This window comes from Lycium ferocissimum, chromosome 6, assembly GCF_029784015.1.
Source record: "Lycium ferocissimum isolate CSIRO_LF1 chromosome 6, AGI_CSIRO_Lferr_CH_V1, whole genome shotgun sequence".
Lineage (NCBI taxonomy): Eukaryota > Viridiplantae > Streptophyta > Magnoliopsida > Solanales > Solanaceae > Lycium > Lycium ferocissimum.
In genome coordinates this window covers 7,452,798-7,524,886 of record NC_081347.1, presented here as the reverse complement: position 1 = coordinate 7,524,886, position 72,089 = coordinate 7,452,798, and the positions used below count along the sequence as shown (strand labels likewise).

General features: G+C 35.4%; 4 protein-coding genes and 1 pseudogene across 7 annotated transcripts; 3 read left to right on the top strand and 2 right to left on the bottom strand.

Moving 5' to 3' along the window:
• The first annotated feature begins 13,415 nt into the window (after window positions 1–13,415).
• LOC132059142 (phosphatidylinositol-3-phosphatase myotubularin-1-like) lies at window positions 13,416–34,196 on the top strand. Of its 4 annotated transcripts, none has more exons than XM_059451658.1 (20): window positions 13,612–13,682; window positions 14,621–14,689; window positions 16,317–16,454; window positions 17,605–17,679; window positions 24,151–24,222; window positions 24,527–24,596; window positions 24,691–24,740; window positions 27,037–27,326; window positions 27,420–27,493; window positions 27,571–27,634; window positions 27,785–27,844; window positions 28,135–28,234; window positions 28,569–28,682; window positions 29,475–29,644; window positions 30,602–30,686; window positions 30,973–31,194; window positions 31,405–31,464; window positions 31,593–31,657; window positions 32,581–32,860; window positions 33,255–34,196. In XM_059451658.1, the coding sequence occupies exons 5-20, from the start codon at window positions 24,178–24,180 to the stop codon at window positions 33,768–33,770; spliced, it is 2,265 nt and encodes a 754-aa protein (XP_059307641.1). In that variant the 5' UTR covers window positions 13,612–13,682; window positions 14,621–14,689; window positions 16,317–16,454; window positions 17,605–17,679; window positions 24,151–24,177; the 3' UTR covers window positions 33,771–34,196. The 4 variants fall into 4 exon arrangements, with proteins under 4 accessions (XP_059307643.1, XP_059307639.1, XP_059307641.1 ...); XM_059451659.1 differs by having other exon boundaries at window positions 24,151–24,226; XM_059451656.1 differs by lacking the exon at window positions 16,317–16,454 and having other exon boundaries at window positions 13,420–13,682.
• Window positions 34,197–35,096: 900 nt separating this feature from the next.
• LOC132059143 (uncharacterized) lies at window positions 35,097–37,785 on the bottom strand. Its single transcript, XM_059451661.1, has 2 exons — window positions 37,488–37,785; window positions 35,097–35,426 (listed from the first exon to the last, which is right to left on the bottom strand). The coding sequence occupies exons 1-2, from the start codon at window positions 37,764–37,766 to the stop codon at window positions 35,316–35,318; spliced, it is 390 nt and encodes a 129-aa protein (XP_059307644.1). The 5' UTR covers window positions 37,767–37,785; the 3' UTR covers window positions 35,097–35,315.
• A 6,982-nt stretch (window positions 37,786–44,767) lies between these two features.
• LOC132061058 (uncharacterized) lies at window positions 44,768–45,292 on the top strand. The gene has a single exon (XM_059453935.1). The coding sequence runs from the start codon at window positions 44,768–44,770 to the stop codon at window positions 45,290–45,292; it is 525 nt and encodes a 174-aa protein (XP_059309918.1).
• Window positions 45,293–47,930: 2,638 nt separating this feature from the next.
• On the top strand, window positions 47,931–59,013 carry LOC132059141 (pyruvate kinase 1, cytosolic-like; annotated as a pseudogene).
• Window positions 59,014–59,126: 113 nt separating this feature from the next.
• On the bottom strand, window positions 59,127–61,418 carry LOC132059140 (uncharacterized). Its single transcript, XM_059451655.1, has one exon. The coding sequence runs from the start codon at window positions 61,317–61,319 to the stop codon at window positions 59,511–59,513; it is 1,809 nt and encodes a 602-aa protein (XP_059307638.1). The 5' UTR covers window positions 61,320–61,418; the 3' UTR covers window positions 59,127–59,510.
• Between the last annotated feature and the right edge of the window lie 10,671 nt (window positions 61,419–72,089).

Sequence of the window (72,089 nt, the reverse complement as noted above, 5' to 3'; positions counted from 1 at the left end):
TTATATATAGTTATACGATACATCTACGTGTCTAAATAAACTGTGTGTCTGATAGTGGGTAGATTAATTAGCTAAGATGGGTGAACGTCATATATGGATTATTTCCCCATAATGTAACTCAAGCCCAATTAGCTGATACGGAGACAAAAGCCCAATGTGCACTTAGGCCCCATTTTCAATCTGAGGCCCAATATAATTAAATTCATATTCTTTCTCGGAATTGACGTTTGCCTACAAGTACTACATAATATTGACATATTTTTAACCAAAAAAATGTTAGCATACTTTAGGCCAAAAAAGTTGGCACCACATAGCCAATTAAGTAAAGAGGAGGCTTAATAATAGGGATGGCAATGCAATTATAGGTTCAGCAATAGGGTTATAATTATTTTTTTCCTTATTCACGTTATATTGTATCCTAAAATAGGGGAAGAAATATCTTCTTCCTTAATATCATGCTATACTGTATTAATTAGGTTAGTACCCAATTATTGTATACTTAAAAAGTTGAGAGTTTGATATTAAGGGGTATTCAAATAAATAATTTGAAAACATTAATTTACATAGTATTCTTCTTCCACATTGAATTTCGGAAGGTATACTTGAAGGTTATAGTTCTGCGTGTTTAATGCATAGTTTGATATTTTTACCCTTTTTATACATAATAAATATATACATTGTTTAATAGTATAATAATTATTATGTATACGTGGTTGTACACATTATATATCATAATGTACATGGTACTTTACAATATATATATATATATATATATATATATATATATATATATATATATATATATATATATATACTTCATGATATATAACATAATGTTATGGGTAGTGCTTACATAAAAATATATCGGAATGTATACGTTGTGCTTTACGATATATATCGTAATCGAGAATGTATACATGGTACTCTTTTCCCTATCGAATTTCCAGAATGTATACATGGTAATTCACAATATATATCATAATGTATACATGGTACTCTTCTTCTCTATCGAATTCTCAGAATGTATACATGATACTTCACAATATATCATGGTAGATTTTCGATTTTGATGGGAGAGAGAGATTTGAAAGATGTAAAGAGAGTGAAAAAGTGGAGGAGAGATTGGAAGAAATAAGAGATAGAAGGAAATTGTGGGAGAGCAAATAGGAAACAAACCTATGTGAGGCTGTTTTATGCCAACTTATTAAAGTTGGCTAATTTATGTCTATTGTTCAAAGAGTTAGCACTCCATGTCAAATTTCCTTCTTTCTCAATCTCATTGTATTCTCTCTTTCGACTGGAAATCAGATCCATTTCTTTGATTGATCTCTTCTTATATTTTTAGGTTAATATGGTATCAGAGTAAGATTCATCTTCGTATTTCAAATATCCAATATGATGCTCTTATATGACATTGTTAGGCATCAAATGTCCAATATCCTGAGCGTAGGATGGTATTAAGTAGTGTTCCATAGTTAATTAAAAAATAAATTATTGTCATTTTACATGGTCTTAAATAATTATCTCTTCATTAGGTAACTTTCGAAAACGTCTGATTGTGAAAACTCATGTACCCTCTCTCGTGGTTCTAGTGGATAAAAAACATCTCTCGTGAAAACATATGTACTGTCTCTTAATGTGCTAGCGCGCAATGAGAATATCTGCTGTGATAACTTGTGTCATTACTAAAAATAGAGTTTTTTTCTACCAATATTCAATGAGAAATTTGTCTTTATAAATATGATTTTAACGCCGTTCTCACCGAATCGGCTCGATGAGAAAACGCGTGGTGGGAAACGAGGTTTCCAAATGTTGGGAAACTTCTATTTTTCCGTGTGAAAATCTCTTTATTTAGATTTTTTATAGTCGTAATTTCGATGGGAATAACCATTGAACATTTTCCATTTGGAAAAATAGTATTTTTTTTTTAATAGTGTGCAATGTCTCCTTGTGCTTGGGGGTTACGTGTCTTCTAGGTAAGTAAGTACAATATATTGAGTCTGGAACTTAAATGATCCAAAAAAAAAAAAAAAAAAGAAAGAAAGGAACCAAAATACCCAACAAAAAAATTACACAAATACCTTAACGCAACAAATTTGTTGCCTTTGGAAGGAACGTTCTCGTTTTCCACAGCCCAGTCTTTTTCAAAGAAGAGAAGTTACTTCTTTTTTAATCTTTTATTTTTAAAAATTAGCGTATGCTTGAGCTGGGAACGTCCTATTTTATATAAAGACACGATATTTTGTCAAATATCTTCAATATGCTTCTCAATACATCTGATGATACTGAAAGTTCGGGTCGTCGTTTCAGGGGTTGTAAAGTGTCCGAAGTAAGTTTTGTTTGGAAACTTGTTATCATTAGGTTTTAAGTGTTTTATTTTTTAGGGTTTCGATTTAAGCGCGTTAGTTTTTAATTAAGGTTTCGATTAAAAACTTATAATTAATTTTTTAGGGTTTCGATTTAAACTTATAATTAATTTAGGACACACGAGTTAGTAATAAACGATAATAAAGACTGAAATAATATTTATCATTAAGAAAACGCAAAAAATATAGTATTTATCTATACAACTTAATTACATATATACAATCGTCAATGGGTCCCACATGTATAGACTTTAGAATAACCTGAGGCCTAAGGCTCATACGATCCCCAACACCTCGTCATCGTCCCCGTCCCCCCTTGCCCGCTTAATAATTGTAATGACGCTTTCGCCGTGATCATCGAAGTCACTTTTCGCACCTTACTTATTCGGATCAGGAACCATAACGTGCTTGTGGCCGTCTCTAAATGGTATGATTGGAGCCAATCTGTAAGGATTAGTATGGTCTAAGTCGTCAACATCATCGGCCTCATCTAGAGACGGGACCGCAGGCGTCGAAGGATGAACCTGAAAAAATATATAAAAATTAATACTCCCTCCGTCCTAACTTATGTGATATAGTTTGACTACTCACGGAGTTTAAGAAAGAAAGGAACACTTTTGAAACTTTTGGTCTAAAACAAGTCATAGATATGTGTTCATTAAGGGTAAAAAGGGAAGTTTCAAGTTAAATTATTTCTGAGAAAGTATTATACTTTTAGGGACATACTAAAAAGGAAAGTGTATCATATAAATTGGTACAGAGGTAGTACTAATTTTAATTTATATTGAATACATTAACTTTTGTTAAAAATCAAACATGTGTGTCTACGGGCTCCTGAGCAGGCTCGTGAGAGGGATGCGCGTAGGATCAGAAGTAGTCTCATGGACTGGATCCTGAATGGTTGGAGCTAGAGCGGTATCCTGTCCGAGATCCAAATAAATGTTAAAAAAAAAAAAAATTAAAGTAATATTCAACTTATGTTGAAGAAAATTAATTTTACTAAAAATCTAACTTGTGGCTAGGCAGGCTCATGCGTGGGTAAAGATAGAATAGTTAGTTCATGCTCTGTGTTGTTGTAGGGTGGGTCTTTATTTAATCCTGTTTTAGTTTAATTCAGTAGCTTATTACTTTTTGTAGAACAGGTCATGTGCTTTACATTGTTTTGTTTAGGTAGTTACTCTCTATTTTTGAGTTAGTTAACTGATCATAGTCTAGGTGTGGTTATGTGACCTATTCAATTGCTAATCATGTTTGTTTTAGTTATTAGTCTAGGTTGTGTAGTTTATTTAATCCATGTCTATATGCTCAACCTAGATTAGGCATCTATAGCTTTTCTCTGATTTTGTTGATGTGTTCTAAATAGGGTTTAAAACATGTGACCTCTGTTAAATATGGTTATAGTGTTCATTTGTCCAGAGCTTAGTTGATTCCGTTTGCTTAATCCTGTCTAAACACTTGCTTGCTTGAATTTAACTATTAAATCATGCCTGAGTTGCTTATTTGCCTATTCATAACTAGCTAGTGTGCAACTTGTTAATTATAGTGTGTTCCCCTGTGCTTTAAGGTCTGTTGGTTTGTTACTATTGATTGTGTCAAAAATTATTGAAGTTATTTGATTTAGGATTTGTGTTCACTATGCTTAATTACTCAGTTGACTATCTAGGATTTTTGGGCCTATACTTACCTCATATTAACTTGTTAAACCCTTACCTCATATTAACTTGTTAAACCCTAATTAGTAGTTGACTAAGTGTAAAAATATACTACTGCTTGAGTCTGCCACTTTGCTTTTAAGGGATGTTTTGCATTTTCATTTTTAGCTTAAACTTGCAACTCATTAACTATGCTTTTTATGTGCCATGTCTTCCACTTGGATATCAGTAGACTTTTGATTACATAGTATATTATTTTCCCTTAAAATTGACCTGCCCAAGAGTAGAAGTTTTGATATCCTGTTGCTGTTTGGAGTGTTGCTGCTCTCATGTGTTAGTTTGAGTCTATTTTCCCTCTTACTGAAGTAAATTTTATTGGAAATTTGTTGTGATTAACACACTCAGTTCATATCACAAAGAATCCAGAAGCCTGTTGGAATTTAAAATAAAATGCTGGGTAGGATTAGGCAATCATTGATAAGGGGGATTAATACACTTAGACCATTCAAAATTTGTAGAAGCATATTTTAAAAAAAAAAAAAAAAAATCTTAATGTTTTTACTTCAAGAGTGCAGAAATCTGTGTTCATGAACTGTGTGGTTGAAATGTGTTTAGTGTTTTACCTAACTGAGTTGATTTTCATGAAAGCCCTGTACTTTTCCCTTTATATGTTGTTAACATTTGTGTTGTATATTTGGTATATACAAAGTATACATGACTTGTATACGCTATATTTTGTATACCCCTGGACAAGTCTAAGACCTGCTTTATAAATGTTAAGTGTTGTTCCCATCTCTACCTTTTAAGTGTTGCCGTATGGGCCTGTGTATTAGCTTACTTGGTAGTTTAATTGATATTGGACTTGATCACATTTGCCTATACATTGGGCTTTCTTTAAGTGTTGGGTCTGTTTGTTGGGATATCTGGGCCGTACATGTATTCATATTTGTCTTAAGGTTTTTTTCACTTAGTCTTTTAATTTCAATATTAAGTCTCACAAGATAATTAGATGATCTCTAATCCTTAATTTTCTTTTCCTCTTTGTGTGTGTTCGCATGTGAAACCTCGTGGCCATTTGGGTCCCTGACTCTGCATTTTTTTAAACCTATTTTCCTGGAGGCAACCATACATCCTTGATCGAGTCCGACGGAAATAAGGGAAGCTATTATTTGCGGAAAGTACAGTATGGTGAAAAAATAGGTTAAAACCAAATAGTTAACTGGTAGGCTTAGGTAGGCCCACCAGCCTAACTCTCTCTTTATATATTTCATGTATTTGTTTGTAATATAATTGTATATGTAAACAACACTTGTAAATATTGAAACCCTTTACATGCTTAGAACTTAGGAAATATGGTGGTATTATTAGGAAAGTCGCCCAAACAATTTTCAAACTTGACTATTTCCCAACATATGCACGAAACCAGTCTAATATTTTTCTAAGTTGCTTTAAGTTTGAAAATTTGGTTTGGATTTGGTCAAGTTGAAACAAATTACGAAAAAATGGCAATCTGATTACATTTTTTAGGGTCTTACGCCCGCCGAAGAAATACGAAAAAAAAAAAAAATAACAAGTTCGTTTTTGGGCCACAGGCCCAGTCTAAGCTTTTGGACTAATTTTTTATGGCAAACTTACGGGGAATAGCTAAATAAAGTTGGATGTAACCAAATATGGCTACCGTTCAAATATTACGACTCGTAGCTAATATTATGGCAAAAACGTATTAATTTTGGTGTATTTGGAAGTCTTCAAATACACGGATATATGGCATGTAACGTGTATGCCTAAAAACAAATCCCACTGGATATTAGAAAGCGCCTAGTACATCGTTTAATATGGAAAGGTGAAATTAAATATTTTACAATCTCTTTCGACGAATTAGGAATCCCGTTAATCACCCGTTCTCCTTTACTCTCTCTCTTTATTCTTCTTAGTAACGTAAAATCAATCTTCAAACATTCAAAAACACGGGAACTTAAAAAACGGTTTTGATAACAAAAAGCAATTTTGGAGAAATCTTATGCAAATCAAACTACATTTGTCCTGAAACGATTTAATCTATAGCTTTTGGTGAGTTATGGTTTTGTGGTATTTGATTTTAGTTTTTATTATCTCCATTGTTATGTTTTTATATTTTAGGCGGTGATTTTGTTCATCTGTGTATGTATGTAGTCGGTTCTACTGAATGTGATTAAAAAAAAAAATACATATACGGTGACTTCGTGTATGTTTTTGCATGAATCGGGAGATGATCCGCATATTGTTTGAATGTTTTATTCTGACTTTTTTTGAATGTTTTGTGAGCTTGTATTTGAACAAATGAAAGTGATTATCATTACTGTGTATTTGAACAAATGAATAAGTGATTATCATTAATGTGTGTTGAATAAATGATTTTGAATACTTTTTGGTGTGTGCTCTTTACGCCCTAGGTGTGTATTTGAACAAAGGAAGAGCGATTTTGATGTATACGAACAACTGGTTTTGTATGTTTTGTTACACTAACTATGTATTTGAACAAATGAAAAAGCGATTTTCATGAATTTGAACACTTTTGGGTATGTCTTTGTGCACGCAGGTGTGTATTTGAACAAAGGAAGAAGCTGATTTTCATGTATTTGAACAACTTTTTTGGGTATGTCTTCATTACACACAGGTGTGTATTTGAAAAAAAAGGAAGCTGATTTTTGATGTATCTGAACAGGTTTTGTATGTTTTTACAACTATTGTGTATTTTGAACAAATGATAAATGAATTTCCATATGTCGAACAACGATTTTATATGTTTTTTGTTACACCTATACGTGTATTTGAACAAATAAAAAGCGATTTTCATGTATGTGAACACTTTTTTTGCATGTTTTGTTATAACTAGCTGTGTATTTGAACAAATGATTTGTTACACGCTTTTGGTATGTTTTTTTGTATGTTTTGTTACACCTAACTTGTATTTAAATATGACGCATATTAAATCTTTGTGTCATAATTTGTACATACATGAGTTATATGTTTATCCAATATTGTATATGTATTCTCAAATACATTTTAGTAATGTTGTTGTTTTTTTCCTATATTACATTTTGATTCTCATTTTTATCTATATATGACTTTCTTTGGAGGACCCTTGGGAATTCCTTGTTAAATTTCCTCCGACTTTCATTTCAAAATCGATATGCTTTTTCATGAACCACAATATATGGACTTGGAGGACAAACTTACATAAAGGAACACTATTTCTAAAACTATATTTGGAAAATACTTGCGAGGGTCAACATTGTGAAAAGTCACAGGGCGATATTCCGGTGTTTAATGGTGGATTTGAAGAAAAGCACACACGATGCTTTTGTTATTGACATTAATGGGACTTAATTGACATTTTCTCTATTAGAATTTGCATTAATGTCGGGTTAAAGTGTTATGGTCCAAGAAAAATTGTTTTTAACTTGGGTAAATGGGCTGACGGAAAAATACTTTGGTGGTTCCAAAAAAGCGTTAAAAGATGGAGCTAAATGAGTGCTTTGATGTTTGAAAATTGGGGTGTAGATGATGATGCGAAGACGCTTTAAAGATTGCTACACACCCGTATTTCATTCATAACTACATACTTTCGGGTGATCCAAGAGGAACGTCGTAATTCCAAGACTTCATTTGACACAGTAGACGATTATCGGTACAAAGACTACACATGGGGCAAGGAAGCATTTGTTGATTATTAAAAGCTTCACATTGATAAGATGGAATACCAAAGTATTTCCATCGTCTTCGGGGCTTTCCATGTATTTGCTATTCAAGCATGGGTATACGAACTTTGTTCCAATGTGGACAATTTGCGTAAGAAATGGAGGCAATCCCAGGATCTTAAATTGGAAGGCAAGTGAATGACACCATCATTTAACCACACGATCACATAACGGATGTTCAATTCCATGACGTACCACGAGATAGTCTCTATCCTAACAAAAGTGATTTTATACATTAGCAAACATTTTTTTTGAACTGTATTATCATAGATGCTCTTTTTTATCACAAATACACATATTTGAACCATGTATTATCATGTATTTGTATATATATATTTTAAATATACTTTTACATATGTATGAATTTGTGCATGTTATAGATTTGAACCAATAAATTTACTTGATTATCATGCTACATATAATAATATTGTGTATTTGACACAATAAATTTACTTGATTAGAATGTATTTGAACATATGAATCATATGTATTCACACTTGTATGTTTATATAACACCTAAAATCGTGTATTTTAACAAATGAAGAACTCATTATCATGTATTTGAACATATGAGTTATAAGTATTTTTATGTTCAAATACATGCAAATACATGATAATCAGTTCTTCATTTGTTCAAAATACACGGTTAGTTGTAACAAAACATACAAAAACGAGTGTTCAAATACATGAAAATCGATTCTTCATTTGTTCAAATACACGATTAGTTGTAACATACAAAAAAGTGTTCAAATACATGAAAATCGGTTCTTTATTTGTTCAAATACACATTAGGTGTAACAAAACATACAAAAAAAGTGTTCAAATACATGAAAATCGATTCTTCATTTGTTCAAATACACGGTTAGGTGTAACAAAACATACAAAAAAGTGTTCAAATACATGAAAATCAGTTCTTCATTTGTTCAAATACACAGTTATGATAATCAGTTCTTCATTTGTTCAAATACACGCTCACAAAACATTCAAACAAATATGTAACAAAACATTCAAACAAATATGTAGATCATCTCTGATTCACAAAAAACATACACGAAGTCGTCTGTCTGTGTATTTTTAATCACATTGATGAACTGACGGCACTACACATACATATGAACAAATCACTGCCTAAAATATAAAAATACAACAATGGAGATAATAAAACATAAAAGCGAAAATCAAATACCACAAAACCATCACTCACCAAGATGCAAATTTACGACGCAACAAATGGAATGCACTCACAAAAGCGGTACTTCATTTGTTTATGCGGTGAATTTGATTTGTAAAAGATTTTCTTAATTCTTTTGTGTGATCAAACCTCACATTTTTTATGATCCTCTGTTTTGAATGTTTTCGAAGATTGATTTTACGTTACTAAGAAGAATAAGGAGAGAGAGAGAAAAAAAGTGTGATTAATGGGAATCTAATTTCTTTGGAAGAGATTGTAAAATATTTAATTTCACCTTCCATATTAAACGCATGATTAATGCCTAATATCGAGTTTGTTTTTTATCATACACGTTACATGCCACGTATTAGTGTATTTGAAGACTTCAAATACACCAAAATTAATACGTATTTTGCCATAATATTAGCTACGAGCTGTAATATTGGAATGGTAGCTATGGTTGGTTACATCCAATCTTAAGGTAGTTATTCCTGTAAGTTTGCCATAATCAAAGTACTAAGGCCCACTTTTTGATTTACTTAGCGGTTACTTAATGATAAATGTAAAATTGAAAAAAAAAAATTTAATTCTCTTTTGATTTGAGAAAATGGACAAGAAACTTTTTGAAAAAAAATTCTAATATATTGAACAAGTAAAAACGAAACGCAAAAACTTGTCTCAAACTATTTTCTTGATATCTTGACGAACCAAAGACTTGACATAATAGTTGTAAAAATGATATTTCAATTCCCCTATTATATTCTGGCACTCTCACTAAAATTGTGGACCAAAATTTTGGATCGAATCATCAAATCAATGTCCACAAGACCACAACCGTCCAAAAATATAAAAACAAAAAGGACAAATAGAAAAAGTCAAGATTGAAACAAAGGTTTTGTTAGCATGATAGCGACACTGAAACAGTCCATTAGAAGATTATTTATTTCCACAGGAGAATTTCTTCCATTGATGTGCGGAACCCATAAAAAAAGATATGGTCAATAACTATAGTTCAGATCGAACAAGTGCAGCTAATTTTAATTCTAACATTGATAATTATGTAGACATCATATGCAATGATCACCATCAAGGTTTGTCCATTTACTCATCTGTTTTAGGTATTTTAAAACTTTTATAACGTAATATAGCCATAAAAAAGACAGTAACGGGTTCATCACAACCTTTTACGATTTAATTAATCCTGCAAAATATTTGTGCTTTATTTTAAATCTCTTATATGTAAAAACAAAAAAATTCTGAGAAAATTGATATGAATTATAAAATAATTTATAATAGACCACAAATTTAATTGACCCGTCTTTCTTTAATCACATTCAAAGGCAAGTTGCACGTCTCCCTCTTCTATCTTTATTTATTCATTTTGTTAAATTTTATTTTGATCCGTTCGAAGTCTAGTCCTCCACTAATAATTGACTGGGGGAAATTAGTTCGATGATTCAAGTCAACTTCTAAAGAACAGAAAAACAGATAGGAAGTAATCAATCAACTATAATAATTAGTTCTGTGATTAGTTATTAAATAATCTATTCATGCGTGAATACCAACCGATATCATTGCGTGGTATTACTTTTAGTTTTTTTGTAACCTTCTTTTCCGTTTTCGGTTTTTGCTTTGTAGTGGTCAATTTAATGGTACGTGACCATATTAATAACTGAAATGAAATAGAAGCTAGTATAAGGATATTTTTAATAATGTGAGCCTGGTAAGAAAACCAAACAAATTTAATCAAAAGCAATCAATATCACACTGTGTTATTAAGAGCATCTTTGGACTGTTTTAACTCAATAATTATTGGAATTGAGCCAATGGCGTGATGAGATGAGTATGGAGATTACAGAGTGATGACGTAGGGCCCAACTTAGTGTCTTTATTCGTCGATTGACTGCTTTATTACATTTATTCGTAGCTTCGAAAATCTGTACACACACACACACAAAAAAAAGGCAATGTGCTTTGGTGGCGATTGTGGGGTGTGTAACAATATTTTCGGAGAAAACCATGGGGGCTTAGAGCCTGTTTGGCCAAGCGGTTTTGAGGCCAAAAGTGCCTCTGTTTTTTTTTTTTTTTGAGAAAAAGCACTTTTTTAGGATATTTGAGGTGTTTGGCCAACTACTAAAACTAATTTTAAGTAGAAGCAGAAGCAGTTTTTCTCCGGTTGAGGAGAAGCAGAAAAATTCTGCTTCTTGAAAAAAGCAGAAGTAGAAAATTATTTTTTCAAGACAAAAATATTCCTACCATAAATACATATTACCAAGTATATCCCACATTAATCCATTAATTCCTTAATTTTTAATTAATAATTCTTTTTTGTTTTGTTTTACGTAGTATAAAGTTAGCTTTCACGTATGTAATAGAATTCTATAATTTGTGGAAGGATTTGAATTTTATTTTGTGGTAGATTTTTAGTATAGTTAAATCATCGTGTTGATATTATATCAATATTTAATATTTTTTTATTTATATATGTATTATATTAATTAAAAAATTTAATATGTACTTTTAAATTTTAATTAATTTAAAAAAAATTAATTAAAATGTTTCATAATGAATTTTTAAAATAATTTCTCTCTGTAAAATAATCTTGATAGTAAATGTTCATTGATAATTGTCCTTTTTTGTAATTTGACACTCAAAATTACTTTTTTAAGAAGATTGGCCAAACACAATCTGCTTATTAAAAACAGTCAAAAGCACTTTTCAAATGAATTAACCAAACACAAACTGCTTCTCATCAAAAGTATTTTTTTTAAAAACATTTCTTAAAGTAAGCAATTTTTAGCCGCTAGGCCAAACATGCTCTTAATCTAAAACGGACAATCATATCATTTTAAAAGTATTTTTGAGTTTTTTTAGCCCAACACAATTTATCCACTAATTTGGTAATTACCTATATAATTATTATCAGTATAATCTTTGAGGAAAGAAAATAACAGTAATGCATTTCTTATTGTATGAAGGTACCTAGACAGAAAACTCATAGTAGTATTTTATTTACAACTTAAACTTAAGCATATAAAACTTAAATTATGATGTGATATATATCAAACATGATAGTCTTTGTCGTCAAGTAACGCCAACATGCACCAAGCAATACTATTACTCAATTCAGTGCTTTAATTTGAAGTTTGATATGATGTAAAATTAAGAGAAATTTGTTCAAACCAAAAGAGCTGGTCTATACTCAATGAATTCTTAACAGAAAATTGTCCTCAAGCATAAAGTGAATGTTTGGACAAGCGACTTATTATCTTTTGAGTGAGAAAAAAATTATACTAGGTTTGTTCAATATTACATGATACTTTTTTCTTTAAGTGTTCAATAAAATGACGATTTTCTTAATTTACTGTTAATTTAAATTTAAACTCTTCATTTTAATGCTATCTCATAGGATAATATAGTTTTAAAAAAAATCAAGGATAGTTGTATTGTGCCAAAAATTTCACCGTAAGATGAAATGAAAAGGATAGAAAATAGGTGTAATCCGGAATGAGGCAAATCAATGTGTCATGTTCTCCCAAATAAAGAGTAGAAGATTACTTTCCTTACGAGCTTGGGGTCGCACACATACAAAAATAAGCCAGTTGCTGGTTTCAGCTGCCATAAAAAATATTCAAACGATGTAGATGGCAGAAATTGAATCTCCAAAATTGACTCATGAATTGTAATAATAAACCACATAAAAGTTAGTTCAAGGGGAAGATCCGTTTATCATGATAATGAATATTTGCTAATTTTGAAAAGATATGATTAAGGTTATGAAATTTTGATTTTTTTTTAAATGTAACAAAAATATATACAGTAAGGCTTATGAACGATTCTTAAAGGGCAAAGGGTAAAAAATACGCTTGTGGGAAAAATTTGGTAAAATAAATATATCATAAGATAAATTTATGAATTTGGGTCAAAAATATAAGTGCATCCCAAACTTAAAGTTTATCTGAATTCCTGGGATTATTTTATATCGGAGATGGGATAAATTAATTTAAATCTCTCAAAATAATCTAATTTTAATTTTTAATGTACCAAATGACATTATTTTTGGTAGCCAAAATATCTCGGGATATTTAATCTTTTTTTTAAGCAGAGGGGTATTTTTGACCCTTTACCCTTCTTAAAAATTTAATTTTTTTTCAAGATGGGATAAAATATATACGGATAAGTGTTTGGTAGGAGGATAAGTTATCACTTGTAGATGGGATTAGGTGGGATAAAATAGGATTTGTCTGTATTTACAAAATGAGATATAAAAAGGTTATCCTCTGTAAATAAATATAAATTAATTAGTCTTGGATTAATAATCCAGCCCCTCCTACCAAACGACCCCTAAGTATTATAATAAGCAGAAAACTTAGATCCCACGTCAGATGGAGCCCACAATATCACAGGTGTCTTCTCAAACAATACCACCCAAATATACAAATATATATATATAAAAAAAAAAAAAAAAAACAGAAATTCTCTCATTTCTTTGGTTCACGAGAGATAACATAGCACTGTCTGTTTTTTTTTTTTTTTCTTGTTGGAAATACTCTTTAAAAAAACAAAAAGAACCAGCAAAAGAAGAAAGAAAACTCAAACTCAATCAACCGCCGTAGTCGAGTGGGCACAACGCGCCGCCATGTATCGTAGTAGGTCGGAGCGATCTCCGTCATTCCGTGATCCTCGACTCGCTGATTCAGATAAGATTGAAGGAGCTGGTAGCTTTGTCGCCCTTGAATGGACCAAAATCGATGTAATTTTACTTCTCTACCTAGGGTTCCACAATTCTATTTATATACCTTGCTAGCGTTAATGCGCGTTGATTTTTGGTTAATACTCCTTTCGTTCACTTTTACTTGTCAAGTTTCGCTTCTCGATAGTCAAACTATGTATTTTTTTGCAAGGATTGTAACTTTTAGTATCTTTCTTATAGTTTTTGAACATCTGAATTTTAATTTTTAAAATATTCAATTTCTAGCTTGCTAACGTTAATGTGCGTTGGATTCCTGGTTAAAAGTCCTTCTGTTCACTTTTACTTGTCACGTTTCGCTTCTCAATAGTCAAAGTCTATGTTTTAAGAAGAATTGTGACTTATTGTATCTTTCGTATAGTTTTTGAACGTCTAAATTTTAATTTTAAAATATTAAGTTAATCTATTTCAATTCAATTTATAGCTTGCATTAATGTGCGTTGGTTCCTGGTTAATATAGTCTCTCTGTTCCCCTGTGCTTTTAATATCTTTTACTTGTCATGTTGCGCTTCTCGTTAGTCAAACTACTTGGAGTTTGACCAACATTTAAGATAGTATTTTTCATCATATTAATATGAGAAGATTTGCAACTTAACATCTAAATTTTAATTCTGAAATATTGAATTAATCAAATTCTTTTTAATTCATATCTTAATATGTTCATTTTCTTGTCATGTTTGGCTTCTTGAGAGTCAACTTGACTAATCATTGGAGTTAAATTGAGTTAAGCTAATTCAATATTTTAAAATCAAAATTTAGATGTTCAGAAACTATATGAAAAATATAATCAGTTGCAATTCTTCTCATATTAATCTGATGAAAAAGTGCATCTTAAAATGTTGAGGAATGTCTTGAGCTTGACTGGAGGAAGTACTTATGATTGAATGAGGAATTTAATGTTTTCATGTTTTTCTTCTTTTTTTGGTTATTGATACGTGCAGTCTGTTTCGAGGTCGGTTCCTCTTGGAGTTAAACAGTTCTTGCTGGAAGCCGAGCATGTTGTGGTAGAGGTAATGCTATATATATGTGTGTAGTGCATTTTGAAGAATTGTGTTCCAGTCTCCCAGACAATGAAATTAGGACTCTACTGATTATTGCTGTGTAATTAGAGTAAGGAATACATATGTTTTTTGTAAGATTATCCTCTAATTAATTTCCTGCAGATTTTTTTTTTTTCATTTTCAAAAAAAATCTGCATGAAATTAGATACTCCCTCCATCCCAGTTTAAGTGTCCCCAAAAAGAGTGTCTCTTTCTATATTTATTAATTTGACAATTCAAACATCCTATATGGCAAGTTTATAACCACAACATTGAAAGGAAATTTTAGTACATTATGCACATCTTTAATTTAGGACCACAAGACTAAAAAGTCTCTCATTATTTCTTAAACACCGTGACTAGTCAAATTGAGACACTTAAAATGGGATGGAGGAAGTAATACGTATTAAAGTCAAAGATGATATGGGAATCGCAGTTAGTGGCGAAGGCAGAATTTTGACCAAGAATATCTAAGGGAGTTCAAATTATTATACATGTATAAAAAGTGATGTTTGACCTATATACACATTAGTATACTTTTTCGGCAAAGATTGTTTGACTAACCACCCTTCGGCCCATATAGCTGCGCCCCTGAATGTAGTGTTATAACCATCGCTGCGATGAGAAGCGAGGGGCGCCGTCCGCTTCAAAGAAGTGTGGCTTGAAAGAATGATACCCAAAGTGATCAAAAAAAGAAAATGGGAGGTTCTTTGAATCTCAACTTTGAGGAATTTGATTAATATTTTCAACATTATACATTGGATGCTGAAATTAGTTAGTTTAACTGTAATTTGATTATTAGGTACTAAATTAATTAGGTGGGTCGGGTTAAAAGAGGGGACCAGGTAATTTTGATCGATTTGGGGAATCTGTCCAATTAGGGGCAAATATGTTAAGTTTCATAAGGGCAGGGGTACAAATAGCCCTTTATATAACGGGGGACAAACTTAACTAATAAATGAAAGTAGAGGGGTATTTTTGACCTTTTCCCTTCCAATTTTTCAAATAGGATCTTTGGATCAATCTGAATTTTCCCCTCCTTGGAAACCTGATTCCTGGCGCATGATTAAGAAGCGTGCATTTCACTTTTGCTTGAAGCCCATGGACAACCTTGTCGCTTTTTCACACTTTTCCCTTTTAAAAACACTAGGTAAAGGCTTTCTACATATATTGCGAGCATTTGCTGACTGCAATTTAAATAATTCTGTGATGCTAGAAAAGACGTTTATCTTGGGAGGAGGCGATGCGAGCTAACTTAAAAAATGCTTGTGGGGCAAGCTACTCTTTTTTGCCCCTTGTGGGTGGATATCAGGAAGTGGCCTGAGAAACAACAGTTTTTTAACACACGCTTGCAAAATATGACATACTCTTTTGCCTTAAAGGGTTATAAAATCTGTCTGAACTCTGTTGCATTTAAAGCTTTCTCATTTATTTAATCGCTTGCACAAAATAAAGTATCATATGTAAATGATATGTTGTTTTATTTGGTGTGGGTGGGGGGGGGGGGTGGTTCCATATCCCTCTATGTTAATTTATTGAAAAATAAAATAAAAAATCTGGCCCTTAGCTCCGAACATCGGGATTTTGTCAATCACAGGAAAGGTGCCAGCCTAGACACAACAACAGTATGTTATACAACCAAAGATGGAGCAATTTGGAGATTAACAGAGATGTTTGTATGCTTGGCTAGGTGTATGATCTTGGTTAAAAGTTGACAGTTCACCTAAGTTTTGAGGTACTTAAAGGGGTTTATTACGATTAACCAACCACCTTATGAATTGTTAATGTGCCCCTGCGATATTTTGATAGGATAAAGTAGCGATTAAAAATAATGGCTTAGCTTTAGCTTTTCTGTAGAAGATCGGCATCTCATTCTGAGGGAACTTAATACTTAGGTCAGGGGTTCTGATCTTAGAAGCCTTTATTCCCGTCCCGCATAGGAACTGATCTCCTAGCTTTAACTAAAAAGCTGCCTTTTAACTCTTAGTAGGACCCCAAGGGCCTATTTGGAGTAAGTTAGACTTCTTGTACTAACTGTTTTCCTTACTTTTCCCAATTTAGTTATTGACTTGTAAAGCTTTTGGACAAACATGTGATTGAACTAATCTTTCTTCCTTTTTGTTTTGCTGAAATCTTTGACTATTTTAAGCCTTTTAGATTCTCTTCAGCGTAAGAAATTATTATATGTTAATCGATGTTTTTTTGAGGTACATTTATCCAATTTTCTAAAGAAAATCTACCTTTAGTAAATTATCTTTTAGGTTAAGTACTGAATTGAGAATTATTTCCCCCTTCAAATCCAAGGGACTTACATATAGTGAGACATTGTGAAGAACCATGAAGGAACTCTATAAAGTCCTCAGGTTGTTTCAAACAAGATGCTGACAGCTAATTTTAAAAAAAAAAAAAAAAAGGGAAGAAGAAGAAGATGCTGACAGTTTATTTCTGCATTTTCTATCTTTAGAAGCATTTATTGTCTAATGCATAAGATACAAATATGATTCCCGACACATAAACTGCTGTTTAATATTTCTCCTGATTTATTGGGAAGACATAATGCTGGCTTGTGAGGAGGTTAATTTTTTTTTATATTAATTTATAGGTTGATTATATTTATAAGTGCTGTATATCTTGATTGTTTCTTTCTAATGATTGTTTTCTTATTTATCTCCTCATGAGCTTCTTAATAGGGCTTCATTTAGATCATGAAGATGTACTGTATTGGAACAAAATTCAGTTGGAACAAACTATTAATAAGTGTTTGGTGAAATGCCTCTATACAGAAGCCTCAACTTTATTATGTAGAGGCTTCCAGTAGTTTCTGTTCTCTTCAGTTGCCACAATTTTTAGTCAGCGCAACTCTCAAGGTTAACTGATTTTTCCAGGGTTATGGGGTAGTTCTTGTCAACACTGATGAAGCTGGAACCTTATATGTGACTAATTTTCGCCTCCTTTTCTTGGTAAGTGATGCATGCAGTTTCTTCTTTTATATCTGATGGTGTATATGGCCAAAATCCTATTTTTATGCACTCTGCTTATGGAAGTTCCCTTTTGTAAACCTATGCCAGTGAAATTGTCCTCAAACATTGCAAATTCATATTATATAATATTATAATGATTTATAAGGCACTGATATTGGAAGGTCTAATGTCAATCGTGAGAGCCACACTGATTAGGGATTTTGAGTATTAAATTTTTTAAATGCTAATGTCTTTATCCATCTTTTTGTTCTTTTTCGATGCATTTTGACTTAAAAAGTTGTCTTTATCTTCTTTTTCTCTACAGTGGGATGGCTTAACGCAATTGCAGTAACTAATTTTCCATTTTTGTCTATCTTATCTTTTCTTGTTCAGGATTGCATGTTTGTAGTACTTACATGATTGGTTGTAGATCTTATTTCCAGGAAAAAAAAGGAAATTAAGAAAAGATGTTAAAGAAGTTTCTCGATTTCTGAAGCTTTTCCAGGTCAAGCAGAACTAGCTTTCAGTTTATCTTAAACCTTTACACACAAGGATATGACCTAAGATCTGCATATTATAGTCCCAAATTATCACATATGTCATTATCGGTCAGAATAAAACAATTTTAGCACCTACAAACAAAAAGAAACAAAGATAATAAAGAAGATCCTAGAAAATGAAAAAAAGAAAAAGAAAAAAAAAAGGAGTTTGAGACAGAGAGAGCAGAAGACAAAGAAGAATAGTCGATTCAGAAGCTAACCCAATTGCAGCCACGTGAAGACGATGAAGGCTTGAGAACATACTAACAAAGAAGAGGAAGTACAAAGCAGAAGATGATTAAGAAGCATCCTAGTCATTGTGAAGCATACCTAGTCAGTCAGAAGCATAACTAGTTACAGCTTTTTGTAGACATACCAAAATAGAGGGATAATAAAGAAGAAGAGTTAAATAAAAAGTAATTCTGCCTCGAGGATCATAGCAGCCAGCAGAGATGAAGAGAAATGTGGATTCAATCATGGCTTGTGCTGTGTTTTAGTGTTATAAGGGCATGTGTACAACCAAGAGAACCATAAGAATTCACAGTGCCTAGGCCCTAGGGTCCCCCAGGGCTTAGTTCTAGTGGTTAAGGTTGTAGGACTTGTGACTGAGGTCACAGGTTTGAGCCCTGCCCCATGCAAACAAAGGCTGGTATTTAAGTGGGGAAAGGTAAAGGGGTAGTTCTATCATCCACAATTTTCGAAGGCTGTGGTAGGTGTATTAATAGGTTGGCCTTAGACAGGATTTCTCGGTCATCCAAAAAAGAAAAAAAAAAAAGTTAGTAGTAATTAGGTCCACATCCAATGGTTATAAACACAGTATACAGGAGCAAGCTTTAGGCACGGGCGTACGCAGCTGTGGCAAAGTGAAGCTCTGCGGGCTCACCTCAATTCACCTGGCTCCTTTAAAGAAAGGAGCAAGTTCATGAAAATGGCTTGGATCTCTTGCTAACCTAAGGATAGATAAGCAGTTCCTTAACATTATCTCTAATTTCCATGACTTGGCACAAAAATTCAAATAGCTGAGCCCATAAGATGGCCTGCCCTTTTTTTAGCTTGGCTTGCTTGTTTGTATCAGAAAATATTTGTCTCCATATCTGGACCATATTGTTGGAAAGAAATAGTGCGTGTTTTGAAGGGAAGAAAAGTCACATAGCTGGACCTATCTGAGATAGCAGATCTGAATCCTTTCAATGCTATTGAAAACTGGGAAGTTGAGGAGGCAGAGCCTATACAAATTCAGCAACAGCAAACAATCATGGATAAAGAGCAAGAAGCTTCTATGGGTACAACAAAATATGAGTAAATTCAACAAAATTTTTGGGGTAGATTTCAGGGGCACGAGGAAGAGGCTATGGAACTATTACTACAAATTGACAGCAGTAGACAAGCAAGAAGAATGGTGCAGGATTCTGAATGCAGAAAAACAAGGTTTAAAGGTGCACAAGAGCTGAAAGGTCTTGTTTCTTTTGATGTTAAATACAAGAGCAATGGGAATAGGTACAAGGGAGAAGTATCATCCCTGTTTCTTAATGCAGTTCAAACTAGTCATGGAATGTTAGGGGATTAAACAATAGGGACAAAAGGAGACTGGTGAGCAGTTTAGTTTTTGACTGGAGAGCAGATATCATCTGTTTCCAGGAAACTAAAACTGAGGGTGACATTACAGATCTGGTGAAACAAATCTGGGGGGAAGATGGATTAATTTTGCTTGTTTGGAAGCTAGTGGAACAAGAGGGGGGATTTGTTGATGTGGGATAAAAGAGTATGGAGGGGGATATTCTTGAAATAGGTGCTTACTCTAACCTGCAAGTTTGAAAAATTACAAAACTTGTCATGCCATATCACAGGAGTGTATCCCCAAACTCTTATAAAGAAAGACTGGTATGGGAAGAATTAAGGCTTAATGGAAGGGCCATGGGCTGTTTGTGGAGATTATAATGTCACTAGGTTTATCTCAGAGAAGAAAAACTTTGAACCAGGGGATTGAAGTTTTCTGATTTCATTGAAGACATGAACCTAATTGACCTACAGCTTGAGGATGCTACTTATACTTGGTTCAAAGGTGACAATCTAGAGATAGCAGAATTGACAGGATATTAATCTCAAAAGAGTTTGATGATAGTTTCAACAATTTGAAACAGATTCCTCTCCAAAGACTGGTTTCAGACCATATTCCTGACAAGGTGGTTCATGGAATAGGAGTAAAAAAAAAAGTTATTTTAAATTTGAAAACTGGTGGCTAGGTTCCGAGGGTTTTGTGGATAGAGTTAGGGGTTGGTGGGATTCTTTTAACTTCACAGGGACTACATACTTGCTTGTAAATTAAAAGCTCTAAAGTCTAATCTTAAGACTTGGAGTAGAAGTGAGGATGGAAACTTGGGCTCTAAAAGAAGAAGTTTGCTAGGACAGATGGCTGAAATGGATGTAGTGCTGGAAGAAAGAGCCCTAACAGAAGAGGAATCAATCAAGAAGGCAACTTTGCTTATCAATTCAAGAATGAAGAAATATCTTGGAGACAGAAATCAAGATCAATCTGGTTAAAAGAAGGGGACAAGAACACTAAGTTCTTTCACAAAATGGCAAATGCTCACAGAAGATATAACAATATTGATCAGCTTATGATTCAGGGAGAAACAATTGAGGAGCCAGCTAGACACACACCACACAATGGAGGCCAGCCTGTAACTTTACACACACACACAAGAAAATGAAGTATTGAGATGTCTAAAATTGTGTGCAGTTGACAAAGCCCCAGGCCCTTATGGATTCACTATGGGTTTCTTCATCAAATGTTGGGAAGTAGTGAAGCATGACATAATGAACACTTTTCACAACTTCCATGAGCAAAGAAAAGTTTTAATGCAACTTTCATTACTCTCATTCCTAAGAAGAAAGGTGCTAAGGAACTAAGGGACTTCAGCTATCAGTTTGATAGGTAGTATTTATAAAATCTTTTCCAAAGTGTTGACTGAAAGAATGAAAGGGGTCATTGCAAAACTAGTGGACTCCCAGCAGATGGCCTTCATTAAGGGCAGACAGATTATGGATGCTGTGCTAATAGCTAATGAAGCAGTAGATTCCAGGTTTAAGCAGAAGAAACCTGGAATCCTTTGCAAGTTAGATATTGAAAAAGCATATGATCATGTAAACTGGAGGTACCAGAGATGATGGGTTTTGGATTGGATCCAATGGATCAAATTCTGCATATCAACTGCTAGTTTCTCAGTTCTGATTAATGGTTCCCCAGCAGGTTTTTTTAAAGCACAAAGAGGTCTCAGGCAAGGTGGCCCCTTGTCACCTTTCCTATTTTTGATTGCAATGGAAGGTCTAAACAATATGATCAAGACAGCAAAGGTGAATGGATGGATAAATGGTTTTGAGGTGGCTAGAGCTGGTAATGAAAGTCTGGAGGTGACACACCTCCAATATGCAGATGACACACTGATCTTTTGTGATGCTGAAGAGGAGCAACTAAGGTTTTTAAGGATGATACTAGTCCTATTTGAAGGAATCTCTGGGCTGCACATTAATTGGAGGAAGAGTTTTTGTATCCTATCAATGAAGTCCCAAACATGAACTTGTTGGCTGCAAATCTAGGTGGTGAAGTTGGTACTCTGCCAACTATCTATCTGGGAATGCCTCTGGGAGCCAAATCTAATTCAACAGAGATTTGGAACAATATGATTGAAAAATGTGAGAGGAAACTAGCCAGATGGAAGAGCCAATATTTGTCCTTGGGGGGTAGAGTGACACTCATCAACTCAGTCCTTGATGCCCTACCAACATATATGATGTCTCTGTTCCCAATTCCAGCAGCGATTATCAAGAGGTTGGATAGCATCAGGAGGAAATTCCTGTGGCAAGGAAATAAAGAAAAAAAAGGATTTCACTTGGTGAAGTGGAAAGTAGTGATCACTGGCAAGAAGAGTGGGGGATTGTGAATAAAAGATATGAAAATGCAGAGCAAAGCACTCAGAATGAAATGGCTATGGAAGTATGCCAATGAAAATCAACTTTTATGGAGGAAAGTTATCAATGCAAAATATGAAGAGGAAGATAGCTGGATGACAAAGGAGGTTACCACACCATATGGGGTTAGTCTGTGGAGATCCATAAGAGCCTTATGGAATGAAGTTAAGTGCAACTCCAAGATCAAAGTAGTGAATGGGGTCAAAACCAGATTCTGGAAGGATAATTGGCTTGAGGCTGGTCATCTGGAAACACTATTTCCAGATATATACAACATTGTCTTAGATCATCAAAGGACTGTGGCTGATTTGTGGACACCTCAAGGATGGAATTTCACTTTCAGAAGGCAAATCAATGATTGGGAGATACAAAGAGTGGCTGATTTTCTTAACTCAACAATTTAAGGGACTTCAGGTAGGAGAGGATGTTTTTTGGTGGCTGGGGAATAAAAAGGAGTGTTCAAAGTTAGTTCAGCCTACAGGAGGATGAATCAATCAATTCAACAGATTACCAACTGGCCCTGGAAACACATTTGGAGATCTAAGTCCATGTTAGTTGCTTTGTGTGGCTTTTAGCTAAAGAAGCAGTTCTTACACAGGATAATTTGATGAAAAGGGGGATAATTTTATGCTCTAGATGTTTCCTGTGTGGAGAAACAGCAGAGACAGTTAACATCTGTTTCTACACTGTAAGTTTACACAACAGCTTTGGAGAATATTTTTAAATCTCAAAGGTATTGGACCATGCCTAGCTTTCAGAGGCTCTAAAGAGTTGGGAAGAGGCAGGATTGCAGGCAAAGAACAGAAATAGATGGAGAATTTCATGCCAGCATATGGTGGGCAATATGGAAGGAGAGAAACTCCAGATGTTTTGAGAGTATAGAGAATGGAGTGCAGAAGGTCAAGTTGAATTGTATTTTATTGCTTTGTTTTTGGTGTAATCAGGCTTACTCAGATGATACTATTTCCATTATTGATGTATTAGATTCAATATAGGATTAGAATAGTAGAGTATTGGAGTACTTTTGTAGATATGGTTTCAGTACAACCTTCTTTTTGTTCATGTGGAATACAATATAGTTACCAGTTTCAAAAAAAAGTCACATATCTGGAGTGAAGAACAAATGTTTGCATAATTTATATTTCTGGTGTAATAGTTGCACTATAGAGAATATGGATCAACACTTGGATTTTTTGTATCTACTGGGTGAGAATATGTAGATTTGTCTGGTTGGGGGATGCTTAGTCATGTACTGCTTTGCACCATTTCAGTACTTTATTAATAAAACTTTACCTTATCAAAAAAATAAAATTGTCTCCAATTTTCCTGGTAACAAAGGCAAGGGTAATTTAATTTGTTGGTGATTTCTGAAACATTGTCTTGAGACAAGGCTACAAACAGAGGTTTCGAGATGTTTCTGCCCTCTTGCTAAAGAGACTCTATTCCCATTTGGGGTGTGGGTGGGGTTGGCCTTATGTTGGTTCTGTTAACTGATCAAGTTCTTTATCACTGCATCAATTCTGAAAATTCGTCAGTCAGTGATACAAACCCCCCCCCCCAACCCCCACACACACACACAAAAGGCAGGTTCTTCCAGCTAGCGTCTTGTCAGTTGCATTTTGTTACACACAAATTTAGCGTGTAGTTGGCTGAATGTAGTGCAATGTCTTCATGGTGCTCTGATTGTTGTAAGAAGTTGTGATTTGTTGAATGTTCAGATAGTATTTCGACATTCTGTGGTTTTGGTGGTAGTTTCAGATTTCCTGCTGAGACCACTGAAAGATCTCGGTCTTACTCTTAAAATCTGCTTTCTAAAATGCCTTGGGTACTTTTGGCACGCATCCTTGGTTACATACATGAATTACCTGAGATATCTATGCATTGTCACAATTTTCTTTTCATCTTCTTCTGCTTTCTGCGATTTTGTACTGAACTGAATGTTGTTTGTCTTTGTATTATCTAGAGTGAAGGGTCTAGAGATATCATTGCAATGGGCACGATACCGTTGGCGACCATTGAGAAGTTCCAGAAAATTGTAGGTTTGCTTTTGTTTCTTCTTATGATCTAGATATGCAACAGCTTAATGGTATCTCTCTTTTTTATTTGGGATAAAGATGGTTTCTGCTCAACTATTGCGCATTTCGATTAATCTACCATGTATTGCTTTCACTAAGGTCTAGCTATATGGGGAGAAATCACCTAGCTTTTTTTATTTTTTTATTTTCCTCTACAGAGATTTGAACCTTGGTCTTTCATGCCCCATTCTAGGATCAGTACTGTTTAACCCTTTCCTGTATTGGTCAAGTCTGATTAAAATTCTTTCTTTTCCTGCTAACTAGGCTTTGAAGCTTCCATCAGGTCCACGTCAACCTGAAAAGACTGGATCACAGCGGTTGCTTCAGATCATCGGTATGTCATTAGATGAAAGCATTATCTTCATCCTTGGAGAATTTGTTGTAAGATATTCTGAAAATGGTAATTAACTTCATGTTCTTTTTTTCAGGCAAAGATATGAGAATCATTGTCTTTGGTTTTCGTCCTAAAACCAAGCAGGTCAACTCATGAGAACCCATGTGCTGATTTTATCTCCTTTTTCTTCTGTATATGCTTTAAGCTTCATTAAGATGATCTGCTTTGTTATTTGTGGTGGGGGAAGGGAGTCCATGAAATTCCAGCTGCTTTATGTGGCTTGAACTTGCTGACAGCGCAATGCCTTTCAAGTTTCTCTTGTGGATGACTGAGCTCTTCAATAATAGCATGAGATTTTGTATTTTCTCTTCTTGACTGGTTGGTTTTTGTCCTTTTGAATAAATTTTGTGGACTATTACTGATAAGCGACGTGTGTTTCACCAAGTATAATGCCCTGAGCAACTCAGGTTGGAATAGTGAGTTAGAGATTTTGAAAATATAATGAGTTTGAGATTGCAAGGGCTAGAAATATCTAGATTCGTCGTACATCTCTAGGTTAACTGGTGGTGTGCTGTTAGAACATGTATTGTAATTAGAATGACAATAAATAGAAACTTCACTAATTACCTGTAACTTTTCTCATTTAGGAAAAAGTCTAAACTCCTACACAATAAATCGTCTTTTCTGTTATTTGTAACCAATTCAATTCGAGTTCTTTCATCTACTTTATTGTCTTTTCAACAGTACCTGAGATTTCTAAAATTCAAAAGTACTAATTTAGTGTCCTGTCAGTTACCTAGTTGTGAAATAAATAAATTCTCACCATATTTTGTTGTTCCTTTTTTATGCTTTATCCTTTTACCGTAATTTTTTATGTTGTCACATTTCTTCACTTCTCCTCGATTCTTTCCTCAGTGATTTCCATTCCAGAAAAAATAAAAAACTCAGAGGTCTTATATCTTTGCTGTTCTTCTCTATTCCACCCGATTTTGACATCAGGGATTTTGTGTCAATACACAATGGTAAAACCTTGTAGGAGATCCTCTCCTTATGCGGCTTCAAGTCTTTAGTTCCAGCCGCATGTATGTGTACGTACCGACGTGCCGAGTTTCTATCAGCCGTGTCAGCACATCATCGCTGTCCCCTGTCGTGTCCTTTCTGTTAAAAAACAATACAGTTTCGCTTTGTTACATTAACCATTACATCAACATCCACATCACCTGATATGTCAAGTTAACAATTCATTTTAACTAACTTGTCTTATTAGAAGTCCATGTAAGCTGACCCGACCAATCAAGTCAGCAATATCCAATAATCATTGCCGCGTCATTGGTCTTATGTCAGGTGACTGGTCAAGTGCATCCACATTAGCTGACATGTCAAGTCTATAGTTTACATTAATCTAGCAAGTATTCCATGTTGAGTTAGTCAACTTGTCTGGTTACTAATCCACATTACCAGATCATCTAGTCATTAAGTCCACACTATGTACAAAAATATAGCAATCAAACACCTCAATCCCAAACTAGAATGGATGTGCTTTCCAGGAGTCAAAAGTTATTTTTTAAGTTTGTGATGCTTTCTGTTCCAATTGTGAAGTCTATTTGACAAGTTCTCTCTGAAGTCCAAGAATAAAGTACATGTTTGGTTAGCTTGGAGCGCAGATATATATGCTGTAGCTCGAGGGTGTTTATCAGAGTTGTATACGATGCTCTAGGTTAATTGTATGGCATATTCCTAATGGTTGCATTGTAATTAGAATTCTGGCTTTATAAGAAAAGAATTAGAATTTTGATAATTATTGAACTATTTTATATAGGGAACTTTCCCAGTAATTTTCATGTTTCGTGTAGTCTAAACTCCTATATATAGAATCCTATTGTATGTCCATAACCAAGATTCATCAAGAGTAATATTTTACAGCATTTACTTGTTGCTGCTGTATATCGGTGATTGCTTTTACCAATAAAAAATACATTCATTAAGGGTTTTTTTCTTTTCTGTTGTTTCGCATGTTCCATAAAAATTGTTCTTGTTTCACATGTTCCATAGAAATTGTGAGTTACTTTGTTAACTTCTTCGATGATAGCTGCACATAGATCTGCTTCAAAATGATTATCAAAAAATAGATCTGCTTCAAATGGTGAAATTTATACAGGATGAAGGGGGTATTTGTGGAGGACCACATCTCATTTGTCTTGGCTTTAGTAGGTGTTAACACCGCTATATATGCGATTTCAATGCTTTTTGATGCATCCTAAGACTATTATGGTAGTTGAAACTGGACAGTAATCTGAATACTTCTATGTTTAGCATAGATCTGCAATAGCTTGTATTCATTAACAAAGTCCTGCAGACTCTTTACTACACAAGTTTTTCCTAACTTCTGCCAAAACAACTGCGCACATTTTGCTTACAAGTTCTTCTTGTGGTTTCCCAGAGGCGTGCTGTCTATGATGCATTATTACGGTGCACAAGGCCTCCAAGGTTATGGGATCTCTATGCATTTGCTGGTGGCCCATCCAGGTTTAGTAACACAAATCCCAAAGTAAGGTTGTTGAATGAGTATTGCCGACTTCTTGGAATGGGGTTTTATCAAGCTTCTATCCGTGCTATTGAAGATGGGTCATACACACTCTCAAATGAGTGGTGGCGTATAAGCAGTGTCAACTCTAATTACACAATGTCCCCCACTTATCCATTTGCTTTACTCTTACCAAAGTCCATAAGGTAAGGTTTTGTTCTTTGTTCTCCCATATTTCTTGCGTTGAGTGATTATTATTTTGGTAATTACCTAATGACTTTTCGTTCTGCTTACTTTAGTGATGACAAAGTGCTGCAGGCTTGTACATTCCGTGCACGGTGTAGACTTCCATCCATAACATGGTGTGATAGAGGTGTGCCTAAATTTAGTTCTTTGAACTCTCTTTGCCTTGATCTTATTAGGCCAATGCTTATGTTTTGCATCTGTTAGGAACGGGGGCTGTTCTTGCACGATCTTCTCAACCTTTAGTTGGACTCATGATGAATATGAGAAGGTTATTCCAAATTATATGATTCTTTTCTTTTTTTTAATTTTTATATTAGGTTTGTTCTCGTGGAGAAATAAGTGGGCTGTTAAAGCTTTATGGTGGTCTGTGTTTCCTTGAGCTAATTTTAAAAAGAAATTTATGTGTTCTTTTCTGCAGCAATGCCGATGAGAATCTAGTTGCTGCACTCCGTACTCAAATTGCTGGAGAGAAACGGAGGTTTTCCTTTTACTTCTTCCCTTTTATTTCACTTAATTTCTAGATGTGTTCTTGATTAAATTTTTGTTCTTAAGCCTTACAAGTGAATTTCTTGGTGTGTGACTAGTTACTCTGTACTCAATTCCTTCCTTGGTCAGGTCATAAAAATGCTTCTGTTCTTGTTTCTCTTGCTGTTACTTTCGCTTTTTAGATAGTTCCTTTTTGATGAATCACTCCTTTCAGATTGTTGCTTGTGGAGTTCTACGGCACAGCTCTTAGTAATTGTGTATGTTCTTTATTTGTCTTCTCAGGAAGCTATATATTGCTGATGCAAGGCCGAGGAAAAATGCTTTAGCAAATGGGGCAATGGGAGGTGGATCAGAGTCATCTGCACACTATTTTCAGTCTGAGGTCTGTTTAAGTTTTGAGCTATCTGGTTATGCTGCTGTTTCCGTCATAATACTCCCTCTGTTCCATTTATATGGGCGCACTTTCTTTTTTAGTTTGTTCCAAAAAGAATGACATATGTTTGATAACTCCTTAACTTTAAACTTCTCATTTTTCCTTAAATACATGCTCTTTATAGCCATAAAATTTCATGGCATGTTTAAGACCATAACTTCTACGGGTACTTTGGCTATGTGTCAAAAATCTTTCTTCGTTTCTTTAACTCCGTAGCCAGTCAAAAACCTCTATCCATTATTTTTCTTGGGATTTATGCTGCTTGATTTACCTTGCCTTTCAGATTGTTTTCTTTGGCATTGATAATATACATGCAATGAGGGAGAGTCTTGGTCGGCTTAGAGACTATTTAGATACTCATGGGACTACTTCATCAGATGGAATGTCATCTTTTCTGGTATGCCACTAATCTATCTGAAATTTTTTCTTTCATACGAAATGCCCACTATTTAGAACTTTAATATTCACCTACCAATGCACTGTGGGCACCAAATCAAACAGAGATTTGAATTATGGTGGCAGGAACTAAAGGAACTTTGCTGAAAGTGAATTCAAAATACCTGCTTGTGACTAGTTATTGTAACACCAGGGCTATGGGTGCATCCTGGCATTGTGACTCATAATACTCTATGTGCTTTGATAAGTTCAAGTGTAACAAATTTCAAAAGTATTTGAAACGTACTCTTGAAGCCAATCTGGACTCTGACAATGATCATGGTCAAGCCAGTGGGTTCTTCCTCTAGTTGCTCTGTCCTTTTCTTTTGTGATTGCAGTCTGTGCCTGTATGCACATTCAGTGAATACAAGGGAGTTGAAATCAAGATTTTTTTTTTCCCCTGGTTGGGTAAGTAGGTGAATCTAAGTAAAGAAGAGTAACAGGGACTATTTGAATATCTTTGGACCGTTATAAGTTCTAAGTTTATATGCTTGCGAGATGTATTTTTCCTGTTTTTCTTCTCTTCCAATGATATGTGACATCAGTATTTGGTGGTCCAACCAGAAGCCACCTCTTAGGTAAGGAACTAAGAAAATTGACGGGGAGGTTCTGTCCTTTCGACAGAGTACATTTCTCTCTCTCTTTTTTTTTTTTGGAGAGGGGGGTGGGGGCTTGGTGCCAGAAGGAGAGCGAGCAAAGGAGGGACTAGTGATGGAAAGCTAATGCTATCAAGTTTGTTTTTCTGCTTTTCCAGAGGCATGGTGGATGGAGTTGGGGCGGAGGCAATCTCAGCAGTATGTCTGCTTCAGTTTCTACTCTGGGGGATACTGGGTGGTTAATACATGTTCAAACTGTCCTAGCTGGTGCTGCTTGGATTGCTGCACGTGTTGCACTTGAATCAGCTTCAGTGCTTGTTCACTGCAGGTTTCTTGCATTCCGGACTCATTATTATGCTTATAAACAAGGCATTAAATGTCTAAATGGAGAACTTTGTTAAATGCTTGAGTCTCTTCTATTCATGGTTTTGTTGATTCCTCTTTGGATTGCTTAGTAGTATGTACATTTTGGTTGGGACTATGTTTTACCGTTAGTGCGTTTACTAGACTTATGTTTTTAAGAGCCTTGTCATCGTATTTGAGATTTATATGCCAGAGATATTTAAGAACTTCCAGTACTCCCTACTACTAGAATTATTATTGTATGATAATGGTCCAAGATGAGCTTAAATGGAGCGACATGATTAGTGAGGATTCATATAGCAGAACCCCTGACTTGTTTTGGGATTGAGGCATAGTTGTTGTTTTATGTATCAGGTTGTAGGAATATGGATGACTTTCAGTAAATTATCATGGAATTTGTTGAGCAACTTGCGTATAGAATCAGAGAAAGACAAGAGTTGTGACATAATCAGTTTTCTTGTTGAATGAGCAAGGGAGAAAAGCTAGGTCAAGAACAGTCATCTTTATTTGGTCAATCTAATAAATTTATTTTCTCAAAACATGAGGATTGATGACAAGCAAAACTAGTGGTCAGTTGAACCTGCAAACAAAGTTTTGCCTCAACTACTCCAACTAACAAACGATTCAATATAAATTGCACCGTGCAATTATTTTGGCAGTAGCTTTCAGTACATTGTATGACCTATAAATATTTGTTCAGTTTCCTTTTATCTGAATGGGAAAATGCTCAGTCCTTGATGGTTTTTGTTTGCAAATAACCAAAAATCTCTACTATCTCATATTTGTTTATCCAACTGATGATTTATGGTATGAAGCTCATGTTGTTCTGATTTTTCATTTATTTATTTTAATTGATTCTTCATCAGAAATTATTTGAAGAAAGTAGGTTTTTATTTTTTGAATTCTGGAACTTATTTTGCAGTGATGGATGGGATAGAACAACACAATTGGTCTCACTAGCCAGCTTGCTACTTGACCCATACTATCGCACAATCAAAGGGTTTCAGGTACTGAGACAACTTGTTTGGATCTATCTGCTCATGTTTCCTGGTATTTAGCATTTGTAGCCTTGTTGTTTTTCCCTTCTTGGAGCGTGAAATACTTCATCCACATGAGACCACTTAGGTCTGTGTTAATACTTCAGCGTGTCATTTTACTCCTGACAGTAATGCACTCAGTCGCGCTTCTGGCCCTGGGTGCTAGAAGGATTTAACATTTTAGTGAGCCATTCCTACCCCCTGGTTATATACGGATAGCGTCTCTAAGTTGTTCGAATCATCTATTCTTGTCCAGGCACTTGTAGAGAAAGATTGGCTTGCGTTTGGTCATCCATTTTCAGATCGTCTGGGAATGCCCACTATATCTGGAAGTGGCAACATGCCATTTGAATTATCTCGTCAGGCTTCGACTGGGAGTTTACCTCTATCACCCGTGCGGCAAGGAGCGGGGTCATCCTCATCTCAAGCTCAAAATACATCACATGCACAGAACCAAAATTCCCCCATTTTTTTGCAGGTATGTCTTCTGGACGATAAGTCTGCATGCGGTTCCCAGTTCTACCTTTTGTTTGATATATTTACGGATGTACAATTTATTTTGTTATTCTTTTGGTGTTAATTTCTTGTGTTGACAAAGATATCCTCTCTCTCTGCTTCTTTTTTTACCCTTTTTTTGGTTTCTTTAATATTTTAGCTCTAACCTGATATATTTGGATACACTGTGCAGTGGGTTGATTGTGTTTCGCAGTTGTTACGGATGTACCCTTTTGCCTTCGAGTTCTCTTCGGTATGTATCGCTAAAAGACATGAGAGTGAGAGAGTCAAACAAGAACAAAAAGATCATGTTCCAATTAACTGATAATATATATCCCACGGAGAAAATAAAGCTTCCTATCTTCAATTCCAACAATGCAGGCTTTCCTGGTAGATCTTCTGGATTGCATGCTTTCTTGTCGTTTTGGAAACTTTTTGTGCAACAGGTAATCTCGTTTTTGAAGTATATTCTTTGCACTTTCATTTTCGTACATATGGTTTTGTTGAAAAAACCAGAAAAAATTTCACTCTGTTAGAAGTTGAGGTGCTTGTTTGATGTATTCATATGAGTTCTTTAATATCTTTTTTTGCCCTCCTGTTCATGTTTGATTACACCACATTAAAAGTTAGGTTGCTCGTTCAGCACGAAAGTGCGTGGACGCGTCGTAATTTGCAGTGTTGTCAAAGGCGCGCTTGAAGCGCGCTTAAGCCCGAAAGCGAGGCTCAAAGCATGTTGAGCGCTTCGCCTCACTTTATGTGCGCTTCAGTGTCATCATCAAGGCTCTAAGACATACTTTTCCTTGCCAATTAGCCTCTCTTGAAGAGATGACACCAGATAATTGATATTTCGCTCGATTGTTATGTTTTTACAATTTGTTTGTCCATATATTTGTTATCCATGGTTATTATTATTAGTCTTGGGCTAAACATATATATATATATATTATTTGGCACCGTTGCGCCTTTTTTAATTAAAGCCCATGCTTTATTTGCACTTTGCGCTTAAAGCCCCAGCTGAATTTAGAGCTTTTTTGCGCTTTTTGCTTTTGATAACACTGGTAATTTGTCATGTGCGTTTGACTTATTTAAAAGGAAATTATCCTTATGGTGCAATAATGACAAGATAGGATACATATATCTGAAAAATATTATTTTACCCTATTAGTCAAACATTTTCTTTTCATAACTTTTTTTGAGGAGGGTGTTATTTATACTTATGATCAGGATCTACAGCTATTAAGCACAGTACAAGACTTAGCCACATCAGTGGTTTTGGCTTTAGGTTGTTTGAACTTCATCATGGATAGCAAGGATTTTCTAAATGTCATTTCCTAGTTTTAGTTCACTTCTTCTGACTTTTAAATTTCAGCGAGAAGGAAAGAGAGCAAGCTGGTATTTCTGATGCGTGTGGATGCCTGTGGATGTATTTAGCTGAACTACGGGTATCGGAAGGAAGCTCTCATGCGCATTACAACCTATTCTATGACCCATTTAAACATGATGGTCCACTACTTCCACCAGCAGCAGCTTTAGCTCCAACTGTTTGGCCTCAGTTTCATCTTCGCTGGGCTTGCCCATCAGAGGCACAAGGTGGAGAAGTTGAAGCAGAATGCAGGAACCTGACGAGAAAATTCTCTGAACTGCAAAGGGTAAACTCTCTTTTTGCTCTGCAGACTTCTTTCTCCTCCGGCCTCTCCGAAAAGGAAAAAGAAGGTTTCCAGCTTGAAATTGCAAAGTGCATGGGAACCCATATATGGCATTTTAATGTTGACAGTCAAATTACAATGGTTGACCAAATTTAGCTTGTAGAGTTTCATGACATTAGCTATTATGAAAAAGAACTTCGCTACGAAGTCTAGGATAAAGATACATCCAACCTACATATTGACAAGCATAACCTTCGAGCTCCTTTATAGTGTGGCCTGTCATTGTCGCTTTACTGTTGCATCTTAATTTTGTCAATGCAAGCTAGAACTTGGTGTGTATGTTGATTTGCGTTTCATAACTCCTCCATCAACTGTCTAAAAACAACATTTTGCACAGGCAAAAGAAGCAGCAGAAACGAGACTTAACGAAATAAATGTCACCGTGGAGTCCTTAGTTGCAGAATTGAGAAATGAGAAACTTGTCAGCGCCTCTGCCAGGGATGCGGTAAAAAGAGCAAGCAAAGAAACTGCTACTGTAAAGCGTGCGGTACAATCTTTGGGGTTCAATGTCTACTTTTCAGCAGATGGAGACTGTAATGTCGGCATTGAAAGGAACCCAACAGAAATTCCTCAGCGATCTGTCTGCTCAGTTCTTACAAAAGATTCAAATGGTTCATTGCGCCACAGTGAGAAAGCAGACCTCTCTGAACCTGTTACTGTGATGGAAGATACTGTTTCTGACAATCCTCTCATCAGGGTTTGTGGATCCTTGTGCCCTATGCACACTAAAGATGGAGAGTGCAGCTGGCCAAATGCTGGCTGTTCTCAGTTTCAGAGCCAACTTGTTGGTTTGAAAGCCAACTTTGATGCATTTGATCGGCTTTCGATCTATGATAGTTATTTCGGAACTTAACAAAGATGTTTTCAACCAAGCTCACTTCTCTTGCGGCAAACTTTATTTATCTGGCGAGATAGATTTGTACAGTAGGGAATTGAATGGAGGCAGTAGGTTCAATTTCTATCTTCGGCAAACATTACAACAAACAATTAAACGAGTAGCAAAAAGAACACAGCTTCAACAAAGTTGCTGTTAGATATGATGATCCAAGATCTGTACATGGAGAACTAATAGAGTTTCTATGCGGGCCATCTGAAAGTTTTGACATCGCAGAGGATTTCACTTGGAGATGATTGGAACTGATATTATTTAGACATGATTCAAATGTACATTATGACATAGGCGTTCCCCTTTCTAAGTGTTTTTAGAGGTTCTTTCTGCATTCTTGTAAGTACAAATAATGATGAGTTCTGAATAAAATGGTTCCAGCGGACTTTCTCTATCTGTGGGTGGTGTGGTACATTTATTCTTAATAACTGTTGGCTATTTTTATACTGGTGCAGCCCACCTATTGAATTTACCTTTTTAAAGAACAATTCCAACTGATTGTTTGCACACTGAGCTAAAAGCAATTTTCTGCACGTATTCCTGTTCACCAATTTAACGTACTTGGAAGGTTGGATTTTATCTACTCGTGTTTCTTTTGATTGGGAGTGTGTGGTGGGCGACAAGTGTACAAGTAGCATCAAATGCTCTGTAACCTTTTGTCGTTTATTGACAAAAGCTGTTGGATTACACATCTTGATTCTGTGGTTCAGGAGATAAATCATGGAATTTTGACATCTCTGTGTTTGGAAATTTTGTCTTTGAGCAGGAACCACGTGGTAAAATCTGTCCTCTTCGTTTCCAAATGTTCTTTTGAGCTTGTACAACCAAACCTCTATTATAACGGCATAGTATATAGAACATATAACATAACGAAAATGAGTTCCGAAAAAAACTTGGCCATTATAATAAAATATTGTTATAGAGGATTGACTTAGCGTGTGTAAGGCGAAGGTCATAGTTGAGATCCTTTTTCTTTTGTTGGGAGATCGCTCTGCTCGCGGCTGAACATAAATCAAACCTACTATGAGGAAAGTGAGATTGTAGTGCTGTATCATCGAATCCACACAAGTGCAGCATAAATGCATTTTTGTTCATCAACCCATCTCATGTATTTAAAGGCAATTAATAAATTGGCTTCAAGATATTCGAATTTTGTTCCTCGAGCTGCAATCTGAGCAACTTACCATGAACAAGGATAAGAATTTAACCTTCAGCTTTTGCAATATCATGTGCTCAAGAGCACCTTCTTTTAATAAAAAATACTGACTTACCAAGTTGAATGAATACACGAGCTTAAAATAACTCATGCACACATCCACTTGCTTTAACAATTGAAGAATTATCAAGAATGGCTGAAACACAGGTTGTACAAAATGTTGACCAGCCAACTGATGTAGCTTGATTTGGGTTTTTACATTTAGAGTATTGTAAAACCAGAACTGTGACTTCAACACTTTACAAAACTCACATAAAGTCATAAACCTGCCTCCACACATATCATTCTTTTTTTCTCTACTCTTGACCGGGAGGAGGTTCTTCATCAGAAGGCTTCTTGTTTCCGCGACGCTCGTTCCATCTAGACCATGCCCACCTTAAAACAAAGAACCCTCCGATAGCATAAACCTGATTTCAGAAAGAGTGCAGAAAATTCAGGCAATAGAATAAGAAGCATACGAAAAAAGAAGCAAAATCTTGAGATATGTAGGGGCACCACATTTTGCTCGTCGAACACATGACGACTTACAACTTCCTCCTTTTCCTTTTTCTGGTTACACAATCCATTAACTACTTAATTCCTCATCATTACACTAAATACACAAATATAGCTTGAAACTACAGTACTACACCAACTGAAAACACAAAAAGATCTAGAAATTTGGTCATCAAAGTTATATCCACAGCAAGATCGATCTTGTGTGCAAAGCTTTCACTTCATCCTTTCTCATTTTGATGGTATATATAACCACCGCAACATAATTCATTTTTTTCTTTTATAACTGCGGTGTCAGGGCCAGCTTGCGCACCTCGACTAGTTCCACGGGATACATGTCACCTCCCACCAGCAATAGGTACCACGTAACTATGTCCACCAAGGCTAGAACAAATGGAAAGAAACCACCTTGTGTTTTGTCTCTGCTGGGATTTGAACCTGAGGTCCCACTTCATTGAACACTAGGCCACACCCTTGTGTGCAGCAAAATAATTCATTTATGTTCTGAAACATATAATAGATGGTTCCACAGTAGTCCCACTCGTTCTCCCACGTATGGTATCTGACACTACTATTTTAATTCGTATTCTAGCCTAGCTGCTGCTCCTACTCTGTCTTATTTATCCCATGTATGATATCAGCACCACTCTTTTTTCTCGAAGAATTAATGACAAATAACTGGTTAATCAGTTGAGGTACTTACGGACCTCAGTGATTACGATGTTCTTTTCTCTTTTGAGGTCCACAAAGTGTAAACTCCTCTCAAAAGGTGTGCTTAAGGTTTGTGAATACAAACTGCTTTCAATAGTGTAAACATAATATACAGTAATTATTTCCCAAGGCAGCCCGGTGCACTAAGCTCCCGCTATGTGCGGGGTCCGGGGAAGGGCAAGACCACAAGGGTCTATTGTACACAGCCTTACCCTGCATTTCTGCAAGAGGCTGTTTCCACGACTCGAACCCGTGACCTCCTGGTCCAATGGCGACAACTTTACCCGTTACGCCAAGGCTCCCCTTCTCAGTAACTATTTCCCAATAGGTCTGAAATTTCATGAAGATTGGTCTGACTGTAGGAATTCGTACTTTCGCCTCAGCACTAATTCACAATCTCTCAGAAAACAAAGTTACATGGACCAGTGCTAGTATCATCAAATGCAAAATGTTAGTTTAAGAGGAGTCTAACTCAATTCTCCATCACTGAGAAGTGAAAGCATAGTCTTAAGGAAAAAAAAAAATAGTACTTTTTTATGACTATAGTTGACCTTAACTATACACAAATTATACATAGCAACTCTGGAGTCATCTTAACCACCTGTTCCTGGATAATAATACTCTACCTTGAATAAGTCAACTATATACTTCAAGTCATCAAGAAAGAATCAAACATCCAAAAAACAAAAAAAAAAATCCTCAATAACAGAGGGAACTTAAAAAAATAATTCGATTAGTTCCGCACGAAACTTTAAAATGTTAATTTAAACATATACACACCAATACCAATATACTACTTCAAACTTAGTTATATGAATGGTTTAATGAATTTGAATTTTTAATAGTTGTATAGAAACCTATTATGAGATGATTTGAAGAAAAGAAATTGGAAAAGAGGAAAATAAATACCTTCCACAATTCAAATAATCAATCAATTGTGAAAAAAAATTGGAAAAAAGAGAAAATAAATTCTATGGACCAAAAAAAAAAGGGAAAAAAAAGGAAAATAAATTCTATGGAGAAACGGCTAAGTAATACTGCCTCTGTCCCATTTATGTGATACTTTTCGTTTCTCGAGAGTCAAACAAAAACATCTCTGATTATGCCCTTTAAATAATATAAATTGTTAACTATCATGACTTGTAGTACTTTTTTTTATATAAATTATTTTTCAAAAAACTTAAATTGTATGTACGAATTCACGGTTCTCGAAATCGGAATTGTGTCACATAAATTAGGACAGAGAGGGAGTAATAGAATACCTGCCACAAAACGACAGGGTTAGTATTGGTTTCAGTTCCTTCAGATTCAAGCTTCAAAGAAGTTTCCAAATCTTGTTTTGGAAACTTCACTACATCAGGTTTTTCCTCTTTTATAACTGAAACAGTTGGTTTGGGGTCTGAAGTGGTTTCTTCTATCTTGTTATTATTTGGTGGTGGTGGTTTGAAGAACTGAAGAACACCACAGATAAATGACATAATTGGGTTTGTGGGTTTGTTTTGCTGATCATCGGAGGCTGTTGTTGTTGTGGTGTCCGCCATAGTTAAGTTTTTGGAGGTTTTTGACTCTTGGGGAATGCGTTAGTTACAATAGTGGAGTAGAGCAACACTATATGAAGGGCAGAAAGAGAGAAATTACGGGATTATTGTGGAACACAAACAAACGGTAAACGAGTTATGGGCCTGGATACTTTCTTTGTTGGGCTTTTAACATACTTGGGCTAGGGTAATTTTTGCACTTTTGTTCCTATTTTGTGCTGGTCTTTAGGGTGTTATGCCGTGAAAACTAAATATTTTTTACTTTATTTGGAGAGACTTGAAGTAGGAGTTGAATATGGAGTTGAGTTTGGTTATAGTTTTTGCAAAGAATATTTTGTTGTTTGAATGTAATGAAAGGGAAAACAAGGTTTTAAGTGTTTTTCAAATTTTGAAATTTTCATGGCCGAACGCTGATTTTCAAATAAAGTGAAAAAAAAAAATCCGGAAAAAAGTGAAAAATTCTTATGGCCAAACGGGTCCTTAATTTTTGCCTTTCAAATGGGCTGGTCTTTAATTGTAGTCCTTCAAACTCGAACTATACCTAGCGGGGCCAGGGGCGGATCTAGTCATTGCCTAGGGTGTTCACCCGAACACCCTGGGTAAAAAATTACAGTATATATTTATGATAAATTTTTTGTGTTCATGTACATATGTTAACTTTTGAACACCCTGAACAAATGCAAAAGGCTAGCTCAAGTGGTTCAATTATTTTTCCGAATACCCTGAGTGAAAATCCTGAATCCGCCATTGAGCGGGGCATAATTTTTTTTTAAGGGCGCTGGTATAACTTGTGAATATTATGATGCGTAACTTATGTCCCTCTAAGCATAAGTTCGATTTTGAAGGGAAAAAAAAATTAAAAATCAGCCCATTTGAAGGCCAAACCGTGCAATTACTTGATTACAACTGCTACATAGATATAGAACCAATTACTTCACCATGTCAAGAAGGAAAAATAGGAATATTTTTCAGAACAGCAAGGAAGGAAAGTCTTTCTACTTAAGAAAACTAGAGATGACGTAGTGTTATAATGTTCGGATTCTTCAAAAATATTAATTAGTTATATGTCGGATTCTTCAAAAATTATGTATTTTTGAAAGATCCAATACAGGTATAACAACATAGCTTTTGAATGATGAAACATGTACACATACAAGTTCGAACTCTTCAAAAAATATTAATGGCTACGTACGTGTCGGATCCTCAAAAAATTATAATACTACATTTTAGAGGATCCGATGCGGACACGACATTACGGCCTTTCAAGAATTTGACACATATCAAACATTATTTTTGGAGCATTCAAACAACATATAGCTCCTAACTTCATTTATAATGACAAGCTGCAGTTTAAGAGTGGTGTTCCAGTTAGTTTAAGAGTTTGGTTCTAGTTATTTTAAAGACAACCCCACCATAGCCGAAAGGACATTAATAAAGTTTTTGAGTAGGCATTTAAAGCTCAGGCCTCTCTTTCCCAAAATGGATGTGGGTAATTAAATGACAACTGCTAGTACTTTTTTCAATCACTACAATATATATTTGCTCATGCTCATGTATATCAATCGAGAAAAAAAAAATGATATATATGGCTCAGTGCGAAGGACAAAAATTAAATACCACCAATTTGAGGGGGAAAAAGTAAAGACCAAAGGCCTTTGAAGGACAACCCGCACAAAAAAAATGAATATTATTTCGTTGGGTCGACTCATAACGGCTGTTACATTACCTATAAACCCATTAATTATTATTCCACGTAAAACCCTAGAGTTAGCCTATATAAATATCATTATCGGTGTTTAAGAAAAGTCTTTTGGGCGAGGGTTTTCACATAAAAAATAATTTGAGGTATTAGTAGGCTGTGTTTAAAGGGAGTTCATCTTTCTCGTGAGGATTTCCAACGAAGGTGACAGAAAAAACCCCGCAAGTCTACTAAATTAATATTTGCTAAAACCCCGTAAGTCTACTAAATTAATATTTGCTATTCAAATACTACACTCCTATTCTCCTCATATCCAACTTTTCTTCTTCTAAACCATTGGGTTCGAAGAGCAACAAAACCATAGTCCCCGAACAATGGAATACAGTTATTGCATATTTCAAGAACGGTTGGATAATTAAAGTTTTATAGTAGTTTCTTTTTTTAAATTCTAAAACGAAAATACCTTCTTAAAGTTAAGGAGCTAGTGGAATAAAAATGTTTAATATGCTAAGAAGTATACTATACAAAGCGATCATTAGAACGAAGGAGCGCAATGAACAGAAAGGATTGCTAGAATTATATACTTTGAGTACGTACGAAACACCTGAAACAAGCGTTTGAATTACCATTTTTCTTCACTGTTTAGTGATTCCAATCACTACGCTGATGAGTTTTTTTTTTTTTCTGGGCTGTAGATTTTCTTAAATCATCTACTGACCATATCACCAAGAAAATAACACAACACACAAGAAATCTTTGCAGGGTCACAAAACATGCGGAGTGTTTTACATTGGTCCTTTAGTAGCAGGTGCTTCACTGTTACCATCAAGGCTCTAGATCACATACTTCTCGTTGCCAATGAGCAAACTCGAAGAGGCATGATACTTCACTTTATCTTACTTTTTTCCATTTTATGTCCATATACTATTTATTATCATGCTTATAATTATTATTCTTGGACTGCACATATATTTTTTTGTTTTTCCGCTTACGACTTTCTTCATCAAAGCCCACCTTTTGTTTTGCACTTTGTACTTATAATCCTAGCAAACATTAGGATTTTTTTGCATTTTTCGCCTTTGATAGCTCTATCTAGAACTGAAACTTCTTGCAAAATTATCTTCATCGAAAGTAAAAGATAAAAAGAGTTAAAGTCTTGTACATTGCCAGTGTATTAACTTTTATATATCATCAAACAAAATTGATCAGCTATTACAGATTAGCATATAATTAACTTTAAGATTTTAATGTGATATCTGCAACTCTGAATGCTTCTGAATAAAAAGAAGGGGAAACTTAAATTGTTTGCAGAAAAACCATAGAGAAAAAATAAATGTTTGCAGAAAAATCATAGAGAAAAAATAAACACCTGATAGAGCAAGTTTAACAATTTTTGAGGCATTGAAAAATTACTTCGGTAATTCTAATGATTTTGTTGAGAGAAAAACATGGAAAAGTTAGACTTTGTTTAGCGTTATAAAAGGAAAGACTAACTAATTTGGTTAGAGTACAGTTAGTATTCTACTTGATGGTTGAACTTTTGTTATATAAGTTATGGTGGTAATCATTTAATTTACTTGATGGCGTAACACATTTTATCCACTCATAATGCACAAAATTTCAATCAAAGTTTTCGGATTCGAGCCAACTTCGAGTATGAGGCGCCTTTATTAGGGAGTGGTTTACCCCAAGTGAGGAGACTTCCCGACAATATAATCAAGGTTTGATCGAGTCCTAATGTGGATACCTAAAACCAAATATGACCCCACCCCCTCCCCCCCCTCCCCCCCCAAAAAAAAAAAAAGTTTGGCCTCTACCTTTCTTGCACTAACGTGGACTCCCAATATTGAAATCATACAGTCAGGTTCTAGTCATTTAGAGACATTGCAGGTTAGCATTAATATTGAACTGTACTTTTTTCTATCATTCAGTTTTGTCTTCTTTACATTCTTTTAATCTTCTATATATCTCGAATTCTTTTTTGGCATAGTTAAATATAATTATGTGGTCGTGCTTCATGAAAAATATAATGTATTTGGCTTGGATATATACAACATGACTAATGATTCCTTTACGTATATATTCTTTTATTTAATCTAACATTATCCAGTAACTTATGAAGACAACAATGTGCATTTTAGAGGAGATCAATGCCGCAATAATGATTTATGGGGTATGTATTGGATTCGAGCCTTGAGTATTGTTGCTTCATTTTTAACAACATTAATGTTTTCATGTTTGAAAAAGATATTTAACAAATTATAAATTTTTATACTTTCATTCTCTTGGTTGTGTTATTCTTTTTCACTAAATAAAGTTTTTTTTTCTAAAAATTAAGAAGTAGAAAAATACAAAGAGTAGAGGGAGGCTATGCCAATGCCTCTAGAGATCAAAGTCGGGAAAAGATACTGTAGTATAACTACATAGATTTGGCTGAGCGGCCAAATATGTAACTTCCCCAAGATAATATATCCTAAATTTATTTTGCATTTTGAGCATATTATGTAAAACGGATATGTGATTAAATTTGTCTCAACAAGAAATGACGGTTTTCTCCCATCCAGGTCTGATTATTTCTTTATTTTTTTGCCTGAGCTGTATTTTGGAGCATATTTGGTATATTGATGTTGAGATGATTGAAAGTCCCCTTCACATGTTGTTGTTCAATTTCACAACTTGTGCTTCTCTACAGATTAATTGTCCGCTAAAAAATCCGTTAATCCTATTTAGGGATGAAGTAGCGACAGATTATCAAAACTTATGTTCGCTACGAGCTATTTAAGGCAGATTAGCGATGAAACTCGTAGTTAATTTCAGATATTTTGTAGTGACAATCAAGGTACCTTAGCTTGCTTATTATGGTCTTTACAGTCGAATTTCTCTATAACGGTCTCGTTTGTCTAGATATTTTTGACTGTTATGGCAAAATATTATTATAGAGAGCATGTAATATAACATAACATGAAAGTCAATTTCAAAGAAAACTTAATTGTTATAGAGGATGATTGTTACAGAGAGATCTAATTGTATATACTTTGTGTTTTTTATAAGGTTTGGCATTGCAAGGAGCTATAGCAATAGCTCTCACTACCAGCGATGCTCTATTTCCTCCTGGAACTAATATTAATGATGTGCCTCCCTGTTTATGTGATGAATGTAAAAAAGACCTGGACAGTGCTTCTGCAAGATTCTTCTCCAAATCTTGGATGCTTCTGAAAATCCTTGCTAATTATGGTTTGTAGACACTTAATTCTTTTATTGATTTTCAATTATATACACCGTTAGTGTAAATCATTTTTACATCATTAGGTCGTCTTTACCCTGTTAGATTAAGTAACATATTTTGTTTTCAAGATTTCAAATCTCACATTTTAAGGAGGCTTACTTTGTACATACCCCTTGGATCATGACCTGACAGGATAAATAATTATCTGCACCGATAGTGTATAAAATTTATAATATGTTTGGCCAAACTTTCAAAATCTGCTTATTTTGAAAAGTGCTTACTGTTAGAATTGTTTTTCGAAAAAGTATTTTTGGAGAGTAGCATTTTGTGTTTGGTAAATCAATTCGAAAAACGCTTTTACCGATATTAGAGCAGTAATTTTGTGTTTGATCAAGGTTCCAAAAGTGCTTCTGGGAAAAAACTGCTTTTTTCAGCTTCTGAAAAACAAGCTGCTACTAATTAATCAAAAACAATTTTTTTTCCCTTCTAAAAACATGGCAAACAAACTCTCTAAATAAGCACTTTTGTCTTCCTAAGAGCTTGGCCAAAAGGACTATTAAACTCATTTGTATTAGGTTTGGCATTGCAAATATCTTCAGCATTAGTTATTTATTTCTTGCTCAAATTAATTTTAATTCTGTGACTTTCTGTTTATGTGATGAATTAATGTAAAGTCAAGGATAATGCTTCTTTAAATCCTGCAGCACCTGCCAGAAAAGTTGCTGATATTGCATCACGTGAAGAATTGACAGTACGTATAATTGTATATATCAATTAGGAGCATTATTTTTCATCATTTGCTGATTTAATTAGTTATAATGAAATGTGACAGTAGATTATTTGTTAGAATATTATTCCCTGATAAGTTGCATAATGTTCTCAAATGTGAATATGCTTTAATAAATCATCATTACCCTATTTTTTAGTACTGTAGGCATGCAATGTTCCCATTCTGTCACTAATTCATCGCTAAATAGAATTAACGATAGATTTTTCTATTTAGCTACATAATTTATCCGTCGCTAATATTCCTGTCACTATTACTAGAAAAAGATGTTTTTCCCACCGTATGTTGTACTATAAAATATGATTTTCCCACCTCATTCCCCCCGAACCAACTCATCAAAACGCGTAGTGGAAACATTGTTCTTATTGAAACGCGCGCAGGGAAACTTCATACTTTTTCCGTGTGAAAATACTACTATTTAAGTTTTCTCCGCCGACATTCAATGAGAAATAGCCACTGAACATTTTTCAGTGAAAAATGGCCACTGAACAACTTTCAGTGGGAAATAGCCACTGAACATTTTTTAGTGGGAAAATAGAATTTTTTTTAGTAGTGTGTTTTTAGCAGTGAAAGTGACTCGGTGTCTCCTGGTTGTTTTCCCTGGTCTGATTTTGCTACAGAAGTTGCACGCGGAAACTGTTTTCTTCTCTAATTGCTTGAGCTTTCTTCTTTAATTCATACTTGGTTTTCATATGCATATATAGATATAGTGAATTACTAAAGCACTTGCTCTGTCCTATCTAGGCCATGGAAATTCACATACCAGAGGAAATAATTATGAACATCGTCAGCATGTTACCTGTGCGGTCTCTTCTTCGATTTAAATGTGCTTTGAAACTTTGGAAGACATTAATCATTGCACCAGACTTTAAGACGAAGCATTTTACTCATGCTAAGAATAACCAGAACTCTCAAAAACTTCTTATTGGCCGACAATGCCCCAAGGATAATTCAGTTTTGTACTATTATTCTTCTTTATCATCGGTTCAATCGGTTGAGGATGTACAAAACTTGGCTGCCCTTCAAATCATAGACCGCATCATTACGTAATATTATGTTGTTGCGATGGCTTGTCTCTTCTTTTGTTTCGTGGTGAACATTCGTTGTGGAATCCATCCAAAGGAGAATCAATAGTACTTCCTAATCCAAAATTTCAAGGAACTTCTTTTAAATACGGATTGGGATATGACTCAACTAGCGATGACTATAAGATTGTTCGGATTACAGTCGTGGACCATGGTCCTAGAGAACCCGGTGAGATCCTTGCGCTAAAGAGTGGTTCCTGGAGAAAAATGGGTAAACTTCCTCCTGGCCATTACAGTAAGTTGTCTGGCATGGACTCTTTGGCATTTTTACATGGGGCATTTCATTGGATCGTTGTGAGTACGTTATCTAATTATTCTGTAGTTTCATTTAGTATTTCAAATGAGGTGTACGGGGAGATACTATTGTCTGAGCGAATTCATAATATTTTCAAGATTGCTTCTGTAGAAAGTGGGTTTTCTGTATTGGGTGGATTGCTCTGTGCTTATTGTACTTATAGAATGGAAGGCACTTTTAAGCTATGGGTAATGAAAAATTATGGTGTCAAGAAATCTTGGACTGGATTATTTACCATACAAGAGACCCATCTTCATAAAGTCATACCGAAATATATGTTTGCGGATGGTGAAGTGCTACTACTTTTCCATGATGAGTATGAAAATTGTGGTTTTTGGACATCCAAGGGACCATTTGAATTGTGGCCTAGATCTCCTTCCTTTCAACAGGGATTCATTTTTACAGAAAGTTTGATCTCTCCAAAATTACTTATTTAGTGGAGTACTTGTTTATGTTTGATTAAGACACCTACTTTTTGTCCCTGGAGATCGTGTTACAACTTTTTATTCTTATACAAATTTATTAGCTTGCCAGTTTCTGGTTTCAAAATGCATTTGCCATTGCTGCTGACTTTAGCTTATTTTTCATTACATGAGTAAAAACATTTGTATCTTTACTTTTTGCCTTTCAACTACATATTTGATTTTTACTAAAAGAAGACAACAAATATCTGTGCTACATTAAGTTCCTTGTGAAAATGAAAAGCTTATCAAGTTGTTTTAAGATGGAGACATCAAAATCATCTGCTTTTGTGTGTGTGAAAATCTAGCCGTGTACAAGACACCATCGCTAGCCATCACTACCGGAAATGGATTCAGGATTTGACATTAATGGGTTCTGAATTCTAGGAAAACGACCAGAAGTGCTGGTAATTGAGTTATGAATTTAATTTCTATACATATTTAATAAATTTTATCATGCGTAAGCAGGGTTTGAGTCAAAATTATTTCAAACCCTTATCTAACAGCCATTATCAAATCTTAACCTCCTACTGTGCTCGTATCCTTACTTCAAAACCATTCGGTTCATATAGTAACAAAATCATGTTTTTATTAGCTAAGATGAGTTTCATGGATTCCTATCAATTTACCACACGGGCTTTCCACCACACTCATACAATCACAATATTTGAGTAAATTTCAGTTTTATCCCCATAGCTTTTAAAGTGTTGGAAAACAATAACTTCTTCACTTCATAAATGGAAAAGATAATGTAACCTCCTTTGGATTGAAAAACCATACCTTCTTCACCTTTTGAATGAAACTAAGAACTCCTTGTAGCTCAAAAGTACTCAATAAGCGGGGGAAAAAATAGTCTAGCGTAAAAGGTAAATAAGAAAAAAACCATTTTTGAGGGAAATTTTGGCTCTACAAAGTTATTTCCCTCTGTTTTCTTCATTTTATTTTAGGCAAATTAATTCTTACAAATCACAGTTTAGGGATTATTTTTAGAGCTACAAAATGCTTATACTCATCTGGCAGGGTTGTTTTGTTTGGGTTTTTAATTAAAGATTTTAAATTTAAATTTTAATAATAAAATTGTATTTAATAAGAAGCGCTTTATCTCAAAAAATAAAATTTCACAACACATTAGCCGGTACCAAAATGGATATTGGACTGGGACCATGAATGGAAAATAAAAACAAATGTGCCTCCAAAAGACTTGTTTCACTTTAAACAATTTCTGTAAAGATGTTGTATAGATTAGCATCTTTAACTTTATTACACCTTTCTTTTTCCTTATTGCTTACAATTCCATGTCATTACAGCCTCATAGAAAAGATTTTATATGAACGTAAGGTGAGCCTACAATCTGTCGTAATAGTGACAAGTGGTGACCACCATTAAAATCCACCTATATCAGTATACTGCCAGCACCCACTGCTCGTCCTATAAGAAAAATACAAGAAAAGCAAAATGATGATAAAATAAGAGACCTCGAGTTTCTGCACCCAAGTGTGAAAAAAATTTATTATATAAGTTTATTACAATATATAAATAATAATAAACTCACTCTCTTCTTTTTTAATTAATGGATCTTACTTTAATTGGGCCAAAATTTTAAAAAATAAGAATTTGTTTAAAATCTTGTGTTCTTAATTTAAAAATGTATGCAATGTATTAAAATATCTTTAGATCATGTAAAAAGTTGGAGTTAAAGAGTTATTTCCTCTATCCCAATTTATGCGAAGGATCCAGAATTTGAAGTCAAAACACTTAATTTTAACTATAAATTTGAGTAGTATAAATTCTTCAATTTTCTTAAAAATATTTACATATTTAAGAAGTACGCGAAAATTCCTATAAATCGCCATAGTAATGATCCAAAATATTCATAAGAAATATCAAAAGATTGTAGTTAAAAAAAAAAAAAAAAAAAAACTCCCAAACAGTACTTCTTTCACACCCTCATGACATATGAAATGAGACAAAAAAAAAAATACTACTCCGTAAAAAATAAACTCCACGTGGAAATTTTTTTACAAAAAAAAAACTTATATTTCTATCCACCCACCCTCTCTGTTCCTGCGTTTTTCTTTTCATCAGATCCCCCCCTTCCTGTTTTAAGATCCCCACCATTGCAATTTTTTTTTTTCACTTCTTTTTTTGTTTAAGAAATATTAATTAGATCATTTTTTAACGCGGTAAATTTGACTAACTTTACCATGATTTATCTCTAAGAAAATTATAATCTCTCTTTTCTTAACAATTTAATAAGGTCCAAGCATTTTCACATTTAACCACCAAATCGCTAAATATTTATTCTATTTATGTGTTATTTCCATTGATACAAAATTCTACTAAGGATAAAATAGAGAAAAAAATAATTAATTGCACCTTGAACTTCTAAAACGATAAATAATTTGAGACGGAACAAATAATAAATATATAACCTTTTTTTTTTTGGAACAAACTAAAAGGAAAATAGAAATAAATTAAAACAAAGATAATAAAATTTATTATTGCATTATACTTAAAATATATTAATTCATGTGAAAAGAAAAAAGATTTAGTAAACGGCTTTTGAGAAACCGAAAAGTTATTTAAATATATAGCTATTTCCCGGTCTCACTCATTAAAACCATTTTGCTACAGTTGTATTATACTCCGTACTATTTTTAGCATATTCTATACCTCCATTATTGTATTGTCTGTGAGCTCACTCACCGCAACTGCAGTGACCGGCTACCGGAAAAATGCACTCTACCAGCTTACTTCTCGAAGAACCTATTCGTATGGCCTCGATTCTCGAGCCATCAAAACCTGTGAGTATAAATTCTACTACTGGACTAGAATTCACCTGTTTCATTCATTCTAACTTCTTAATTTTATGAAGCTCTTCAGTGTTAATTATTATTATTATTATTATTTTTTTTTTTGATAATGTGCTGATTCTTTGAAAATTCACAGTTTTGATCAATTTAGCGATAGTGATAAAAAAAAAATTTCTTTCGGGTTTTTTATTTGATAATGATCTGCAGATTCTAAGAGCCTGAAGTGATCAATTTAAGCTTTATGAAGCTCTGTAGTCATAGTGTTTTTTTTAAATAATGTGCTGTAAGTGATTATTGTTGTTTGATTCTCTGTAACTTCATAATTTTGATCAATTTAAGCTTTATGAAGCACTTTAGTGATAATTCTTTTTTTTTTTTTTTTTTTTAATAATGTGCTGCAGAGCTATGAGCTTGAAGTGATTATTGTTATTTGATTCTATGTATTTTGGTCAATTTAAGCTTATGAAGAACTTTAATGATTTTTTTTTTTTTTTTTAATAATGTGCTGCAGAGCTATGAGCGTGAAGCGATTATTATTGTTTGATTCTCTATTTTGATGAGTTTAAGCTTTATGAAGCTCTTTAGTGATTATTTTTTTGTTTCTTCTTTAGTTTTTTTAAATATTGTGCTGCAGAGCTATGAGCTTGAAGTGATTATTATTGTTTGATTCTCTGTAATTTTGGTCAATTTTAAGCTTTATGAAGCTCTATAGTGATAAAATGTTTTTGAGATGCTATGAGCTTGAAGTGATTATTGTTGTTTGATTTGTGGTTTATGATTTGTTAAATGTTTTTGTAGACTTTTTTCCCAGCATTGACGAAGATTGTCGGCACGTTGGGTCCGAAATCACGTTCGGTGGAGATTATCTCTAGTTGCCTCAAAGCTGGAATGTCTGGTATCATATTTTATCACTAGCTATGTAGTATTAAATTGACTATTTGAGTAATTAAAATGAGTATTTTTGTCAAGAAATTGAAATTAAATAGATAACTCCAAATATTGTCAATAAGAAAAAAGGAACTTCAAAAAACTAACAAAAAATGCAACTCATGGACATCGAACCAGGATAGTTACACTAATGTATCGACATTTTATGTATTTGTATGAAGAGAGAGATTGTTGTTGTCACTGTTGTCATTGCTTTGCTCTTGTTTTTTCTTCTTCATTGACAAATAAAGAATTTCTTTGCAATGTAAGTAAAACGGTGGATAATATTTCCTCTCAGTAAGTTACCTGTTTTGCATTTGTGAACATAGTTGCTATTTCCATTCGACTAAGTTTGGTTGGATATAATTTAGGGATAGGTAAAAAAAACTAGTCATATAGGTTGGGCTTAACTGAGTGGCAGGATATATTGGAAATTGGTATTTTCAAAAGCATGTTTATAGCCTTCATGTGCTTCTTTGGTTTGAAAGAAGCTGAATGCTGGAACTAAGCTGATCTAGAAGATTAACGCCATTACCTTTTTTTTTCCGTTGTGTATATTAGTGGCACGATTTGACTTTTCATGGGGTGATGCCGAATTTCACCAAGAGACATTGGAAAATCTAAAGGCAGCGATCAAAAACTCAAAGAAGCTCTGTGCGGTAAGCTCGCTGCTCATGCTATATATTCAAGACTAAGCTGAGCTTCTCTGTTTTATATAAGTTTAAATGGTATAACTTCTGAAATTCCTTATTTCCAATTATTCTCCTTGTCTTTTCAGGTTATGCTAGACACTGGTGGTCCTGAATTACAAGTTGTCAATAAGAGTGAAAACCCAATATCACTCCAAGCAGAATCCTTGGTTGTCCTGACACCTGATCAAGATAAAGAGGCTACCTCAAATCTACTGCCAATAAACTTTAGTGGCCTATCAAAGGTAATTTCTGTAAGGTAAAAGTATGTCTTTTCGGGAAGTTTTTTGGAACTGCACCTCCCAGGTTTCCTTTAGCAGAACAAGCATAAAAGTACATTTGAGTTTGAATTGACTCTTATTGGGAACAGTAGCAGCAGGAGGAGATTCTAGACTGGTGTGCCTTTCACATCATGTTAAGTCTCAAATTGGGCCTTCTTAATTTTGTCCACGGAAATTTAGATTAGTCAATTCCTTATCTAATCAGACAGTAGCTACTAATTTGGATGGCAGTTAGGATTGTGGATCCTCAAAACGAGGAATCAGTATTATTCATAGCGGTTAGTGATCAACCAACATGTGGTCTTAGGGAGGCCGAGGCTTCCCTAGAACTGGAGAATCAACTGATGACGATAGTGGATCAAAATAAAATCTGACCTCGGAAGTTAGAGAGTATACTAGTAGAAAATATACTCTGAGACTGTAATTTTGTAAATGTTGAAGCATTTTGAATTTGCTTCCCCTTTTTTTATTCGCTTGCATCAAACATGACATTTTCTAATGCTAATATTAATGACTATGCAGTCGGTGAAGAATGGAGATACTATTTTCATTGGTCAGTACTTATTCACGGGAAGCGAGACTACCTCAGTGTGGCTAGAGGTGAGGCAGCTGTGCTAAATGACAATTTAAAATGTTTGGACTAACAGCATGATCTTTTTTATGTCGTTCAGCTATGTGAGAAATACTTTATCCACTAATCACTGTGCAGTCCCCTTTACCCCTTCCCGAAGGCCACAACACACAATACCACCAAAATAGTGTGTGTGTCAGAGAGCGCAAGAGAGAGAGAATGCTATGGTATGGCACTTTGCTATCACTTGTGAGTTGTGAAAGCATAGTGCCCTCTGTTTAGACTTTCTGCTGATACGGGAATGAGGAAACATTGAAAAAAAGATATGCTCAATGTTAAAGTAGTAAATTTTTTATCTCAAGAGTTCTCCATGATGCAGGTTACAGAGGTGAAAGGAGAGGATGTCGTTTGCTTGATTAAAAATTCTGCCACCTTGGCTGGACCATTATACACATTACATGTCTCCAAGATCCATATTGACTTGCCAACTCTCACTGACAAAGATAAGAAGGTATATGTTTACCTAATGCAAAAGACTATCATTTGAATCAGCCTTTCACTCTCTTTGACTTTATGCCAAATCAAATTGGTTAGAGAGATCTTGTGTATTTTGTGTAGGCAGTACCAGAGCCGAATGCTTATTTTTATTTTTGGGGATTACAATTTGTTTGCTTGTTTAGGTTCAGATTCTGTTTTAAACACGACTCTGCAGTTGCTTATTCGCCAATTTTTTCTCCAGAACTATGATAATCTCTTCTGACGACATTTTTGCCGGATGTCCTGCAACAATTTTAGGTTATAAGCACTTGGGCTGTTCGAAACAATATAGATATCCTTTCTCTGTCATATACACGAGACGCTGAAGACATTCGACATGTAAGGCCCTTTCTTTGCACTTTTCTTACATTCAGCCTTTCCCTTACTTATGTAAGATCTTGACTTCTTCTATCCTGTTGTTTTAGAAGTGAATAAATATATCTTATAACAATCAAATGGTTCTTCATGTTCTTGTTCAGGCTCGTGAATTTCTGTCTAAGTTGGGTGATCTTAATCAAACGCAGATTTATGCAAAGATAGAAAATGTGGAGGTCAGTTACCTTTTGAATACTTCATAAGAAAACTGCACGGTAGTATTGATTTGGCATTGCAGTTTGTAATAAATTTCCCTTCCATTTACTTGTAGGGAATGGCCAACTTTGACGAAATCCTCGGAGAAGCTGATGGCATCATTCTCTCTCGCGGAAATTTAGGGATAGATCTACCACCTGAGAAGGTCCAGTATTACTCATAGTTTTTTTCCAGTGACATATTAATGATGAAAATAAACAGCCCCCTCGTTTAAGTGACATATTCTTAAAGGTTATCCAATGGTCTGCCAATTCAAACACCAAATGGTACACAGAGATTCTTCTTGGCTGGGTGGTGCAGTGAAATTTCAATTAGGGTTGAAAAATAATATTATGGTTTATGAAAAAATAAATGGGTTCCCATTTGAGAGCAAACCTGTGAAGCACTATTCTCTTACACAGATTACTGAAATGTATTGCGTGCCTGATTTTTTTTTTTTTTTTTTTTTAAATGAATTGATTTATGCTTAGATGTCATACTATGTTATCAGTGCCGGTCTCTTTCCTAGAAAGAGTGATAGTACATGAATTTATATTTTTTGAATAGTATTTAAAAAGGTTGCATTAAGAAGAGTAAAGGAGGTGTCCTAAAACATTTTTATGCTATATAAAGGTTGAACACCAACTTATTATTTTAAGACAGGAATAGCTAAGGCATTGCACATAAAAAGCAAACCCGATGGCATGTAGAAAGCAAGTTCTTTCATAGAACTATATGTGGGCTCATTATATATTTGTGTAATCGATGTGCGATAAAATGGTGCCTGTTTTTCTTTGTTTCATTGGATTGTTTCCCGGTGCTCTTTTAACTGATTTTGAGCTTGTGACGTTTGCAGTTATCTTAGTATCGACTCCTTATGTTCTAACAGATTCTATTAATTACCAGGTGTTCCTATTCCAAAAAGCAGCTGTTCACAAGTGCAATATGGCCGGGAAACCTGCTGTTGTCACTCGTGTTGTGGACAGTATGACTGATAACTTGCGACCGACTCGTGCTGAGGCAACAGATGTTGCTAACGCTGTATTGGATGGTAGCTACAGTTCTTTGACAGGCCTGCTATCACATTAATTTGATCTAAGATACCCGCGTGAACATGGAATATATACTAAAAGCTTCTAGTAGTATAAAAGTGTGTTTTTTGGACTCTTCTCGAAGATGCTTCTTATCATTTTTCTTTCATCCCAGGTAGTGATGCAATTCTTCTAGGTGCAGAGACTCTGAGAGGCTTATATCCTGTTGAGACTATTTCCACTGTTGGTAAAATTTGTGCTGAGGCATGTCTAACCTTGTTGCTGTTCCTAACATGGTTTATGCTACCATCATGAATATTTCCATTGTTGTATCACCCCTAGTCCGCCTTCTTTGAACCTTCTTTTTCCCATCCTCATTGTTCTTTATACTAAAAATCCACAATCGACCTTCAGAGTACGAATTTTGCTGATATCTTCTTAAGGTCACCTATTTGGTAAGATTTAACAAATGTAATATATATGGAGCGCAAAATACTACATCTAGTATTGGAAATAGCAATAATAGACTACTGTATCTTTTCAGGTGTATCGATGCCAGAAGCAATAGCTGTTTTGACTTGACATTATTACCATAAACATGGTTTTACCTCGCAGCAAGCACACTTATCATGAAATCAGTGTTTATTCTTTACTCATTAAAATTGTATTCCTTCTGGAGGTTGGATGAACATTCCAAAACATACCCCTTAAAGTGGTTTTGAGTGTGCCAAAGCAATTTCTTCATATGTACTGAAAGTTTCAGATGTTTAATAGGGTTTCAGTTCATGAGAAGGAAAGTCTTAACATCCAAGCACTTCAACCTCTAAGACTTTCTGACTGATGGTTACATGGATAAGCTCCAAAACCATCTACTTTCCCAGCATATGTGTGGCTGTATAGTTCAGTAGGTAATATTAAATGGCCATCCGTCAGTGCTAATTGTTGGAGACGACTGATTTCTGTCATGATGTGAACTAAGGGCATGCAGCTATGGAAGAAACTACCAACTCTGACATGATTTTAACAGGGCATGCTTTCCCCATCTATTTCTTTTTTAAGGACCTCTGTAGTAGTGAATTTCACTTTTCAAAGAAGAGAGATACGGAGAGAAGCTCAATCTCCAAACTAGGATATGCCATGGTTGGACTGTATTTTGTCTGTAGCCAAAATGGTAGAGTAGGGTGGAACAAAATCCATAGCTAATCGGTAGTAAGGGTGACATTGCAGCATAACTCTTCTCTTGCCATTTCATATTTGTCTTAAAATTCACTCTATGCCCTCCAAAATGGTTTTTTGTTGATTCACTATTTAGCCAGGTAATAGTTCTGAGATGCTCTTGTAAATTTTACTGATCACGCTAACTCCATTTTCCAGGCAGAAAAGGTTTACAATCAAGATGTCTATTTTAAGAGGACTGTCAAGTATGTGGGAGAACCAATGACTCACTTGGAATCTATTGCTTCCTCTGCGGTACGTTTTTTCTGCTGCTCATGTTAAACTTTTTACTAGGCTGGAAGGAAACAGTGCTATAGACTTGAAGACTGTTTATTGACAAGAATGCTGTCTGCACTACTATTGTTTGATTCAGGTACGTGCTGCCATCAAGGTGAAGGCATCTGTTATTATCTGCTTCACTTCTTCAGGGAGAGCTGCGAGGTCTCTCTCTCTCTCTCTCTCACCAATCATCTTATTGGCTATGCTTGGATGCAAATTGTAGTTTTCTGTCAAAATCATCTCTACCGGACCTTCTCACCATAGAATGCTGTCATCTGAAGTTTATTCTTTGGTGCAATGAAATTTAATTATAACCTTTCACTGATAATGCAGATTGATAGCTAAATATAGGCCACCAATGCCAGTATTGTCTGTTGTCATTCCTCGTCTCAAGACGAACCAGGTTCGTTGGACATTCAGTGGTGCGTTTCAGGTAATGGATATTTCGTGAATGACTTTATTTTTTAACCATCTTTCCACTTAGTAATAGCTTTTATCTCATTGTGTAAAATAGTAGTTGCTAACCGTCATGTTACCCGTCCCAAAATGAAGAGCATCTTATGCCTATATGTGTAACAAATCAAGCTCTTGCTATGCTTTCATCGCTAACAAAATTGTGGTACATATCTTCTTTCACTGCCTTTTTTTTTTTTTTTTTTTGGGTGTAGAATGAAGCTGAATCATTCTTACAGTTGCTAGAACCCAACATGTCTAGGGATATACTTTATTTTCCCACATTTTTTATTTTGCCTACATTGTATAGAGCTTTCTAGCCAATTTTTGGGCTACAGTGGATACAAATCTTACCATTTCTAAAAAAAATAAAAATAATGACAGATCTTTATTTGGATGGATCTGACTCATTTACCTCCTACGAATGTGTCCATTGTCTTTGGTCTGCATACAATTCTTACGTGAAGCAAGTATTGAATCCTGTTAGACCAAAAACTTTTCTCTGCTATTTCTTAATCACACAGGTTTTATATGATGCCAATAAAGCTCCTCTTTCATTTTTTAATTTCTTTAAGAGTTGTTTTATGCACTGTCAGATTTACACATCAGGTTGACTTCACTTAGAACAATAGGTGAGTCTTCATAGCAAGCCTGATATGGGTAACCTGATATATAGAAAAGTAACCTGCTATGACTGGTTGAATTGACCTGATGGTGCAAATTTCTTTTTACAGAGTCAGTGCATATTAACTGAAATCCTTTTTTAAATTCGTACTATTAGTGATGTTATCATTGGCGTGATGTTATCATTGGCAAATAGAAAATGACACTGATTTTATTTGGATATTGCATTGATGTAAATGACAGGCTAGGCAGTCTCTTATTGTTAGAGGGATTTTCCCCATCCTTGCAGATCCACGACATCCGGTAATGCTTTTTTCCTTTGTTCCTTCTTGTTAAGTGATTTATTTTTAGACCTACTGTATTCTGACTAAAAGATGATATTAACCAACATGGAATCACGGAATGTGTGATTTTGCAATATCACTTGATCTGATGTGTTAGTTTTCTTTTTTTCTGTATTCATATGTGAAATAGTGAGCAAAATAAAGGAAGGAACAGAATACAGCGACTGTGTTTCTCTTTCGATCTTGTTGGAGTTAGCTATATGGATCCTTACTGTGTGTTTCGATACATCTGGAATCGTTTCATTCCAATTAAATAGTTTAGGTTAACACTAGAAATTCCTTACATTTCTATTGGCATATAAATCTCTACCAAGATGAAGGACTCCTAGCAATTGTAGACCTAATGTGAATGCAGTAACCATGGCTAAGACTTAATCTGAACTAGCTAGCATCACCTATAGGAACCTTTTTCTTCCATTGTGTTCTATTTTTCGCTAAGTCGGCTTCAAGTTCATGTGGTAATAACAGAATACAAGATACACCTAATATTGTATTAGGAATTATTTAACATGAACAATTAATAAACATTCCAACACCTTTAACGAGTTGACATTCTAACAAGTATAAACTCAATAGGAGAATACCAGCTTGAGCTTACATATAAAATTAAATAGTCAATAGAGACTTGCCAAAAATTCACCGGAAAACTTCTGGTCGCCAAGATCTAGCTGATCAGTTCTGGTCATTGAAATCTTGTTGAAAATATTTTGGTCACAGGCATCTCATTAGGAAAGTTGCGAGAAAATTGACTGGCGGAACAATGACTTGAATAGTGATTGGAGAAGGTGTGAAAAAAAGTGGTGCTGTCAGAGCAGTCACTACAAAAAAATATAGTATGACTAGATGATCAGTCACCAGAAAGAGGCAAATGAGCTGCTGCTGGAAGGGTCACCTGAAATGGGGCATGGTGCCTAGAATGGTAACCATGAACGGAGAGGTGTCACAGCATAGTAAGAGGATATAAGAGATGCTTACTTATGAAGATACTAATGGTCATTTAGAATAGGCTACAACATTAAGAAAAAAGAAAAAGAAGATAAAATAGTAAAAGAGTGAAAGAATTGAGAGAAAAAGGTGAATGAAAGCTACTTTTGCTGCTGTCAAGATTGAAGAGGCCCTGTATCTGGTGAGAAAAATAAGAAAAAGTGTAAGAGGAGGAAAGATAATGAATAGATAAGTTGATAAGCATACAAGATAAAAGTGCGATATATAATCAACATATAGTTAAGCAATGAGAAATTAACTTAACCACCAACATTAACATAACTTAACCACCAACATTAACATTCTGACTGACTATCCACCTGGCATTCTGAAGAAACTTATTTATGCTACCACCTAAGCAAAAAGGGAGAATTTAACAAAGTGTGGAAGAATTTCGAGAAACATAATATTTTTTCTGATCATCCTATATAGTCATTATAAAGATTATTTTCCCCAAGTTGGTTAATCCTAAATTAGAGCAATGTTTCAGCAGTGCATTGAAGTGATGATGCGTGTATTTTGGTTGCCATCTTTCGACTCCTCTTCTCAACTGTAAGATGAGTTGAAGTGTTGATCTGAGACACTGCAGGATCTTAATCTGTATGGGTGACGAAAGTAGTACTATTAAGTTGTCTCTTCTGAATAAGTCATCTACTTGTAACTGTAGATTTATGTCACTACAAGATCTTACCCAATGTTAGGTGACAAAGTAGTACTATTAGGTGCTCTCTTTTGAATATTACATCTATTTAACAATTCAATGCCCCAGTTAGAGAATGAAATGATTATATCATAAGTCGTGCAAATGGTATTGCACCCAAGGGGTTAGGATAAGAGCACAACTTGTGATGTGTGGGCTAGGTGTGCGTCACGGGTTCAAATCTTGCCACATACAAAAGCCTGGTATTTAAGTGGAAAGGAGTAGAGGGACTCGTCCATTATCAATCAAGTTTTGAACCGTGCTCCACTGGCTTGAGGTGATTTTGTGGTTATCAAAGAAAAAAATTATTGCACTAAATGGTCTGACTTCGTAGTCAGCAAAGTGGTAGGAGAGCCATGAAATCTCAGATTCAAATGTCAATGAAGGCGAAAAAACACTAGTTATTTCTTCCCATCTGCCTAAGTCTTGGTGGCAGAGTTACCCGGTACTTGTGTTGGTGGGGAGGTAGTAGGTACCTCGTGGAATAGTCGAGGCGTGCAAGCTTGCCGGACACTAGCGTCATAAATAAAAAAAATGTCACATAAATAGTATTGCACCAAGGGCATGGTCTAATGGTCAAAGGATGTGGCATAAAGTTGGGTGACTCTTTTTTTTTTGGAGGAATAATTGAAGTGCGTTCAAGTTGACCCGAAAACTAGTTATCTCAAAAAAAATGAGGTAAGGCCCTTATTTACCTAAAAGTTCAGCTGCTGCGGCTCTGAGGTAGATTATTGGACAAATTGCTTAGGTTGAAGAATGATATTCTCGAGTCACCATGACTAGTATTTGCCTGATTTATTTGACATACTTACAGATTACGGTGACGAGGTATCAGATACTTGCCGTGTGCCCTTTGAGCCTAGATCATTATTATTATTCAGGCCGTTCAGATGGGTCTACGTCTTGTTAATGGCCCTTGATCAATGTGAACTTTTCATAGCCATTCAGTTGCTGCCCTTCATGGAAACTGCCATTCAACTTAGCATCCTGGTGCTTGGATAAAATGGTTAAACATGCACTATCCCTAGTATGTTCTATGACCAAAAGTTTGGGAGCAAAATACATTATGATTCATTGACATGCAATTTTGTAGTTCACCTAACAATCGTGGGGCTTAAAAAACTTGTTTATGTGCTACTCTATGAAGACTAAGCAACCCTGGCAGTAAAGACGAATCCTTCATAGAAGAGATGAATTTCTCCTCTCCTTTTTTTGTGGCTGATTTGTTTAACCCCCACCCCCCACCCTCAGGGCCTAATGGTGGAATGTTGGGTGTGCCGTGGCCAGAATATTGACCTATTCTTTCCATCTGCAGGCTGAGACCACAAATAAAACCAATGAGTCGGTATTGAAGGTTGCACTGGACCATGGGAAAACAGTGGGTGTTATAAAGCCTCATGACCGAGTTGTTGTTTTCCAGAAAGTTGGTGACTCATCTGTGGTGAAGATCATTGAGCTTGAGGATTAGGTTCGTACCTCTTTGTGCGTGTTACTTGGCTGAACAACACAGAATTCTTAGTTTAATAGAATGCATGAAATTTTCTACTCGAGCTATCAAAACATGTTGAGCTGTGGCTGTAATAATTGGCTCTGTAACAGTGCTAATCAACAGTATGTAATGGTTACCTATTTGCATTGTAAGAATTACAAGGCAATGTATAAATCTTATCTTTTGCCTATCCTTGTGTTTTGTAAGCATTGAGGGGTGCCATTTGACATTGATTCACAAAATCCGTTCTTTTTTTGTTTAAATAATGTTATATGCAGCACTTCAGGTAGAGATTAGCAGCTATGATAACTATGCTTATGAATCGAGTAGTGATATTGGATTAGCTCCTTAGTACAATAAGTGTGTTTCAAAAGGATAAACTCAGGAAACGAGACAACTATAAATTAAACACAAATAGACCGATCATTTGTATGTTTTCTCTAGTACTCCATGTTTCCATCTATTTATGCTCTTCTCGTACTTGTTTAATGCATCCAAAGGACTGATTCAAGTCATTTAAACAGTTATCTAGTTGTATTGTTCAAGAATAAAGCTAAGTATACTGCATATCAATGTTTTCTCGTTAAGTGCGAAGCTAGTATATATATAAGATCCTCAATTTCTCATTAGTAGATAGAAATTAAAGAGCACATCTTATTACAAATTCAGCAATCATTTTTTTACAACTCAATCAAACACTACAAGCTTTTGATACTCATCACCAGAAATAGCTTGCATCATCACAGCTTCTGGGGTCATAATCCCACCTTCCTCCAAGAACAAAGTCACAAGATTCTTTGAAAATCCACTCACAAGTGCCACTCCTTGTTGATTACTAGGAACTGGTGTTGCCTTTGAATCCCTCAAATTCCAAAACACAATTTCAGGCACCCTGTAATAACCTTTTTCCTTAAACTTTCTCGATATCACTTGATAATCAGTTTCCCATGGTCTTCTTGAAGCCTGATCAAATTCCATGTCACTAAAAACAAACAATCTCTTTATCATCTGCCCTTCGCTCAATTTCCCCTTCACAGCAACTTCAAGAATTTTATCAAACACTTGTTGAAAATCTGTATTGAGACCCCATTCCATTCTCCTAATAAAACCTGTCTTTTGAGACAAATTTTCCCCCTTTACAACGTGAAATTCTGGATTCTCACTAAATGTAATTAGCTTGCCTTTCCAAGGTTCTTCACTAAGTTCAGAAATAAGCAGCCCCAAAGCCACAGAAACCTCCATTGGAGTCCCTATCATGCTTCCTGATACATCACAAACTGCCATACAATTTGTTAATTTCCTCTTTTTTGCAAAGTCATTAACCATCCTTTCCCATTGAAGCTCTGCAACTCCCGGCCCTGTGGAATCATCCAATGATGCAATTATCTCATGTGGAAGCAGAGCACCAGCCGCGATTGTTGTTTTCCCACTCTTGACATCATCAAGATACTGCTCGAATCGTTTTTTATCGTGCTTGTAGAACAATTTCTTGTACATTTTCATGGCCACAGAAGGGACGCGTTTATAAGGAAGCTCTTCCCACTTATTTGCACAAATATAAACCTCTGGAATCTCCAACGCCTTGTGGAGTGGCACGAGCACGTCTTTTCTCAATCTATTCCTCACGCGATAAGCATAATGAGCATCGTCTTCAAGATCGATGTAGTCATCATCATTACGAGGAAATAACTTTCTTCCAACACTTTCACACATTAGCAATGACTTATCATAAGAAGAATCAAGAGATGGACACCACTTAGCCGCAAGGCTAAGCTCATAAAACTTCCCTTCATTGTACAAGTCCATGTCTTCCCACAAAGCATCAGCAAAGAAACCAGACACTTTATCATACAGGAATTGAAAATCAGTATCTTGTGTGAATCTGTCCAATAATTTGTTTGCCTTAGCCAGTGTCTTTTCCCTCTGAATTCTTTTGGCCTTCTCCTTAGGAATACTACTACTACCTTTTTTCTCCTTTAAACCCTCCAAAAATCCCTCTCTTTTCTTTTTCATCCACTCTTTTTTTTCATTCTTTCTAACTTCAGGACCCTCAAGCAATCTGTACAAAATTTCCAACACATCCTTAAAATACCCGAAATCGGCAATGGCATTAATATTGCATGCTAGGGTTTTAGGATGGTGATCGTGAAGCCATAAAGAAGCCGTATAAAACCCTTCTTTCTCTGATTTACCAGATCCTCTAACTCCCCTTAAATTACAAATAAGCTTAAGGGTTGTCAAAGCATCATGTCTCCAAGAAAGTTGTAATCTTTCCAATAATTCTTTAGGTGGGGTGTCAGGGACAACATGGAAAAATAAATCTAAACATGGGTTTCCAGTAGATAGAAACGTTGCTGAACCATTCTCTGTGAAACCCATTGGAGGAAATATTAATGGGCTTGTTCGGCATGCGCATGTCCAACCTGTTTGGTATGGGCATGCGCAATCCCAACATGTTTGAGATTGAGGCGTAATTTTTCGGGCCTTTGGGGTCATGATTGATAGTACTATATAAGGTTGAAGGCGATTATGATGAATTGATATTTAGGGTCATGCACGGTGAAGTGGGAAATGTTTTGGTTTGAAATTTGTTTTGGAGTATTATGTATAGTGATGGTTTACTTGGTGGCTACGTACAATATATAACCGACTTAGGGTTTTTGCTTTTGGATAGTTAGAGTTAAAATAGGGGGAAGTTATAAGATTTGAAGATTATTCACTTGTTTTGCTCGGTAAAAAGGTAAGATTGAGAAAGGAGTCGGTATGAGCTAAGATTCAAAGTTTCAAACCAATGTTATTATTGTATGGGGTCTGTTTGGAAAGCCACCTGGTAATTGGAATTGGGGTAATTAGTAGGGTAGTAATTACATAACCTAGTAATTACGATGACCTGTTTGTTTGTTATAATGTAATTACAATGTAATTATAAGCATATTGTTTGGTTGTACATGTGTAATTACACAGTTAGATTAGTTTAGAAATAAATAGTAATACTTGACAAATATGTTCGTTTATAAATGAAATATTAAATTAGGTATTTAAGATATATATTGTTTCTTGAAAATATATTAATTAATGACCACATTTGTAAATAATATTTTAAAAACAATTATATATATTTTTTAAATTTATAATATTTTAATTTAATTAATTACCAAAATTAAAACCACACAATTTGTAAGAACGTCATTGGTTGGATGTTTGATAAAAAGATTAATATTTATACATATAATGTCATAACATTATTTAAATGTTTGACAAAAAAAAATAATCTATCAATCGCTAGTGGAAAATGAACAACATATAATGTAAAAACAACAAGTGAATAGTACTGAAGCAGATAAATTTAAATTGAAATTGAAAATATAACCTAAATTCAAAATTCAAGAAAAAAAGTTTAACATGATACTGTTATGTCAAATTCCAACATAGCATAAAATATGTTCTGACATAAGTAAATAGAATTCAAAAGAAAGTGAAAATGTATATAAGTTTATAACCTCATTCAACAACAGGATTCTACCTTAACAACATCACTCGTTATGTGTCAAGTTTGTCAATGCCTCATTCTTTCTAATATTAGGAAGTGTAGTTTCAAAACTAGAATAATAACGTAATTATGCTAAATGAAGAAAATAAGAAAAAAAAATTAAAAAAAGTACGAGCAATTACATGGAATCACAAGAAGTAAAGGTTGGGAAATGAGAAGAATGAAAAGAAAGATAAATAATATATTTAAAAAATAATTAAAAACAAAAATAAAAAAATAAAAAATAAATTAAAATAATATAAATTAAAAAATAAATTAAAAGGTAATCCTGTAATTACACCCAATTCTCAACCCCTTTGAGAATTAGAGAGTCTAATTATCCCCTCCCAATTACATCCAATTACAAGATGACCATGTAATTACTTGGCCTTACAAACATATCAAACTGTGTAATTACACTCAATTTCAATTATATGGGTGACTTTCCAAACAGGCCCATAATAAGTATTGGTAAAAATATATGGAGCGGAGACTATTTGACCAGACACGCGGATTATCATGAAGTTAGTCAATGCAAGTTAAAGATGACATGTTCGACCTTCTCAGAATTAACGCTTCATTCGCACCGGACAATAGAGGTCTAGAATGACCCATCCGGGAAGGTTCAGAGTGCCCGAACAGATGATAACACACATAAAGGTCAAATTTTGAGATATCGGGTTCAATTTAATGCCCCACCTTTTTACTAAATTTAAAATTATTAAATACTATTTATTACTAAGTATTGTAACATACATTTATGTTAAATATATTACTAAATAATCATAATGGGGTACTATTATTGGAATAATAATTAATTGTGTTTTTAACAGATAACACCACAATTTAAATTAATTCATAAATGATTCAATTATAATCTGCTCTCTACCTAAAAAAGATAGAGGTAAGGTCTGTGTACATCCTACCCTCTCCAGACCCCACTTATGGGATTACTCTAGGTATGTTGTTGTTGTTGTTGTTGTAGTAGTAGTATTCAATTATAATCTTAAATTTGTAGCCAAGTCACTTGAATATAAATAAAATTCTAAGTTTGTTAAGCTTCTTAAATAATGCACCACAATATAAGACATGAAAGAATTTTATTATTACAAATATTTATACCTATGAATTGAAAGAGTAAATACCACTTAACCCCCCCTAACATTTACAGTTGGGAAACAATACTCCTGTCACGACCCAACCCCGTGGGCCGTGACCGGTGCCCTACTTAGGCACCCAGGCAGACGTACGAACCAAATCATCGCATTACAGCGTATTCAGATTTAACAGACATCATCCGCGCCGATAACCGTTGGCGGACATCACACAGATACCAAAACAAATGCTATCCTAAGCGGTCGCCCGTGCAGAATCATCGAATCAGAATCAAAGCTGGCGGAATATACATCGCCCAGACACACACATACATACAAACATGTGGGCCACATCGGCCGTAGTAGCATACGGGGCCGCTTAAGGACGCAAATCAGAATCATACACAGATAAACCGGAACCACGCACAACCAGACTGGACCCACGACCCACAAACATGACTACAGGCCTCTACGAACAGTACAGACATACGAACATATGACGGGACAGGGCCCCGCCGTACCCAAACAGTAGCAAATATACAGAATATCCAAAGCAGAGCATATATATACCAAATGTGGGCTCCGGATCGAGGGGAGCACTCCAAAGTAGCAGAATAGGTAGCCTAAACCGGAATCACCCAACCGAGCGCCCGTACCGCGCGGCATGAAACGCGACCCCACGCAAAAGGGGTCGCACGGAAAAAGTACCGAGTATGTAAAGCGAAGGTACGGTAATCCAAATCATAAATGGAGTCGAGAAGATACGAACAAATACGAATAAAAAATAAAAATCGTGCATAAGGCTCGGAACGTGGTCACCCCCCGACGCCGGTGCCACAACACATCATACTCCGAAGCTTTCAAATCTCCGTACATCTCCGAACAAATCATAATATCACACACATCACATCATCAAACATAACGAAGCCATATCACATCATAACACCATAGACGGTAACCGGCCCTATGGCGAGGCCTCGGAAACCGTAACACATCATACCGCCGAATATGTCATAGAGCGCACGATCACAAAACCGGCCCGGTACCGCGAACGAAATCATAATAATCGGCACGAACGAGTAGTGCGTAAATCATATGCATATTAAAAGTAAACTCCGTAAATCGACACATAATTTCATATACACCTACATTAGTTTCGTAAAGCTCAAAGCGAGTATCGAATAAATTGGAAATTAGTGTACAAAGGTTATGGACTTTTAGTTATCAATTTTTTTCGAAAAACGTATCGTAAGTTATTCTCGGAAAATATAGTAGCGCTCATAGTGATGAGCGTTCAAATAACATAATAAGACATTTCGAACGGACCTTAGAGTCATAAGCAAACACTTCCTTTATAAATCGTACGAAAACGAGTCAGACAAACCAAATAAGGGAAGTCTCGGGACTTGCGGGCCCACCTCGGGTCAAGCCGAGGCGGCGAACATAATTTACAAACATTAGGCTCCATAAAGTTATCCGTGAAAGTTTCGGAGCCATTCGGATTCATTTACGAAAGATACAAAGGTTTATGCGTTCTTATATCCAAAGGCAAGCATTTTGATTCAATTGCGGCGAATGAGTAGTAACCAAAAGCAAACTCGGATTTCTAGGAGCGAGAATTAGTCCCGAGGTTCCGTTTTCGGCCTAGTAGGTCTAGGACATGCCATATGAAGAATAGGTAAGCTTTACATACCTTGCGGACGTCTTATGCTCGTCCAATCTCAATTCCCATTTCGTCAAAAATCTGCAAATGGTCATCTTTACCAATTACTATTCATGCAAGTTGACATTTCAATCTTTGGTTTCTATTTGGCTACCGAAATTTCGGCAGCACTTCCCCTATAAATACGACACCCCCGAGATTCAACTCGGCTCAAAACAACCAACAACAACCCAACAACAACATCAATAGCATTAACAATTGTCATGAAACGCACTATAATATAAGTAGTCCTTCTTTTCACATACGATGACACTTTTCATTCCAACTTCACAATATCAAATTAATATCATTATTCTCACATTCATTTACCAACTCAAGGTTATTCAAACACAATTCGGACACACTTCTCATGATTTCACAAAATATACAAAATTTCCATCAAACCATAATTCATTTCAAAACCTCTAATCTTCAACATACATATTCCTAACATATTTTCATTTTCCAATTCCATCATCCATAATCATAATTCACATCTAAAATCTTACTTCCATAATTATATAAACTATATAAAAATCACATGAATTTCTCATCACAACATACAACCAACTTCAACACCAACTTGGTTCATTAAACCTTTCTTTTCATCACAAACATCACAACAACACAACTAACAACTAAATGAAAATTAATTCATTTCCAATTCACTTTCTTGCACCACACGGCCATATTCCACATTTCCAACTTTCCTCAATTTCATTCAACTTTCATTTCTAATATGAATTCCATCATAACCACAACTAAAACACAATACAAAATTCAACTCATCATAGCCATGCAACATATACACACCCACGGCTACAACACAAACACACACCACACGACTTGCACACTACAAATCACAATTCCACAATTCTCACCCATTCTAATCATCATAACACATATACTTATTCCATAACATAAAATATAGAATTCATACCTTTGCTTCAAATTCCAACTTTCCGCAAACGTGGTTCTTTCGCCAAACTAATTATACCACGTTGAAGAGCGTCTTGAGCTTGTCACTAATTCAAGAAAATTATAATTTTTGAATCAAGATTGGAGGCTTGGAATTTTTTTTTCTTTCTCTTTTCTCTCTTGTTCTTGGCCGAATGCACTCTCCTCTCATTTTTTTCTTGTTCTTTCTTTTTTTTCTTGAAGATTCTTGAAGACTTATCCCTTTTTATTATTAATCACATGATCAATTCATGAATTGGTTCATGACTTGGGCTTGGCCCTCTTTTCATTTAACTTGGCCGGTTGGGCCAAGTTTTTTTTTTTTTTTTTTTTGAGCCCAACACTTTTCATTTTCCTAAACACTTGGCTAACATATGTAATTCATGGAACAAATTTTCAAAATTTCAATTTTGTCCTTAGCCTTCCTCAACATCTCCGCATCCATACTTCCATAACCGGCATACATATATTAAGAAAAATCCAAACATGACCTTATCCTTACAACCCAAGTTTATTTCCAAATTTTCCCAAATACGCAAAAATGCCGGATATAACATCCTCCCCCCCTTTAAAACATTCGTCCTCGAATGTTAAATTAGTCTTATCGGCCTTAAAAGAAAACTTCTCGGGGGGGGGTTCTCTTGCCAACCACATACTCGTATTTAATCAGAACGCTTGTGAGGGCATTTCTTTTCTAACTCCTTCCATCATTCTCTGATATTACCGCATTAGGGCTATTTCGAAATCTTTATTAGTCCGGCGGGTTGCATAATCTTAAATAGGACATATGACGAACAAAATCTTTATCGTAACCGAAATCGGACGGATGTCGGACGGAGCCGGTCCGAATCAGAGGTACAAAGGACAGAAGCATAATCCAACGTTATCTTAAGCAGATTCAAAATCGGAGCCAGACGTACAGAAGTATATCGGACAGGCCCATAATCGGCATCAGATGCACCGAACTATATCCGATAGGTCCGTAATCAGAGTCAGACGTATGGAAGTAGACCAGACAGATCCGTGATCGGAGTCAGACGTACAGAAATATACCAGACAAATTTGCCGTCAGAGTCGGACGTACAAAAGTATATCGGACAAACGTATTCAGATTCGGAAGTACAGAAGTACAGCAGACAAAGTCATATTCCGACGTCATATCGAACAGATTCATAATCAAAGTCAAACGTACCGAGATATATCGAACCGGCCATAATCAGAGTCACACATACGAAGGTATATCAGACAGATTTGTAACCAGAATCAGACGTACGGGGCTACGTCGGACGTATTCGTAACCGAGTTAGGCGTACGGAGATATGTCAAACGTATTCGTAATCGAGTCGGACGTACGGAGGTACATCAGATAGAAGCATAATCGGATTCGGAGATACAGAGGCATAATAGACAGAGTTTCATCGAAATCGGAGGTATAAAAGTATGGTATACAAAATCTCGATCAAAGTCAGACCACCTTTCACTAATGCTTCGGGGTTTACGGAAGTTCCCTTGCTAACGTTTCCTTACTCACTCGGATTTTCGTGCCCCGAATTATTTCATCAAAACATTCGATAGGCTACAGCAATTGAGTTTATATCCTTACCATCGTTGTCTTATCGCAAAAAGGTCATTACCACATATCTATTCGCAATGTTTTCGAATTCTCATTTGAACCCTTTCCTAATTTCTTCTAACCCAATCTAGGTATTGCAACATAATTTGTAAGTCAAAGATCCCCGAACAACATCCTTTCTACACATACCTTTTTCTTGACCAATATGGTCACCAAGAAACAATCATACATATCCATATACATCATCTTACCTACAAACATTCCCAAATGCTTATTTAAACTTATTCTGATTTCGTCCACATTGCTCTTTCTTCTTTTCCTTATTACAGAGGGGCTTCCTTTCCAAATCCTCAATTTTCTTTTTTTTACCCGTCACTTCTCGCTTATTTACAAACTCGTTCGTCACACTTCCACATCGGGTTTTATGCATCGTCTCTAAATCTTTCGAAGGTTTTGCCTAATCACATTTCTTATCCTTCCTTTGTTCCAATATCCTTACTCACTTTCTTTTCGAACCTCGTCATGTTAGATCTCTTACAGCCATAATTCATAACGTAATCAGAGTCAATCCATTCTCTAACCCTTACTTTTCCTTTAGGTTACCCCAAATTTCCATTCATTTCTTATACCTATAATTTGTGAAAATTTCATATCCTTCCCAGGGGGTCACCCATCCCAGAATTGCTCTGGTCTTAGCACGCTTAACTTCGAAACTTTCGTGCGTTCTGATGCGTTATTGCTAATATAACCACGTCAATTGCCCCACACGACCTTTGTCACGTAATTTAGGGCAAGGTCGGAGTCTTTCTAAATTTTCGAAAAAATTTTTTTGTAGCGGGTCCCACCCTGCTTTAAGGAAATTTGTTCATATTTCTAACTATACAATCATCAATTCACTCCCGTTCACATACATATCATTCCTTTTCATCCTGGTCTCCTTAATTGCCACTGACAATGAAAACGTTTCATTCACCATTATTTAGAACCATTAAGACATCGGCTTTTCCTTTCTCTTTCAATTTTCAACTTTACGTTACAATCGTGCTTCAAATACCTTACCCATCATTCGTCCTTCATACCATTGCTTACCTGCGTACGGTGTAGCTCCTGACATCATCGGACACTATCTTACGTCGATACCGTTCCCCCAGCTGAAATCAAAAGTGAGTGAAACGGAATTCATTTCCTGCGGCTGGCTCTATCGCACGATCTAAGATTCAAAGAAAGGTAACATCCTAAATGTCCTGTAGCCTCCTGTTTATAGATGTGGTGCACAACACACCGATAAACAAGACTCTACGTGACACGGCCCGTAGACATTCCGAGGACAACGACCGCTCGATACCACTTTTGTCACGACCCAACCCCGTGGGCCGTGGCCGGTGCCCTACTTAGGCACCCAAACGTACTTACGAATCAAATCATCAAAATACCACATGATCGGATTTAACGGACATCATCCGCGCCGATAATCGAAAAGCGGACATCATACAAAACAAATGCTATCCTAAGCGGTCGCCCGTGTCAAACATCACATCGGAATCAAAGTTGGCGGAATATACATCGCCCGGACACACATACATACAAACATGGGCCACATCGGCCATAGTAGCATACGGGGCCGCTTAAGGACGCAAATCGAAATCATATACGTACAAACCGAACCACACACAACCGGGACCGGACCCACGACCCACAAACATGACTACGTGCCTCTACAAACAAAAGACGTACATACGAACATATGACGGGACGGGGCCCCGCCGTACCCAAACGAGCAAATATACGAATATCCAAAGCGAGCATATATATACCAAATGTGGGCTCCGGATCGAGGGGAGCACTCCAAAGTAGCGGAATAGGTAGCCTAAACCGGAATCACCCAACCGAGCGCACCGTACCGCGCGGCATGAAACGCAATGAAAGGGGGGGTCGGTACGGAAAAAATACCGAGTATGTAAAGCGAAGGTACGAATCCAAATCATAAATGGAGTCAGAAGATACAGAACGAATACAGAAGTAACAGACCCAAACCTGTGCGGAATGCAAACGTGCAGAATGCAAATAAAAATCGTGCATAAGGCTCAGGAACGTGGTCACCCCCTGACGCTGGTGCCACAACACATCATACTCCGTGCTTTCAAATCTCCGTACAGCTCCGAACAAATCATAATATCATACACATCACATCATCAAACATAACAGAAGCCATATCACATCATAACACCATAGACGGTAACCGGCCCTATGGCGAGGCCTCGGAAACCGTAACACATCATACCGCCGAATATGTCATAGAGCGCACGATCACAAAACCGGCCCGGGTACCGGCGAACGAAATCATAATAATCGGCACGAACAGAGTAGTGCAGAAATCATATGCATATTAAAAGTAAACTCCAGAAATCGACACATAATTTCATATACACCTACATTAGTTTCAGAAAGCTCAAAGCGAGTATCGAATAAATTGGAAATTAGTGTACAAAGGTTATGGACTTTTAGTTATCAATTTTTTTCGAAAAACGTATCGTAAGTTATTCTCGGAAAATATAGTAGCGCTCATAGTGATGAGCGTTCAAATAACATAATAAGACATTTCGAACGGACCTTAGAGTCATAAGCAAACACTTCCTTTATAAATCGTACGAAACGAGTCGGACAAACCAAATAAGGAAGTCTCGGGACTTGCGGGCCCACCTCGGGTCAAGCCGAGGCGGCGAACATAATTTACAAACATTAGGCTCCATAAAGTTATCCGTGAAAGTTTCGGAGCCATTCGGATTCATTTACGAAAGATACAAAGGTTTATGCGTTCTTATATCCAAAGGCAAGCATTTTGATTCAATTGCGCTGAATGAGTAGTAACCAAAAGCAAACTCAGATTTCTAGGAGCAGAATTAGTCCCGAGGTTCCGTTTTCGGCCTAGTAGGTCTAGGACATGCCATATGAAGAATAGGTAAGCTTTACATACCTTGCGGACGTCTTATGCTCGTCCAATCTCAATTCCCATTTCGTCAAAAATCTGCAAATGGTCATCTTTACCAATTACTATTCATGCAAGTTGACATTTCAATCTTTGGTTTCTATTTGGCTACCGAAATTTCGGCAGCACTTCCCCTATAAATACGACACCCCCGAGATTCAACTCGGCTCAAAACAACCAACAACAACCCAACAACAACATCAATAGCATTAACAATTGTCATGAAACGCACTATAATATAAGTAGTCCTTCTTTTCACATACGATGACACTTTTCATTCCAACTTCACAATATCAAATTAATATCATTATTCTCACATTCATTTACCAACTCAAGGTTATTCAAACACAATTCGGACACACTTCTCATGATTTCACAAAATATACAAAATTTCCATCAAACCATAATTCATTTCAAAACCTCTAATCTTCAACATACATATTCCTAACATATTTTCATTTTCCAATTCCATCATCCATAATCATAATTCACATCTAAAATCTTACTTCCATAATTATATAAACTATATAAAAATCACATGAATTTCTCATCACAACATACAACCAACTTCAACACCAACTTGGTTCATTAAACCTTTCTTTTCATCACAAACATCACAACAACACAACTAACAACTAAATGAAAATTAATTCATTTCCAATTCACTTTCTTGCACCACACGGCCATATTCCACATTTCCAACTTTCCTCAATTTCATTCAACTTTCATTTCTAATATGAATTCCATCATAACCACAACTAAAACACAATACAAAATTCAACTCATCATAGCCATGCAACATATACACACCCACGGCTACAACACAAACACACACCACACGACTTGCACACTACAAATCACAATTCCACAATTCTCACCCAATTCTAATCATCATAACACATATACTTATTCCATAACATAAAATATAGAATTCATACCTTTTTCTTCAATTTCAACTTTGCCGCAAACGTGGTTCTTTCGCCAAACTAATTATACCACGTCGGAGAGCGTCTTGAGCTTGCTACTAATTCAAGAAAATTATAATTTTTGAATCAAGATTGGAGGCTTGGAATTTTTTTCTTTCTCTTCTTTCTCTCTTGTTCTTGGCCGTGCACTCTCCTCTCATTTTTTTCTTGTTCTTTCTTTGTTTTTCTTGAAGATTCTTGAAGACTTATCCCTTTTTATAATTAATCACATGATCAATTCATGAATTGGTTCATGACTTGGGCTTGGCCCTCTTTTCATTTAACTTGGCCGGTTGGGCCAAGTTTGTTTTTTTTTTTCTAGCCCAACACTTTTCATTTTCCTAGCCCAACACTTGGCTAACATATGAAATTCATGGAACAAATTTTTAAAATTTCAATTTTGTCCTTAGCCTTCCTCAACATCTCCGCATCCATACTTCCATAACCGGCATACATATAT

What these genes read in the sequence shown, in the direction of transcription:
- LOC132059143 (XM_059451661.1), bottom strand. Translation starts at nt 37,766, where the DNA reads ATGGCGGACACCACAACAACAACAGCCTCCGATGATCAGCAAAACAAA. An exon ending in ACCCTGTCGTTTTGTGGCAG is followed by an intron (nt 35,427 to 37,487) that starts GTATTCTATTAC and finishes TTCTGAAATCAG; the next exon opens with GTTTATGCTATCGGAGGGTT.
- LOC132059142 (XM_059451656.1), top strand. Translation starts at nt 13,569, where the DNA reads ATGTATCGTAGTAGGTCGGAGCGATCTCCGTCATTCCGTGATCCTCGA. An exon ending in TCAGTGCTTGTTCACTGCAG is followed by an intron (nt 29,645 to 30,601) that starts GTTTCTTGCATT and finishes CTTATTTTGCAG; the next exon opens with TGATGGATGGGATAGAACAA. An exon ending in AATTCTCTGAACTGCAAAGG is followed by an intron (nt 32,861 to 33,254) that starts GTAAACTCTCTT and finishes CATTTTGCACAG; the next exon opens with GCAAAAGAAGCAGCAGAAAC.
- LOC132061058 (XM_059453935.1), top strand. Translation starts at nt 44,768, where the DNA reads ATGGGTAAACTTCCTCCTGGCCATTACAGTAAGTTGTCTGGCATGGAC.
- LOC132059140 (XM_059451655.1), bottom strand. Translation starts at nt 61,319, where the DNA reads ATGACCCCAAAGGCCCGAAAAATTACGCCTCAATCTCAAACATGTTGG.